Source organism: Bos taurus, chromosome X (assembly GCF_002263795.3).
Source record: "Bos taurus isolate L1 Dominette 01449 registration number 42190680 breed Hereford chromosome X, ARS-UCD2.0, whole genome shotgun sequence".
Taxonomy (NCBI): domain Eukaryota; kingdom Metazoa; phylum Chordata; class Mammalia; order Artiodactyla; family Bovidae; genus Bos; species Bos taurus.
The window spans coordinates 34,423,898-34,495,986 of NC_037357.1; the positions used below are offsets into that span (position 1 = coordinate 34,423,898).

General features: G+C 43.2%; 1 protein-coding gene and 3 non-coding genes across 4 annotated transcripts; all 4 read right to left on the bottom strand.

The window, feature by feature from the left end:
- Positions 1–17,931: 17,931 nt before the first annotated feature.
- GABRE (gamma-aminobutyric acid type A receptor subunit epsilon) lies at positions 17,932–36,244 on the bottom strand. Its single transcript, XM_002699672.5, has 9 exons — positions 36,141–36,244; positions 31,781–32,001; positions 31,279–31,346; positions 26,414–26,634; positions 25,798–25,880; positions 24,297–24,434; positions 20,430–20,582; positions 20,114–20,313; positions 17,932–19,822 (listed from the first exon to the last, which is right to left on the bottom strand). Exons 1-9 carry the CDS (start codon positions 36,191–36,193, stop codon positions 19,475–19,477), a joined length of 1,485 nt encoding a protein of 494 aa, XP_002699718.1. The 5' UTR covers positions 36,194–36,244; the 3' UTR covers positions 17,932–19,474.
- MIR3431 (microRNA mir-3431) lies at positions 21,110–21,206 on the bottom strand. Its single transcript, NR_037519.1, has one exon. It is a non-coding gene; the product is annotated as a microRNA mir-3431 (primary transcript).
- MIR224 (microRNA mir-224) lies at positions 23,040–23,120 on the bottom strand. Its single transcript, NR_031149.1, has one exon. It is a non-coding gene; the product is annotated as a microRNA mir-224 (primary transcript).
- Positions 24,074–24,158, bottom strand: MIR452 (microRNA mir-452). Its single transcript, NR_031058.1, has one exon. It is a non-coding gene; the product is annotated as a microRNA mir-452 (primary transcript).
- Positions 36,245–72,089: the final 35,845 nt, after the last annotated feature.

The following is a 72,089-nucleotide window of genomic DNA, read 5'->3' on the forward strand; positions in this document are numbered from 1 at the left end:
ATCTTATGTATTTTTCAGCTTTCTGTCTTTACTTTACTCTAGATATTTTCTCCTGATATCACCTACTTTTCTTTCCTACAGTGACAAATTTGTTGTTATACCTATTCATTTATCTTCACTATCAGTAATTGTATTTTCAGCTTTAGAATTTTAATTATTAGTAGTTTCCTAAAAATAAAATTCTCAATCTATTGTTTCATTTCCTTGAACATATTACACATTGTTACTTAAAATTTGTGACTAATGACTCCTAAACCTGGAGTCCTCCGAGTCTGCTTTAGTTGTCCTTCCCAGTTCTTGTTGATGTTGTCATTATTATTGTTATTATCGTCTGTGTCAGGAGTCTCTGCTGCACTGAACTGGGAGGTGGGAGAGAGGAAGCAGTCTTCATTTAAATACCAGATTCCGGTCTTATGAAATCTTTGAAAGTGAAAGTGAAAGTCACTCAGTCATGTCCGACTCTTTGCGACCCCATGGACTATACAGGCCAGAATACTGGAGTGGACAGCCTTTCCCTTCTCCAGGGGATCTTCCCAACCCAGGGAGGTAACCCAGGCCTCCCACATTGCAGATGGATTCTTTATCAGCTGAGCCACCAGGGAAGCCCAAGAATACTGGAGTGGGTAGTGTATCCTTTCTCCAGGGGATCTTCCCAACCTGGGGATCTAACCCAGGTCTCCTGCATTGCAGGTGGATTATTTATTAGCTGAGCCACCAGGGAAGCCCAAGAATACTGGAGTGGGTAGACTATCCCTTCTCCAGGGGATCTTCCCAACCCGGGAATCGAACCAGGGTCTCCTGCATTGCACGCAGATTCTTTACCAACTATGCTATCAGGGAAGCCCATGAAATCTTTGTACGTATTATCAGATAGGTGTTTCTTGATTTGTTGTTCACCCTTAAGACCATTTTCAGAGTCTTTAAATGATTACTACTTTTGTTGATTGTATAGCTTTTACTGTTTCAGTGGTGAGTGGGTTAGCAAAACTCTGTCCCATCATGCATGAAGGTGATCTTTCTCCTTTACTTTTTAATTTACCAAAACTCTGAAGGGTCCTCAAATCTTTACTTTTTGCCCAGTCCTCTCTTAGGCCATGCACATGAATGCTCTTCCTTTTTCAGAGTTTTGACCAAAAGTTTGCTCTTAAATCAGCTGCCACCTAAACTGTTTGCCTCTTCTCTTGCTACCTCTTGGATTGAGATCTAGTCAAGATCTAAGAAATAAAATGTAATCACGTTCCTCATGAAGATCCAATATTCCCTGGCATAGAGTTAATATCACATCGCGCATGATAGGTTGGAGTTGAACTTTGACCACCATGTGGCTGGGTATTAGTAGTTCCTTTGCATGCTTGCCATGTCACTTCAGTCGTGTCTGACTTTTGTGACCCTATGGACTGTAGCCCACAAGGATTCCCTGTCCATGGGATTTCCTAGGCAAGAATACTGGAATGAGTTGCCACTTCCTTTTCCAGGGAAACTTTTCAACCCAGGGATTGAAGCTGCCTCTCTTCCATCTCCTGCATTGGCAGGCAGGTTCTTTAATCACTAGCTCTACCTGGGAAAACCTTTATTGTCAGTCAAACTTGGGGATGAAAATGGGAAATATTTAACTGATCTCATTGTAGGCTGTGGGAGAATGGCATTGAAACATGTATAATATCATGTATGAAACAAGTCACCAGTCCAGGTTTGATGCACGATACTGGATGCTTGGGGCTGGTGCACTGGGACGACCCAGAGGGATGGTATGGTCAGGGAGGTGGGAGGAGGGTTCAGGATGGGGAACACATGTATATCTGTGGCGGATTCATTTTGATATATGGCAAAACCAAAACAATATTGTAAAATTGTACTGTATTGTAAAAAAATTAAATTAAAAAAATAAAATAAAATATGAAACAGGTTTGAAATCCATACCAACTGTAGGCCTCTATTGTGAGGCAATCTTTTTTAAAGGAGTTCCCAAAAGTTCTAAAAACCCATTTTTCTGGCAAAGAAACCATTTACTATTAATATGTTACTCCCTGCCATGCCCAAAGTCCTGGCAGGACAGATCCTGTGATTTGGGAAGTGCTTATGAGGCTATCATGTGCTTTGGATTATCCTTCTAGTCCATTTTATGATATATCCTCCAAGTCTTTCCATTGAAATATGCATATTTGATCTTGAAGAAGTCATAACATTGTGTTTCCTCCTTGAGTTTACACTTACTCTACTGGGAAATCTCCAAGCTAGGCTTCAGCAATACATGAACTGTGAACTTCCACATGATCAAGCTGGTTTTAGAAAAGGCAGAGGAACCAGAGATCAAATCGCCAACATCCATTGGATCATCAAAAAAGCAAGAGAGTTCCACAAAAACATCTATTTCTGCTTTATTGACTATGCCAAAGCCTTTGACTGTGTGGATCACAATCAGTTCATTTCAGTCCCTCAGTTGTGTCTGACTCTTTGCGACCCCATGAATCACAGCACGCCAAGCCTCCCTGTCCATCACCAACTCCAGGAGTTCACTCAAACTCATGTCCATCGAGTCGGTGATGCCATCCAGCCATCTCATCCTCTGTCGTCCCTTTTCCTCCTGCCCCCAATCCCTCCCAGCATCAGGGTCTTTCCCAATGAATCAACTCTTCGCATGAGGAGGCCAAAATATTGGAGTTTCAGCTTCAGCATCAGTCCCTCCAATGAACACCTAGGACTGATCTCCTTTAGGATGGACTGGTTGGATCTCCTTGCAGTCCAAGGGACTCTCAAGAGTATTCTCCAACACCACAGTTCAAAAGCATAAATTCTCTGGCACTCAGCTTTCTTCACAGTCCAACTCTCACATCCATACATGACCACTGGAAAAACCATAGCCTTGACTAGACGGACCTTTGTTGGCAAAGTAATATCTCTGCTTTTGAATATGCTATCTAGGTTGGTCATAACTTTCCTTCCAAGGAGAAAGCATCTTTTAATTTCATGGCTGCAATCGCCATCTGCAGTGATTTTGGAGCCCAAAAAAGTAAAGTCTGACACTTTTTCCACTGTTTTCCCCATCTATCTGCCATGAAGTGATGGGACCAGATGCCACGATCTTCGTTTTCTGAATGTTGAGCTTTAAGCCAACTTTTTCACTCTCCTCTTTCACTTACATCAAGAGGCTTTTTAGGTCCTCTTCACTTTCTGCCATAAGGGTGGTGTCATCTTTATATATGAGGTTATTAATATTTCTCCCAGCAATCTTGATTCCAGCTTGTGGTTCTTCCAGCCCAGCGTTTCTCATGATGTACTCTGCATAGAAGTTAAATAAGCAGGGTGACAATATACAGTCTTGATGTACTCCTTTTCCTATTTGGAACCAGCCTGTTGTTCCATGTCCAGTTTTAACTGTTTCTTCCTGACCTGCATATAGGTTTCTCAAGAGGCAGATCAGGTGGTCTGGTATTCCCATCTCTTTCGGAATTTTCCACAGTATATTGTGATCCACACAATCAAAGGCTTTGGCAGAGTCAATAAAGCAGAAATAAGTGTTTTCCTGGAACTCTTGCTTTTTCGATGATCCAGTGGATGTTGGCAATTTGATCTCTGGTTCCTCTGCCTTTTCGAAAACCAGCTTGAACATCTGGAAGTTCACGGTTCACATATTGCTGAAGCCTGGCTTGGAGAATTTTGAGCATTACTTTACTAGCATGTGAGCTGAGTGCAACTGTGTGGTAGTTTGAGCATTCTTTGGCATTGCCTTTCTTTGGGATTGGAATGAAAACTGACCTTTTCCAGTCCTGTGGTCACTGCTGAGTTTTCCAAATGTGCTGGCATATTGAGTGCAGCACTTTCACAGCATCATCTTCCAGGATTTGAAATAGCTCAACTGGAATTCCATCACCTCCACTAGCTTTGTTTGTAGTGATGCTTTCTAAGGCCCACTTGACTTCACATTCCAGGATGTCTGGCTCTAGGTGAGTGATCACACCATTGTGATTATCTGGGTCATAAAGCTCTTTTTTGTACAGTTCTTCTGTGTATTCTTGCCACCTCTTCTTAATATCTTCTGCTTCTGTTAGGTCCATATCATTTCTGTTCTTTATTGAGCCCATCTTTGCATGAAGTTTTCCCTTGGTATCTCTAATTTTCTTAATGATCTTGTTAGAAAAACAAACCCGTATCAGAGAAACAGTGAAAATCTGTGCATGATGATGTTGAGATGCTAAGGTAGTCTTTGAATTTCATATCGTTCAAAGCAGTGGGACCACTGGACTTGCTTTGGCACCACTCCTGCTCTCCAGCCAAAGCCAAAGAAAGCCTGTCCTGAGTTTGTATATGCAGAGACAATGGTGTATCTCTGTTAGAGGTATAACATTATAAATCATACAGAGATCCAATATTTAAATAAAATTGGCCACTTAGTCATTCTTGAAACTCCAAATATGTTATCCTACATCCAAACCGTTCAAGTTAGTGTAGCCAGAGATAACTAGACATTTTCATTCTGGTTTTCCTTAACTGTCGTTCTCACCTAGCTGAGTCATGTTTCCAGTCATTCCACTTGTCTCCAGGTCTTGGGTACAGTCAGCTCTTCTATTCAATGTTAAAAAGGCTGTATATGGGAAAGAATCATAATGTATGTTCTATTTTATATGAACAGAATGTCAGAATATTCACAAGATCAGAAGAAGACAAAACTTGTAGCAATAGGTCTTACAAGTTTCTCTTCATGTCAATTCACCTCAGTGGCCAGCCACCCTCTTCCCATGGCATTTGGTTGTGTCTGACTATTACAATGAGAGGGGCACAGAACTATTGAAGAGACCATGGAAAATTGTTTTCATTTCAAAGCTTTTAAAATCTTTGTGGAAGCTTCTTTCTCTGAGAGTCAGCTTAGGAAAGGTGTTTTTGCTGGACGCCAATTGTAATGATAGATGTTTTGCCAATAAAATCAACTGTATTTCTGTCACTCAAGTTGTCTCATTATTCAATTACATTATTCCAGGGGTCTAGGGTCCTCAGGAGCATGACCGGTCTTGGAAATTATTGCAGTCTCCCTGTTCTGAGTGACCCCAGCACTTTTTCTCTACATTTCCTTCTTTGGGGATTCATCTGTCTCTTAGCAACCTACAAGACAATGAATACCTTGAGGGCCACTGTAGTGCCATCTTCCTCTTTGTGTTCCCCACAAACACAGTGCTGGATTGTTATTAAATGCTCTGTGGCAAATATGTGATAGGCTGGAGTGGTGCAAATCTTCACTTTGAGAAGGAGTAAACAGTCTGAAAGGGGAGACAAATGTTTTCCCTGGTCTCGTCAATGTTTTCCTCTGAGGTTCAGAGCTAGAGCAGGAGGGACAGTGTACTTTGTTCATACAAGTAAGAGGAGTTCTATGGATGGTGTTATGGGCTGAGTTGAGTATCCCCCCATTCATATGTTGAAGCTATAACCCATCAATGCCTTAGAATGTGGCTGGATTTGGAGATAGAGCCTTTACAGAGATCATTAAGGTGAAATGAGGCCATATGGATGGGCTCTAATCCAATATGACCTGTGTCCTTATGAAGAAAGATACATAGATAGGTACAGAAGGAAGACCATGTGAGAACTGAGGAGACAACATCTCCAAGTCAAGGAAAGATGCCTCAGATGAATGAACCCTGCCAACAAACACCTCCATCTCAGACTTCTGGCCTCTCAAACTATGACAAAATAAACTTAAAAAAAAAAATAGAACTATAGTTGATTTATAATATTGTGTTAGTTTTAGGTGTACAGCAAAGTGATTCAGAGTCAGTGATATATATGTATATACACATATATATGAAGATTCTTTTCCATTATAAGTTATTACAAGATATTGAATGTACTTCCCTGTGCTATACAGTAAATCCTCATTGTTTTAAATTTCTGTTTTTTAAACCTCTCAATCTCAGGTACTTTGTTATGGAAGCCCTGAAAAACTAATACAGACGGCTTCTGGAGAGCATTGAAGAGTTACCTTTTTGTCCAAATACAAAGTCAGGTCACATCTAAATTTATGAGATGCCAGTCACCATATTGTACTTAATCGATAATGCTGTTGACTTTTTCAAGACTTCCCTCTGCACATTTCTGTGCCAACTCAGATTTTCCACGTGGGCTTGATTCTTTTCACCAATTACTTATTTTATGTCTATTGTATGTGATGGTACCGGAAGCCATACAAGACTGGCATTAATCCATAGTGGCCTTCTTGGCTCTCTGCTTGAAGGTACCGAAGGACTCTTGATCTCCTCAGTCCAGGCCCATGTATCTCCCATCATTCCCAGCTAGTTTTGGAGGCCCCAGATTGTTGGGATTCTGAGGAAAGTACAGGATACTGAACCTGCACAAGCTGCAAGTGAAAGAGAAGCCCTGGAGAGCACTCAGTGTGACCCTTCACTGCTCACTAGGAAGGACCAATATTGCCCCTCTCAGGGACCTCGCCCCCATCTCTACTCATGGTTCTTCCCTCTCAGACCACCTAGGATATGATTAATTTGGTTCTAGAGTTAGCTCCTGATTATTCAGAGGGGGATGCCTTCTTCTGTAGGTTATTATCTGTTTGTCTTGCCTTCTCCATTTACTCCACTGGCAGCATCCAGAGCCACTCTCCACCCCAGGCCAAAAAAGAAAACTTAAGGCACTCTATTCCAGTTGACTGGAACCTCACAATATTTAATGATTCAAATGTTCTTGTTTCCCACGCACATGGATAATCAAGAGTTAGCTCAATATTCTATTCAAGGTGGGATTACTCATCAACATTTCTAATGTTCGAAGGTGAATAGAAGCTGCACAAAATGGTATTTGCTACAGAACTTGAGCTTGCTCCTATGGGCACTACCATATTTTATTGTGTTGACTCTCTGGTAGAAACTCAATTTTAAAAGTACACATTTTTGTCTTCTTTAGTAGACAATATTAAATGGGCCTTAATGCTTTCTTTGTGACTCACAGTCATCCTATGAAAATCACTTATTCTTTATAATATTATGTTATATTTGCTTCTGCACAAAATACTCCTAGATTATTACTGTACTGTTGAATAATTGCTCACTTCTAGTTTTTTTTGTGTGTGTGTGTGTGTATTTTTTTTTTTTTTGGTTTCCCCTCTCTCTCATAGTTTGGCTATTATTTTTTCTTGCTTTTCTTATTGTGCCTGTGGTTTGGGGCTGTCTTTTGACATCTCTTCTGATTTATTTTATTTTTACACTAGCAGTGAAATTAATATATTTCTGGTTCTAAATAAAATAAATGTTCATTTTAGAAAATAGAAATAATACAGAAAAGTGTAAATAACAAGATAAAAATTATACACAAATGTATAATCTATCTACATATAAATTACATATAATTTATTTACATTAACAGCTTTTTTCCAGTGGGATAATACTAAACCTGGTACATTGTAATCTGATTTATTCACTCAGTAATTCTGTGAATGTCTTTCCTATCAATACAGACATATCTTAGATCTTTAAAATAACTTCAGAATATTCCTTTGTGTCACCATATCATATAGTCAAATTACTGATCACTTAATTAACAATTAAATCATTTAGAAAGCCGTCTCTTATACATGAGGCTGCGATATATAGTCTGTATGTATTCTTTGCTCATTTGTCCTGTAATTTCTATGGGACAAATTCTTAGGAATGTGATCAACTGGATAAAAAGTTATGCATATTTTATATTTTGATACATATTAGTTACAGATATCCTTCCAGAAAGATTGCACCGACTTATGCAACCATATAGAGTAAGCTTATTACCTCTCTTAATGCAATGCAATATTAATCTTTTTTATTCTTGTTTTTGTTCTTGTTCATCACTTAGTCCTGTCCGACTGTTTGTGACCCCATGAACCGCAGCACTCCAGGCCACCCTGTCCATCATCAACTCCCGGATTTTACCCAAACTCATGTCCATTGAGTCGATGATGCCATCCAACCATCTCATCCTCTGTCATCCCCTTCTCTTCCTGCCTTCAATCTTTCTCAGCATCAGGGTCTTTTCCAACGAGTCAGTTCTTTCCATCAGGTGGCCAAAGTATTGGAGTTTCAGCTTAAGCATCAGTCCTTCCAATGAATATTCAGGACTGATTTCCTTTAGGATGGACTGGTTGGATCTCCTGCAGTCCAAGGGACTCTCAAGAGTCTTCTCAAACACCACAGTTCAAAAGCATCTATTCTTTGGTGCTCAGCTTTTTTTATAGTCCAACTCTCACATCCATACATAACTATTGGAAAAACCATAGCCTTGACTAGATGGACCTTTATTGACAAAGTAATGTCTCTGCTTTTGAATATGCTATCTAGGTTGGTCATAACTTTCCTTCCAAGGAGTACGCATCTTTTAATTTCATGGCTGCAGTCACCATCTGCAGTGATTTTGGAAACCAAAAAAATGAAGTCTGTCATGGTTTCCATTCTTTCCCCATCTAGTTGCCATGAAGTGACAGGATCAGATGCCATGATCTTAGTTTTCTGAATGTTGAGTTTTAGAACAACTTTTTCTGTCTCTTTCATCAAGAGGCTCTTTAGTTCTTAACTTTCTGCCATAAGGGTGATGTCATCTGCATATCTGAGGTTATTGATATTTATCCCAGCAATCTTGATTCCAGATTGTGCTTCTTCCAGCCCAGCGTTTCTCATGATATGCTCTGCATATAGGATAAATAAGCAGGGTGACAATATGCAGCCTTGATGTACTCCTTTTGCTATTTGGAACCAGTCTGTTGTTCCATGTTCAGTTCTAACTGTTGCTTCCTGACCTGCATATAGGTTTCTCAAGAGGCAGGTCAGGTGGTCTGGTATTCCCATCACTTTCAGAACTTTCCACAGTATATTGTGATCCACACAGTCAAAGGCTTTGGCATAATCAACAAAGCAGAAATAGATGTTTCTCTGGAACTCTCTTGCTTTTTTGATGATCCAGTGGATGTTGCCAATTTGATCTCTGGTTCCTCTGCCTTTTCTAAAACTACCTTGAAAATCTGGAAGTTCACAGTTCATGTATTGTTGAAGCCTGGCTTGGAGAATTTTGAGCATTACTTTACTAGCATGTGCTGCTGCTGCTGCTAAGTCGCTTCAGTCATGTCCAACTCTGTGCAACCCCATAGACAGCAGCCCACCAGTCTCCCCTGTCCCTGGGATTCTCCAGGCAAGAACACTGGAGTGGGTTGCCATTTCCTTCTCCAATGCATAAAAGTGAAAGTGAAGTCGCTCAGTCATGTCTGACTCTATGCAACCCCATAGATGGCAGCCCACCAGACTCCTCCATCCATGGGATTTTCCAGGCAAGAATACTGGAGTGGGGTGCCACTGCCTTCTCCGTACTAGCATGTGAGATGAGTGCAATTGTGCAGTAGTTTAAGCATTGTTTGCCATTGCCTTTATTAAGGATTGGAGTTAAAACTGACTTTTTCCAGTCCTGTGGCCACAGCTGAGTTTTCCAAATTTGCTGGCATATTGAGTGCAGCACTTTCACAGCATCATCTTTCAGAATTTGAAAGAGCTCAACTGGAATTCCATCACCTCCACTAGCTTTGTTTATAGTGATGGTTCCTAAGGCCCACTTGACTTCACATTACAGGATGTCTGGCTCTAGGTGAGTGATCACACCATCGTGATTATCTGGGTCGTGAAGATCTTTTTTGTACAGTTCTTCCGTGTATTCTTGCCACCTCTTCTTAATCTCTTCTGCTTCTGTTAGGTCCCTACCATTTCTGTCCTTTATTGAGCCCATCTTTGCATGAAATGTTCCCTTGGTATCTCTCATTTTCTTGAAGAGATCTCTAGTGTTTCCCATTCTATTGTTTTCTGATATTTCTTTGTATTGATCATTGAGGAAGGCTTTCTTATCTCTCCGTGCTTTGCAACTTTGCATTCAAATGGGTATATCATTCCTTTTCTCCTTTGCTTTTTGCTTCTCTTCTTTTCACAGCTACTTGTAAGGCCTCCTGAGACAGAAACTTTGCTCTTTTTGCATTCATTTTACTTGGGGATTGTCTTGATCTGTCTCCTGTGCAATGTCAGTAACCTCTGTCCTTAGTTCTTCAGGCGCTTTGTCTATCAGATCTAGTTCCTTAAATCTATTTCTCACTTCCACTGTATAATAGTTAGGGATTTGATTTAGGTCATATTTGAATGGTCTAGTGGTTTTTCCTACTTTCTTCAATTTAAGCCTGAATTTTGGTTTTCCAGTGGTCATGTATGGATGTGAGAGTTGGACTGTGAAGAAAGCTGAATGCCGAAGAATTGATGCTTTTGAACTGTGGTGTTGGAGAAGACTCTTGAGAGTCCCTTGGACTGCAACGAGATCCACCCAGTCCATCCTAAAGGAGATCATTCCTGGGTGTTCTTTGGAAGGAATGATGCTAAAGCTGAAACTCCAGTACTTTGGCCACCTCATGTGAAGAGTTGACTCATTGGAAAAGACTGATACTGGGAGGGATTGGGGGCAGGAGGAGAAGGGGACGACAGAGGATGAGATGGCTGGATGGCATCACTGACTCGATGGACGTGAGTTTGAGTGAACTCCCGGAGTTGGTGATGGACAGGGAGGCCTGGCGTGTTGCAATTCATGGGATCGCAACGAGTTGGACACGACTGAGTGACTGAACTGAACTGAATTGAACTTGCCAAAAGGAGTTCATGATCTGAGCCACAGTCAACTCCCAGTCGTTTTTTTTTTTTTTTGTTTTTTTTTTTGCTGACTGTATAGATTTTCTCCATCTTTGGCTGTAAAGAAAAAGTCTGATTTCGGTGTTGACCATCTGGTGATGTCCATGTGTAGAGTCTTCTCTTGTGTTGTTGGAACAGGGTGTTTGCTATGACCAGTGTGTTCTCTTGGCAAAACTCTATTAGCCTTTGCCCTGCTTCATTCCGTACTCCAAGGCCAAATATGCCTGTTACTCCACGTGTTTCTTGACTTCCTACTTTTGTATTCCAGTCCCCTACAATGAAAAGGACATCTTTTGGGGGTGTTAGTTGAAAAGGTCTTGTAGGTCTTCATAGAACCATTCAACTTCAGCTTCTTCTGTATTATTGTTCATGGCATAGAGTTGAATTACTCTGATATTGAGTGGTTTGCCTTGGAAACGAACAGAAATATTCTGTTGTTTTTGAGATTGCCTCCAAGTACTGCATTTCAGACTCTTTTGTTGACCGTGATGGCTACTCCATTTCTTCTAAGGGATTCTTGCCCACAGTAGTAGATATAATGGTCATCTGAGTTAAATTCAGTCATTCCAGTCCATTTTAGCGCACTGATTCCTAAAATGTCAACGTTTACTCTTGCCATCTCCTGTTTGACCACTTCCAATTTGCCTTGATTCATGGACCTAACATTCCAGGTTCCTATGCAATATTGCTCTTTATAGCATCGGACCTTGCTTCTATCACCAGTCACATCCACAGCTGGGTGTTGTTTTGCTTTGGCTCCATCTCTTCATTCTTTCTGGATTTATTTCTCCACTGATCTCCAGTAGCATATTGGGCAGCTACCAACCTGGGTAGTTCATCTTTCAGTGTCCTATCTTTTGGCCTTTTCATACTGTTCATGGGGTTCTCAAGGCAAGAATACTGAAGTGGTTTGCCATTCCTTTCCACAGTGGACCACATTTTGTCAGAACTCTTCACCATGACTCTGTCTTGGGTGGCCCTAATTGGCATGGCTCATAGTTTCATTGAGTTAGACAAGGCTGTGGTCCATGTCATCAGATTGGTCAGTTTTCTGTGATTGTGGTTCTCAGTCTGTCTGCCCTCTGATGGAGAAGGATAAGAGGCTTATGGAAGCTTCCTGATGGGAGAGACTGACTGAAGGGGAAATTAAGTCATGTTCTGATGGGCAGGGCCATGCTCAGTAAATCTTTAATCCAATTTTCTGTTGATGGGTGGAGCTGTGTTCCCTCCCTGGTATTTACCTGGGACCAAACTATGGTGGAGGTAAGGAAGATTATGGGGGCTTCCCCAGTGGCTCAGAGGTTAAAGCGTCTGCCTGTAATGTGGGAGACCCGGCTTTGATCCCTGGGTTGGGAAGATCCCCTGGAGAAGGAAATGACAACCCACTTCAGTGTTCTTGCCTGGAGAATCCCAGGGACGGGGGAGCCTGGTGGGCTGTCGTCTATGGGGTCACACAGAGTTGGACACGACTGAAGTGACTTAGCAGCAGCAGCAGTAGCTACAATATGGTAAAGGAGCTGTAACCTGGACTATTACTTGTTGAAGCCTGTGACAACATACAGTCATTGTCTAGAATCCACCTAGTTTCTTCGGGGATCAGATTGATGAATTAAATGGAGATATAATGGGGACTTTCTTGAGATCTAGAAGGGTGGCACTAGTTTCTCCCATTTGGTTTGTGATATTGTTTTTGCTTTACTGTCTTGACTGGGGAAGGGTATTTTCAGAGGTATCCTCTTCACCATTCCCACTATGCTAGCTCTTACCACACAGATCAAAGACTCACTGTGGAAGTTACCCAACTTCCAGGTATATCAAATCTGATTATGCACTATAGGACTGGCAAGATGATCATTGAATGGGTCTGTGGACCTAGTCCTCCCCCTGTGAACTGTACTCTAACTAAGATTTAATTTATTACTTGGTCTCCATAAACCCCTATTCTAACTGGGAAGTCTAATGATGCTTTAGTCCTCTGGTATCAATGTTAATTCAGATCTATGTCCAATAGTCCTAGAGTAAGTAAGTAAGTCAGGTCGCTCAGTCATGCCTGACTCTTTGCGACCCCATGGACTGTAGCCCACCAGGCTCCTCTGTCCATGGGATTCTCCAGGCAAGATTACTGGAGTGGGTTGCCATTTCCTTCTCCAGGGGAACTTCCTGACCCAGGGATCGAACCCAGGTCTCCTGCATTGCAGGCAGACGCTTTAACCTCTGAGCCACCAGGGAAGACCATAGTCCTAGAAATGTGCTGATATTCCCCACCCTCCCAAGTAGACAATCATCTGAGTAAATGCCTGGAAAACCCTTTGGCAAAGGAGTGAGGATATAGCCATAGTATATACTTTTCATGGAATTGCATAGTACTTCCTCTTAGAGACCTGGAAATCTATCCAGTCAATGGGTTCCAGTTCTGAAGGGTTGATTTAGGGGCAAGAACTTAGCAAAGTACCATGACTTTTTTATCTGGGCAGTCACACTCAACTTTCTGTTCCTGCAGTCTTGTCTCTGATCATAGATTTTCAGTAGCACTCATTGACTCTTCATCACAGTATACTAACGCATATATATGGAATTTAGAAAGATGATAACAATAACCCTGTGTACGAGACAGCAAAAGTGATGCTGATGTATGGAACAGTCTTATGGACTCTGTGGGAGAGGGAGAGGGTGGGAAGATTTGGGAGAATGGCATTGAAACATGTAAAATATCATGTATTTTTGCCTATTCTGTTAACCATCTCTACAACTTCCTGTTAATCAAGCTCCCTTGGCTATCCCTGCAACCTTGCTGGCTAAGATAATTTCAGACTCTGACTTCTGGTGATTAAGCACTGCCACATGGTCCCCATTGCTTCAAGGCACCATCATTCTTGTTGCTATCAGCCATCCAAGCAGTCTTTACACCAGGGCTCCCCTTAAGTCAGTGAGACTTCATCAAACCTATTCTACTGTTCAAGGGTCTTCCTTCTATTTTTCTTTGTTTCTCACTTTCCTTTTAGATGTCTGACCTCATTCCCACATGAAGGTTTCCCAGGTTACTCTTGCTCCTTCTTTGTTTTTCACAAACCTTCCCTCAGCAAATCTCTTGCTCTTCTAATCCCACTTTGACATCTGGGTCCCAGACAACCTAAACTGACCCAGTTGATACCATGAACAGTTTCATGTATAAAATAGATAGCTGGTGGGAAGTTGCTGTGCAGCACAGGGAGTTCAACTCAGTGCTCTGTGATGACCTAGAGGGGTGGGATGGGAGGTGCAAGGGAGGTCTAAGAGGGAGGGGACTATGTATACATATAACTGATTCACATTGGGTTTTGTTTGTTTTAATTAATTTGGCTGCATCAGGTCTTTTTTAAATTTTTATTATTATTATTATTTTTTACTTTACAATATTGTATTGGCTTTACCACACATCAACATACATCCACCATGGGTGTAGTTGCAGCATATGGGATCTGTGTTGTGTCCTGTGGGGTCTTTTGTTGTGGTGCATGGATTCTCTAGTTGTGTCCCATGGGCTCTCTAGCTGTTGCACATGGGCTCTGGAGCTTGAAGGCTCAGTAGTTGTGATATGTGGGCTTAGCTGCTCTGCAGTATGTGGGACCTTATTTCCCTACCCAGGGATCAAACCTATGTCCCCTGCATTGCAAGGCAGATTCTTAACCACTGGACCAGCAGAGAAGTCCCTGATTCACATTGTTGTACAGTAGACACTAACACAATATTGTAAAGCAATTACACTCCAAAAAAAAAAAAAAAGATGGTGTTCTGGGATTACTCATCACCTGGCTGTCAAGGAGCAACCTAACCTGAGTTTGGGGCACAGTGTAACCTCAAATAAAGCATTCTTATGCTAGTATTTATGTGTTATTTTTCTAAAATTCAAAATTGATCGATATCTTGACTTTTCATTTTCTTAATTTGGCAACCCTACCACAATGACAGGGTTGAGGTTTTACGTAGGCATAACAGCATAGTCACCAACTCACTAAGGCTGATTTGGCTATTGATCATGCTAAACAGAGATCAATGGCAAGTCCCAATATATGACCATTCAAGAGAATCGACAGGTGACTTGGGGACAAGTTGACTACAGTGAGTCATTTCAGACTTCATGGGGCAATGATGCCTCTCAGTTGCAATCAGCACATTATGGATATGGGTTTGCCTTTCTTTTCTGGAGGATCTCAGACAACTCCACTAGTCAAGAGCGCTGAGACAGGATTATATATAACTTGAAATGGACCCAGAGATCCACTTTGTGGCCAAAGGAGTCCAACATTGGGCACATAGCTGGGATGTTATTACATACCACATCATCATAAAATGATGAAATGGTGTGTTGAAAGCACAACTAACGTTTCAGCTTGTAGATGATACCTTGAGAGGATGGGGTGTTACCCACCAGAAAACATTATATATCCTATATCAACAACCATTATAAAGGAGATATAGAGGTTTGGGAACTAAGGAGTAGGAATAGGAGTCATCACTCCCAGTGACCCACTGGAAGAATTCGTACTTTTATCCTCATAATTCTGGGTTCTACAGGTTTAGTTCTTGGCTCCCAGATTGCACCTTCACCAGAGGACAACAAATTAAATTTTAATTCATGGCTAGTGCCCAGTCACTTTTGGCACCAAATCACAAATCTCCTTCCTGACAGTGGAAATTGACCCTAATAATTGGGAGAAGATAAGGGCACTGCATACAATGGGGACAGGTCATCTTCCATGACCCACTTAGGTATCCCTTAGAAATGATAAACAAGTCCAGCTCGTGGCTTGAGATGAGCAAGGTGTCCAGATCTCAGACTCTTCAGGACGAGGCATAGTCACTCAACCAGGTAAGCCACCTAGACCAGGAGAGATACTAGCTGAGAGTGAGAGGAAATCCAGAATTGAAGTATAACATAGACATGATGTTTATCAGTTATGAGGTCCTAAGACCAGCTCCAGTGGGAGGTGCTAGAGAGTGTTTCACTGATCTTTTAAGTTTTCCTCAGGGAAAGAAACTCAACATAGGTGAATTACTCCAGATTTTATTTATCTGAAGCAAATGAGCCTGAACAAAGTGAGGAATGAACTGTGGAGGATGCTGTGGTGTGTTACCAAGGCCTTCCACATCCTTACCTCTTTGACCCTGAAGCTCTTGTTTCTCCAACTGCTGATTGTTGGAGGCTGACTACTTCAACTGAGTCCTTCTTCAGACACACCCAAGTTCATATCCCTTGCAAGTTCATGCTCACATCCAGTAACTGATAAATGCAAGAGTATAAATGCCTAGCCTCCTTGCCCTGATTTGTGGCAATTTGGAAAATCCACCCCAACTCTAAAACTCCTTACGTATACAGCTGAAGACCTAATGGTGGCTGCAATGACCCTAAGAGCACTCCCCAATCAACTCCTTACATGCTAATCTCAGTCTCAGAGATTGCTTCCCAGAAAAACTCACCATTGACAGTGTGTTTTGTTATACTTTTCTTTCTTTTTTTTTTGCTTTTCCATTAGTTACTATTTCTTAGTATGAACAAATTTTTCAGCACTTTCCTTTACAGTTTCTGGTGTTTTATGTCATGCTTATAAAGGCCTTTCCCATCCCAAGAAAACATATTCACCCATATTATCTTAGGACTTTCTTAAAAACTTTTAAAATGTTTGATTCATCTGTGATGTTGATGTAAAGAAAGCAACAGAGACCCAGTTTTATTTACTTTTAAATGAGTAGCTAGTTCTCCTGACACTAATTAATTTTTAACTCCCTCTTCCCCTCAAACTTTTCTAAGATATAATGTGCTTTTATCCTTTTTCCAGTTTCTAGGTTTCCATGCTTAACTTATTTATCTTCCATTGTGCTCAGTAATTGAAATGCTTAAATCATGGATTTTTCTCTGAATGTGGTACTGGCTGCATCTCATGTGTTTTTAAACATATGGAGTTTTTTCTTCATTAATTTGATTTTTTGATATTATGCACCCAATTATGGTTTTAATTTATTCATTTTAAAAGAACTGTTTACATGAGCATCTTAAAATTTACTAATGGTAGGAATTTTGTTTTTAGTGTTACTGTAATGTGTTGAAGAAATCAGGTTTGCACTATCTGTTTCAAAATGCATTTAAATATGAGTGCTCACAAATTTGCATGTCCTCATTGCTCAGGAGCCAGGCTTTCTCTCCCCCATCTCTGCATCTAATATAACTAAAAGTGAGCAACTATTTTCCTTGTTACTTATTATTATTAATTGTAATGTGTCATGGGTTAGGACATCAGAAAATATACAGTAAAGGCATTTACTGTAATGTAATGATTTCTTACAGGGAAATCATTTCAAGAACTTTATGGCAAAACTGTTGGCTGTTCAGATAACATTTTGTCTCCTGCTTTGTTCTTATTATTGTTTCTGACTTTCCTTAGAGCTGGATGTGTCAAAGGATGCCAGGGCCAACACTTCCCAATACCTTTTTAGAAAGTTCATTTGAAGGGTAATCAACCAAGATCTCCAGGCTTGTTGTAAGCCAAGACAGGGAATTGACTTTGTCCCACTCCACTATTGACTGGTTGTGTGATAGTTGCCTCAGCATCCCCATCTTTAAATAGGGAGTGTTCTGAGTCTGATGATCTTTAGAAAGCTAACTAGATGAAGCTAGAATGATGGGCAAAGCAAAAGAAACATGGAGGGGAGAAGAGGTATAGGAGTAAGTAAGGGAATCAGTAAAGGGGGGGCGCCCACTTGGTCAGTATCTTCCCTTAAGTTCTCCACTGAGAGAAAAGTACATGGCAAGTGCATGGTAGGTCTACGAGTCATGGATGGGGGAGTATAACAAAGATTTGAGTCACTGCGTTAAGATTTAAAACCTCAGCAGAAGGCTTCCCTGGTGGTCCAGTGGTTAAAAATCCACCTGCCAATTCAGGGGACACAAGTTTGATCCCTGGCCCAGGAAGATTCCACATGCCACGGGGCAACTAAGCCTGTGCACCACAACTACTGAGCCCATACTCTAGGGCCGGTGAGCTGTAACTACTGAAACCCACCCCCTAGAGCCCGTGCTCCACAGCTCCACAGCAAGAGAAGCTACCTCAATGAGAAGCCTTCACACCCCAACAAGAAAGTAGCCCCTGCTTTCCACAACTAGAGAAAGCCCATGCACAACAACAAAGACCCAGTGATGCCAAAAATAAGTAAAATTAAAAAAAATAAAACCTCAGCAGAGAACAAACTTGAACACCCAAGAAACCAGCCATGACAATTTTATGCTTTGCTGATATATTTATTGATATATTCCCCCTTTACAGTTGATGGTGACAAAAAGCAGATGGAGCCCTACCCTACCCACCCCCCCCACAATAAAATACAGACACAGATTTCATTCAGCATATACAAGCATTGGGGCGTGTCCAAATTCACCTCACTGGGTTACTAGAGCCAGGAGAGATTAGATCTTTGGGGCAGTCTGAGCACCTGGGGCCCAGGAATTGAGCAGGCCAATGCTGAAAAGAGGCTGCCACTCTGGGCCCTGCCACTGGGGTGTCAGCAGAGGCTATAGAATCAAATCATGGTGGAAAGAGCTGCCTAGCCCTGTCACGTGACAGTGGGCTCCTGGGTAGTTTCCAGTGAGATCCACAGTCCCATAGAAATCTGTGCCTCAGGGTTCTCATCTGCAAAATGGGGATAAGAATCCTGCCCTGAATATATCACTGGGCTATGAGGCTCAAAATAGAAATAATTTGTCAAAAGTGCTTTTGCAAAAGGTAAAGTGCTGTACAAATTTAAGGGAATTCAATTGATTGATTGTGATTGTCAGAGTGCCCCAGAAATAGGAGTGGACCAGCTCACAGGTCCACGGGCCAAGGAAGTGGCAGAACTCCTATGCTGTGCCTCAGCTGGGCACCAATCAATGCGGGTAATGTCTGCTGCAGAGAGCAGAATTCCCTTAGTTTCTTGGCCCCAGGAAGTCACCATGGCCTAGCACCTGGGTTGGGGCTGGGAAAGTCACTGGGGAAGTCACAGAAAAGTCACAGGGGTCAAGTGGGAGGACGAAAGGGGCATACAAAGCAGGGGGTCATTACTATCATCACACACGAAAATAGACACCCACTGGATGCAAGGCATTGAACTGGTGGTGCAGATGAGTAATGAAGGCCCGCAGGGAGGAGAGAGGGAGGTATCACAGCAGCAGAGGGAGGGGTACTGTCCTCACTTGCTGGCTCCCCTCCTCCTAAAGGAATCATGCCAGTGCCCATCTATCTGCAGGGGAAGGGAGGGCAGGGAGACAAGAGTCAAGAATATAATCATTGGACCTAGGATGGAGATCCCCTCCCCCTGTTACACTGCTGCCCAACATCGTTAGGAGGTGCCAGGATCAGGCAAGCAGCTGGTATATGCACTTTGAGGCTGAGGCCAGAGCTGGGCCCAGAGCACCACAAAGGCAGTGCTGGGTTTCTGGGAAAAGGCAGTGGGTGTTAGCCCTTTGGGGAGATGGCTAATCCGCTCACATATGGACACCATCTTAGGGAGCTGGTTGCTGAGTCTATGTTTCAAAGCCTGAGCGTCATACATGCCCCAGGAAGAACAGAGATGGGGCCGTTCTACTTGAGATGGACCGCTAAGGAGATTTGGTGAATGGGCCAGGTGGGGTGCGACTGGCAAGGAGGGATGCCCTGCCAGCTGCTGGCTGGGGAAGGGGAAGGAAAGACATTCTCTGGTTGCTGCTTTCCTCCAACTCCCTTAGCAAAGGCTGTGGGACCTCCTGGGGAACTGGGGAGGCTGCCCCACAGGGTACCAGCTGGCACCTACAGGTTAAGGCAAACAAGCCAATAGATCACATTGAAGAAGAAGAAGGTGACCGGGAAAATCACTCGCGAGTAGTTATCCAAGCGGTAGACATGGATGAAGAGGCGGCCCTGCTGCCAGCTGCTGGCGTCACAAGTGGGGACCATGCAGCAGTACTTATCACACCACCTGCTGCAGCCAGCAGAGCGCTGGAGGCGGCTTGGCCTGGTGGCCTGCCGGGCTGGGCAGGATGGGCCTTCATCTTCCTCACTCTCCCCCAACTCCTCCTCCTCAGAGTCCTCAATGTCGCACACAAAAGCTTCCGGATGCTCAACGACAGGGATGCGGACACGGATCGTGGCACGAGGCTGAAAGGAATGAGCAAAGAAGTCAGAATGAGTCAAGGGAAGATGAACAAAGCCTAGGTGCTGTCTCAAGGATTCCTGAGGATTCAGTGCTTGGCACCCTGTTTCTTTTCCTGCACCCCCCACTCCAGAATTTCCACCATCACACCAGAAAATTTACCCAATGCCCCCCAGAGTCCCAGGTTACCCCTCATTACTTGGTGAGCTGGCCACCCATGTGTCATGAGTACCGGTGCCCTACTTGCATGCCTCCATCCTCCAAAGCCTTGCCACCACTCCCATACCAGCTCATACATGGCGAAGTATGGGAGAACCACGAGGCGCCGTCCGGTTGTAGGTCAGGAAGTTGAGCACAGCAAACTCCATCAGAGCACAGAAGCAGAAGACGAAGCAGATGGCGATGTAGAAATCCAAGGCTGTGATATAGGACACACGTGGGAAATTCTTCCGCGAGAAGGTGCCCAAAGTGGTCATGGTGAGTACAGAGGTGATCCCTGTGAAAGGAGACGAGTGGAGGTGGACGGCACCACTAGCTTATATATTACACTTTGGAAAGGCCCCCGGAGAAGGCAATTCTGTGCCCAAGGAGATGCCTACCTCACCCACTTACCTAGAGAAGTCCTGGCTGGAGCAGACTCTTTCTTGATCCAAAAGGAAATCCAGGAGACCATTGTGGTCACAGAGGAAGGAACATAGTTATGAAAGGCCACAAAGCCAAACCGCCTGCTCACGTTGAAGTAAAGTGTCATGACTATGAAATCACCTGGAAGATATTTAAAAAATACTTCCTCACTACAGCACTGCCACGAGGGTGTCCTACATGCAGAAAGACATGCATACTAAGGGCCCAATAGGGGCTCATGGGATGCCCACCACGGTCCTTGGACAGAGGCACATTAAGGCAATGCCACACACAGAGACATAGAGGAAGCCCAAGAGGAGACTCACTGCCAGGTCCATGGTCAGTTAAGAGTCAAGCCAGGGCTAGAACCTTCATTAGTTCTCTCTCAATTCACTGTCACACACCCCGTATCCATCTTTTTAGGATAGGGAGCAGAATAGTCAAGTGAAAGCAATAAAATCAGTTAGCCCTCTAGATATCAGAACCATATGGCTAATGTCCAGGTGGCTGACTGAGGCCTCCACGTCCACACCTTACTCTAAACTAACCCTATGTACTCAGCTTCCTTGAGATAGCGTGTGGATATTTATACCAATATCCAAACCCTGGACTCCTGTTCTTAGTCTATTACCCTAGCCCAAAATGAGTGTTTCAAGAAAATAGAAGAATTAGCTGAAAGTGAAAATTTCAGTCAGTCCTCTAGATGTCAGGTCTGCAGAACATACATCCACAAGGCTGACTGAGGTTTTCGCATTCATTGGGTATCGTGTCCTTGATGTTGGCTCTCAGCCTAGGCAGTGATGGCTTGTGCAGGACCTGAGGACAGCCTCTATCTCCACTTGGCATCTTCTGTTGGACCCTTCATGCTGCCTTATACTCTGACATGCCCAAACACTCTGCATGCTTATCATGACCCCTGGGGATTCTGGAGGCCTTTCTGAGGCCAGAATATCTCTTTTTACTCTCAACATCATGTTGGGTTTACAATAGTTCAAATTCTGGCTCCTCAGTGAAACTAAGCTCCAACTCTCCACCGCAGTGATGCTGTAGAATTCGCTGGCCTTATTAGGTGGGTTTTTAAACACCTTCAGGGCAGGTCTCATCTGAGCCCCATTGCTACATTCTTGCCCAGCCCAGCCCAGCACAGCCTAGAACCCAGCAGATGCACAGCAACTCTTGGTGCTGCCCAGCAACAGTTCTGTACAACAGACCAGAACACTAACCTGTCCATGTGTCTTCCTATTTTAGAAAATAGATCACCTGCCCAGCAAGTCTGGGTATGTTGGGACTGAATGGGAAGACCAGCCTTTCCTACTCACCTTGGCAGCACTGACACTCAAGGGGCAAGACTTCTCAGAATCTTCTGGAAAAGGCCAGGGAGTTGCCTGGGGCCAGTTGAATACCTGTGTCCAGAATAGTAGCTTTGCGGATAGAAGTCCTCCTCCGGGGCTGCTGCAGGGACCACTCATCCTTGCCTACTAGCCAGAATGTTATTTATTGAGATTCTAGCTCCTTCTCCTGGGGTCTCAACTGCAATTAAAATGGCCCTACTCAGCTATAGCCACTCTGCACAAAACTTTGCTGAGTTTATATATTCTTGTTGCAATAAGATTGATTATCCTATTGGCTTTTTCTATTTTTATTTTGTCTATTTCACCAATAAGAAGAACCTTCTCTACTTTTCAACAGATGGGAACTTATCCTTTAAGGCCAAGTGAAGGTACTAACACACACTTTCTTATTTCTGAGGAATGGAGGAGCATGGGTAAGGGAAAAAAGATATCTGGGGCTGAGGAGCCAGAGGGGGAGAAAAGCTAAAGATGCTTTCTGCTCTTATCTGCCTCAGCCAGAGCACAGTTGGTCACTGCACTGTCAGAGGAACACAATGAAAAAGACCGTGTCCAGGGGACTGAGACTAGAAGGATGAGTGGAGCCAAAGCTTTGAAGAACAAAGGGGAGGGAAAAGAACTACAGCTGTATAGTCTATAAAAGAATATGATCCAGGGTTGGAACTATAATACTGGCTCTTTGATCTTGACCCTGTGGAAGACTGACTAGACTTACTGGAAGCTCAGTAGTTCTAGGGAAAAAGAGCTAAGTCTAACGGGTGAAAGTTCCAGAGATTTCAATTTCAGATGAACACAGAGGTTTTTCTGATGAACAGAGTTGTCTCGCGAAGGAAGAAACTCCCTTGCAAGAAAGCAAAATCCTAATCATGGGTGAATTCTGTATCAAAGGCTCAACAGCCAGCAGTGAAAGATGCCCCACTCACTGGGGGTAAGGCTCCTGAAGCAGAGGTTCTCTGGTTGAAGGCCCAAGGTAGCCAGGGTACCAAGCTAGCACTGCATTCTGAACCCTTAGGGGCTTAGGACCTAAGTCTATTCCAGACAGAGAGAACTGCCCAGGGACCGACTGAAAGATAACTATGTTTATCTGAAAGTTCCAAAGATAATTATGATACTGAAGAAACTATGATTCAAGATCAGCTCATCTCTTGCAGAAGATAAAGGAGGCCTTCTCCTTTCTCTCAAGAACTCTCCTCTCTTCCAAGGAGGGCAGGGTGCTTACCTATTGTCATTGGTGATGATGCTGCCACTGGGGCTTTGTAGTCACTAGGGTACCATTTTGAAACAATGTACAACCATCTACTAAACGGAACCACTAGTGACTTGAAAGCCCATGGGCCTTGTCTCCTGCCGCTTTTGATGATGGGTCCCCACCTGTCTGGGGAAACCAAGGTGCAGAAAGGTAAGAGGCATGCCAATGGTCAGCCGGCAGAAGAGCAAGGGTCCCAAGTCAAAGGGAGTAAAATAGCTTACCCAGAGCCCCCAAGAAAAAGAAAGCACTTGTAAAGCAGCGTTCTACCCCTGCCTAGTACTGTGCAAGCAAAGCTCTAGCGAGATGAGCATGGGCTATTCCTCACCCAGGGACCAACTCAACGAGTAAAGCAAAAGCAGATTTTCTGCCTAGCCACATGGAAGCCAAGCAAGACATCTTCCATGGCAAATGGCTGGCTGGGTGACTGGTTCCATCCGCAGGCTGGAAACGGTGAGGGCAGAGCCGCCACTGCCCTGACTGGTCAGTGTGTGTGAAAAGGCTGCTCCCAGAGCAGCCCCAGGGAGGCCCCTTGGCTCCTCCTCATTCAGATCACCTAGGAACACAAGCAAAGACACTCACACCTAATTGGGAGCTAAAGTATAATAGACCCAGGACCCTCCCCTTTAGTCCTTGTGAGGGACAAGGTCAGAAAACCAATGATCACCATCCAAGTTGAATCCACCACGAAGCCTTTGACGGGAATCTGTGCGTGTCAGGGCTGCTCCTTTAAAATAAATGTTGATACGGCAGGTATTGTAGCTGCTGAAACCTCTTCCAGATTATCCCAGCCCTCACATAGCTGATGACAGAACTCCAGCCTCCAACCTCCCATCAGGACAGACTGCATCCCACTCAACTGGAACCACTTGGATTGTTCTGAGTATGGAAAACTCACATGACCTCCATTTCCCCAAGTGTCCAAGTAGGTCAGTTGTAACAAAGCTCTGGAAACCAAAAGGTCTGCATGACAAGGCTAGTTGCAAATTCTGACAGCAACAAAACTTTATCTACTCACCTACCCTCTCCGGGGCTTGGCAAAGCACTTACTTCTTTGCAGATGAGACTGAGATATAGTTACAAAGTCTCAGTTTCCTCTGCAAACAGTTGTAAGTGCTTAGCATTTATAAGACAGGAGCCATGGTCTACAATATTGTCATGGAATGAGTACATAGCATTTGGACGAATGGATGGCTACCTTCAGCCATCCTTACCACCCTCCTGGGCCTCTGGCTAGCCCTGGCTCAAAGGTGCACTTACCAGCCAGGGTTGTGACAGTTTCAGTCGTGTTGCTCACTCCCGTAAAGTCAAACTGGAAGAGCTTCCAGGAATTACTCTCATTGATTTTAAGCATGAAATTTTCCCACTTGTAGATTAGGTCATTCTCAGGATAGGAAACTGTAAGGCAATGTGGGAAGACGAGTCATGTGAGACTGGGAAGCTGAGCTGAGGCCTCCAATGTCATGGTGTCTGAGCAATGCCCTGGAGTCCTGACTCTGGCTGCACCAGCTGTGGGGCCTTACCTCTCTTACCTCATTGTTGAAGTCCATCCAGTAAGTGCATTTACTGAGCATTCCTCAGTACCATGCTCTGTGCTAGACACACAGAGGTGAGCAAGGCAGGAGCCCTGCCTTCAAGCATTCACATTTTATTGAATAAGACAGTGAGTACACATCTGTAATTGTTGGAATTCCTCTGAGAAACCTCTGCCCGTGGGACAGTGGGGAAACAAAGGAGGGAAAGATCAGTTGGGGACACACCCAGAAAAGACTATTCTATAGAGTGGGTGACATGCTCAGTAAGTCTTAAAATCCAGTATAAATATTCTCTGTACGGATGAGGCTGAAAGGGTGAGGAGTGTGTTCTATGCACAGAAAGGTGAAAATGCCAGATGTATTATGGAAACATTAAAAGTTCAGGATGGCCGGCTCACAGAAGATGGATGAGGTATGTAGGAGTGGATAGCAGGGGCCAGTTCATGAAGGGCCTTGAGTGCTACTTTAAGCAATTTGGAATTGATTTGAGAGTTCAGGAAGAATTTGAAACTAAGGAGTAACCTAGTCTAGATAGGTCACTCTAGCTCTTATATGAGGATGGCCTGTTGACAGGGAGATCAGTTATGGGAGCCCAGTGCAGTAACTCAGGCACAGTAAAATGAACAAAGGCAGGAGCCAAAGCTGTGGCAGAGAGAATGCAGAGAAATAAAATCAATAGAGATTCTGGAGGGAACATCAACAGGATGTGGTGATTGGATAGATGTAGGAGGTAAAGAAGAAAGAAGCATCAAAGTTCTTGGCTTGGAAAACTGAGTGTTTGATGGTGCCTTTCAATGAGACATATGGGAACACAGAAGCAATGCATTTGTTTTGAGGGTAGAGGTTGGGAGGAGACCGTGTATTTAATGTTAGACATGGTCAGCTTCAAAGTGAAGATGTTTCAAAGTCCAAGTGGAAGATGACAAAGATCTAAACCAAGGTAGTAGTGACAGTGAAGATGGAGAGCAGACATACTTGAGATACACTTTAGAGGTGACTGATTTGAAATGGGGTGGAAAGGAGAAGGAGGAAGCCAACACGAAGCCCAGGTTAAGCAACACAGCATTGTCAGCAGGAAAGATGAGGATGGACTGGGAGGCCCTGGGCAATCTTGGTACCATCTTAAGGGAAAAACAAAGGCAGAAAAATGTAAGGGGCAAGGATGAGAAAAAGAAGGGGCCCAGTGTGATGACTCTGGGGTCCCAGAAACCTAAGAATGTACTCACAGCTAGAGAAAGACAGAGGGCAAGAGTGAGAGTCCATTGGAAATTTGAGCATGTGGAGTGAGCATCCAGCCTCAATGGTCATCCTGGAAGGGAGAAAGGAGCCTCATTAGGCTGGCCCTGAATACTTAGGTATCCACCCAGCTTGGGCCTGGGGACCACCGCCAATGAGTGGCAATGGTGGGATTTGAGATTAAGAGCTCAAAGGAGAGACAAAAAGAGTGGAAGAACAGCTTGGATGTATCTGGCTACTCTGGCCTCCATCATCAGAGAAATGTATGGACTAGCTTAGATGGGCTTGTGTTTCTTGCCCATCCCAGCTTCAAGGACCTGCCAACACTCCCCCACTCTTTACCGCCTCCCCGGCCCCATATCACCCAGATATCAGTCCCAGCTATGCCACAAAGTCAGGCTGTGGCCTTAAGCAATATCTTCTTATTCTGAGGCTTTAGTATGTATGTCTATACACCAAAGGATTGAGCTCATGGTTTGGGAAAGCTGGGGGGGGTGCCCTTAGAAGTATCATTCAGGATGAAACCTCAGTCCGTGTTTCTTTGGCAAAAATTCTCAGAGGGGGAAGAAGAGTTGCAGGAGGCAAGACTCTAGAAGCTTGACATACCTGATGGTGTACAACACCTTGCCATCCTTGTGGATGCGGACCATCTGGTTGGGCATGGTGATTGAGTGCTCATAGGTCCTCTTAGAATTCCTAAAAAAGGTGTCTGGGACCCACAGCAGGCTCACCAAGTTGCCACTCAGAACAAAGCTCTCAAAGCTGCCATTGAAACGAAGGCGTTCATCATACCAAGTCTGGCAGAAGGTGATGTCAATGGTGTATTCCTGGTGGCAAGGATAGAAAAGCACACATTTGGGGCTGTGCAGACAAAGAACGGGAGAAAGCAATGGCACCCCACTCCAGTACTCTTGCCTGGAAAATCCCATGGACAGAGAAGCCTGGTAGGCTGCAGTCCATGGGGTCACTAAGAGTCGGACACGACTGAGCGACTTCACTTTCACTTTTCACTTTCATGCATTGGAGGAGGAAATGGCAACCCACTCCAGTGTTCTTGCCTGGAGAATCCCAGGGATGGGGGAGCCTGGTGGGCTGCCGTCTATGGGGTCTTGCAGAGTCGGACACGACTGAAGCGACTTAGCAGCAGCAGCAGCAGCAGACAAAGAACATCCCCTTGCCATCTTGTGATGGACCTATCTAGTAGACACGAGCCCACTTAGGTTTGCACAGAGGAAAACAGCATGGGTTTGGTTGAAGGACATTCTCTATTTCCATGTATTCCAGAAAGAAAAAAAAAATCCCAAATGAACAGCAATCTGGGAAGACATATTTAACCCAGAAACAGACAGACAATGGTGGCTTAATTGTAAAGGCTGGGCTCATCACGTCAATACTCCCTTGTAGGACTATGATGCTACTCCAGTCAGGCTAACACCATCTGGGCTCCCACATTTGCATAGCAAATCAAAGATGTCAGGTCAAAATCATTCTAAACATTTACAAACATATGCACCTTTGATTGCATACAATAAAGTTGCCCCTTTCACCTTTTATTTGGGGAGCACAGATGTTAATTAACCCATAAGTATTTGGTCTCTAGATATGGTCTATCACATAAATTGTTAAATATCAAAAAGAAGGTTTAAGAGGAAGAAGTAGGAGAAGCTAGAGATCTGCACCACTGGTATTGAAAGGAGGAAAAAAAAAAAAAAACAAACAGATTATAACAGAACTGCAAGTAGCTTGAACAGCAAGTACCAGAACAAGGCCAAGGTACAACCTTTAGGGCTAGTTCAATCTCCTTTACTTTAGAGGTCAGAGAGAAAGGAGTCTGTTCGAAATCAAATAGTTAATGGGAACATACTGGCTCTGATGCTCAGAGCACCATTGCCATGGCCCTGCCCTGGGACCACCTCCACCTGCCTTACCCTCCAGGGCTTACTCCACTTGTTCCAAGAATCCCTTTGGGGGTCAAGATCCAGTTTTCCTCTGCAGGACCCCTAAGCCTTTCCTGTGAGTTTTCTGCATCAAATAATGCACACCACCAACCAGAAACCCACAACGAGGAGGCCTGTAGAGCCCTCGAGTTTGGGGAGCAGCGGTCAAGGCCATCTCTGCTTGCCTTTGCTACTCAGGACACAAGGTGGTGAGAGCCACTGCCCAATTACAGGGAGCCAGCCCCCCAAGACTGAGAATGTTCCCTGGAGGAGTACGGAGAATCACACAGCAAAAAGCCTGACTACCATTCACATGCAGAGCCCCCAGCCCTGCCCTGCCAAGCCACACCAGCCCTCACGAGTGCCTTCAGGGTGGCTCTGCTCTCTTGAGTGGCTGGCAGCTCCAAACCGGCCTACAGAACTGCTGAGTAACCAGAAGAAGCCTCCCCACTATGGTGCACACTTGCTCCTGTGCTACACTCTCGGGTTTCAAATAAGCATTTCATTTCCATTTAACCGGATTCCAACTGTAAGTTCAGGACACACCAACTGATAACTAACGGTTCAATTTTCCCCAGTCTGACAAGGGGACTTGTTTTCTCTCCCTGAGGACAAATCCTGTGCTCTCCACAAGCTCTGATTTATGACTGAAGGGTATTGGAACTCCTCCTCACCAAGCACCACACTCTACAGTATCACCAGAGAAAAACAGGCATGTACAAGGACTGGGACCTACAACAGCTTTAAAGAACTATGGGGAACTATGCAGATGGCCAGACTTCTCTGGTAAATTTAATACCACATGAGTGTTCGGAATCTTCTAAAGGCACTTGGCCCAGGCTAAAGCAAGATGTTACCAGCCAAAGAAAATCAAGTTATTGGCTCCTCTTTGGACCAGTTCTGTGCTACATGCCAGGTTTGGTGAGGGCTGGGTCATTAAACTGTATCCCTCAGGCTTGTCATTCCCTGGTGGCTCAGAGGTTAAAGCGTCTGCCTGGAATGAGGGAGACCCAGGTTCGATCCCTGGGTCGGGAAGATCCCCTGGAGAAGGAAATGGCAACCCACTCCAGCACTCTTGCCTGGAGAATCCCATGGAGGGAGGAGCCTGGTGTGCTACAGTCCATGGGGTCCCAAAGAGTAGGACACGACTGAGTGACTTCACTTTCACTTTTCACTCAGGCTTGTCAGGTAGCAGTCCTCCCTGTGAAATCAGTGCTGCCAACAAGAGTATGCACACAGCAAAGGCTCTTGCAGATGTTAGAAACAGATTTCCCCAAATTACATCTTACACACATAACAAGGAAGTGGTAGCCACAGATTTTCTACTACTCTTCAGGCCACTTTTGCCATGCTCCCACCAATTATCTGAAAGGTGCCTTTCTTATTAAGAGTAAATGGTGGCTATGATGGTGGGACCAGAGGACATCAAACTCTGGCTCAAAACCCAGTATTTCTTGGTTTATCAACAATTTTAGTCAAACTAATTGCTAAATTCATACTCATTTTAGTGGTAAGCACATTGATGACAGCAAAGAATAAATGTGACATCAAGGGAAGAGGGAAAAAAAGCTTTAAAATGTCAACAGAAACTCAAAAAAGATCTGACTGCTCTCACATTTCTCTTCTTCCTTCTTACTTCCCCCCAATTTGTGGCTTCAATCTTGAGCACTCTTTCTCATGTTCTTGTTTGCTCTGAGGGAAGCCACCTGCCACACGTGAGCTGCCCTGTGGGGAGGCCCACATGGCAAGGACTGGGGAAAGCCTCGAGACAGTAGCCAGAGAACTAAGCCCTGACAACAACTACATGAGAACTTACAAGTGGACCCTCCCTTAGTCAAGTCTTCAGATGACACCCCAGTCCCACCTGACACCTTAACTGCAGCCTTGGGAGACCCTGAAACAGGGAATCCAGCTAAATCATGCCTGGATTCCTAACCCACATGAGCTGTGACCTAATGATTATTTGTCATTTTAAGATACTATGCTTTGGGGTTAATTTTTGCATGAGTGAGTGAGTAAAGTCGCTCAGTTGTGTCTGACTCTTTGAGACCCCATGGACTACAGCCTACCACGCTCCTCCATCCATGGGATTCTCCAGGCAAGAGTACTGGAGTGGGTTGCCATTTCCTTCTCCAGAGGTTCTTCCCGACCCAGGGATTGAACCTGGGTCTCCCGTATTGCAGGCAGACGCTTTACCTTCTGAGCCACCAAGGAAGTCCTAATTTTTGCATAGCCAATACATAAGTACATTGTGCCCCAAGAATAAGGCAGTCAAACAAAGCATCACAGTGGGGAACCCCACTCTTGCACTTAACCTATGTAAACACCTTGAGCTTCCATGAATGTTTACTTACCTTTGAGTGTGTATCTGCAAGTACTATCTCAGAGCCTAGACGCTTAGCTCACCCAGTCACATGGTGCTTGTTGGGTACCAAGGTGTATGCTAAAACTGTCTGCCCTGGGCTAGGCTGAGGCTATGGCAGTGATGGAGTTGGTTACTCCAGTCTTCCTCATTATCAGGCTCCACAGATGAAAGTGACATTTGCAGAACATCTTTTATAATTCATTTGCTCAGCTAACATATACTGGGTTCTTGACATCAAGGAACCCATAGTTGAGAGAGCAAGGCAGACACAGAGTACATAATTACAATACAATGATGTAGAGAAGTTCAGGTAAACAACTGTGATATACGCTAGAAAGGTCTGAGAGTCAGAGAAAGGAGTGTGGTGTGAGTAAAAAAGGGAGCAACTAATAGCTGTAGAAGTCAGGGAAGATGCCGTGAAAGAGATGTCATTAGAGTTAAATCTTGAAGGATACGGTGAAAAATTGGAAAAATGCCATCCCAAAGTGGAAGTCACTTGAACAAAGGTTCAGAAGCACAAGATAGCCTGGGAACACCATACGCTAGTGTGACTAGGGCACATGATCTCTAAAGGAGTGAAAAAAAAAAATAAATAAAACTAGAGCCCTGGGTTGGCTGCAGACATGGAGAGCCTTGGCTGCTAGAGTGTGGGGTTGAATTTCATGCTTTAAGCAGGGCTGGGACTACAAGAGGCATGTCATGCAGGAGGCTGGGTTAGTAGGTTGCCTGGGGCAGGCAGAAACCTTGCATTTTGTGTATATCAAATAGGAGCTCATGGAGGCTAACTGGGGAGTACAAAAGGAGATAAGAAACTAGGGAAGAATTAGAGAAGTAGTCCTAGAGCAACAGTTGGTAACAACAAGATTAAGTCCATAAAAATCATTATCAGAATAAAAGAACCATTCCACTGTGTTGTTTAAAGTTGCTTTATTATTTTTATTTTGAATGAAATACTGAAAGATACAGTCAGGATTCCGAAGGTCCTCTTCAGGCAGCAAGGGACTTACCACTTTCAGTCTCCTTCTCAAGTCCTTATGGATTAAAATCCCCCCCCTCCAAAAGAAAAAAAAACCTCTTTTGTTACAGACACAGAAGAACCAAGTACTCAAAAGCCTCATGGGTCAGCTCCCTAGGCTAGAAGATACTATAAATCAAACCTCAGTACTCACCATGTCCATGATAGAGAGAGGCCCAAGGGTGTTGACAGACAGTTCGACAGTGACCACAGTGGGTCTCTCTGTAAAGTAAGCAGAAGTGGCAGAGGTAAGTGTCAAACAGAAGTGTGGGGCAAGGGAGGGTGTGGTCAGTGGTGAATAAAGGGGGTAAGGGTTGGACTACATGGTTTCAAGATCTGATACCATTTCTTTCTTTCTTCTCTCATGAAAAGGCCCAATTTATAGGCTGTTAAGAATTGGACATACCTCAAAGGTCAATCATCTAGTCCCGTCATCTCATTTTATAGTTGGAAAAACTGAGGGTGAGAGAAAAGTCTAGACCAAAGTCAATGGCATTGCTGAGACCAGCACTGACATCTCTTACTTGATACATCAGCAACAGCTGTTCCTGCCCCCATGCAGGCACCACCACCTACACCCCAGGCCCATTCTCCACACTTAGGCCCTCAACCCTCCTACCCTCTGGGGCCTGGGAGATTTATGTCCTGCTACTCACCTCCAATGCCAGGGCGCAGTTTGTAGTCATAGTTATGGAAGATGCCATCCAGGATTTCCGTGGCTGTTGGCATTTTGCCAAGTTTCTTATGGGTACCAACAGCAGTGGGCTTTATTTCTTCAGAGGAGAGTTCCTTTTCAGGAGGCTGGGGCTTAGGGCCATAGACCTTATCATCACTGCCAGAGGATCCCTCCTCTGATTCAACTTGAGGTCCTTCAATGCTAGAACATAAAAACAAACAAGTGAGCCTCTGTCCTCCACTCTGAGGGGGCCCAGTTGGTGCCTCCTGGGACAGAGTGAATAAGTCGGCAACCCACAGCATAGTTGAAGAGTACCTGGTAACAGTAAATCAAGAGCCAGATTATTCTTGTTAATTTCTTCTAAAACTTGTACTCTCCATTGGAACTTCCCATGCTATCCATCTTTAATGGTCATTCTTTATTTAACAAAAATCAATATCAAAAGCAAGTTTGAGATTTTAAAATAATTTTTCAAGGTAAAAGCAAGAGGACGTGGGTGCATAAGCTCTAGCCAATCAGCTGCCGTTACTAGTCTTGGTCTCCAGTCTGCCTGACCAGTGCCACCTGGGAGCAAATGGGCAGGCACAGGGCCAGGGTTGTGAGGAATGCTCAGGAAAGCCCGAGCACTCTCTCCCAGAGAGGGTCAGAACACTGCATGTCTTTGCTTTAGTGATACTCTACTACACTGGAGCTGGGGGCCAGGGATGGGGGAAGCTCTGAGAACTGAGAGAAAATAAAGACTATCATTTAGGAAATAGATGGTCAACAGGAATCCAGCCTGAGTGCCACAGCCAAAATATTACACAAAGAATTAAACTTACAAATTTTAAAAACTTAAAAAAGCCACTTGCAAATGTATAAAACACAGGAGATATGGTGTTAGAAATCAGAGTCATGCTTCCTTTGCTGGGAGGCAGTGAGGGAGGGGGCACCAGGCAGCTTGAGGTTCTGGTCACATTCCAGTCCCTGATGTGGGTGTTTTGATATCAGTGTGAATCATTTTTGGACAACTCGTCAGCCGTGCACTTATGGTTTGAGCAGTTTTCTGCATATATGTTCTGATTTTTTAAAAAAGCATTTTGAAAAATTAAAATGCTAATAAAATCTGCAAATATATGGACCTTATATGAACCCTGATTTTAAAGGGCAGACCATAAAAAACAAAACAAACCAAACACAACACAACAACAACAACAAAAAAATTATGATACATTAAGGGAGATTTGAATATTGACTGGTTAGTTTCTTCAGCGTGAAAACATTCTAAACATTTTTAGTGTAATAGTGGTATTTTATTCTGTTTTTGAAGTCCTTACAATTAGAAATACATACTAAAATAATTGCATATGAAATGATATGATGTCTGAGATTTGCTTTAAAAGATTTTAAGCTGGAAATAGAGAGTGGGTGGGATACATAGAAAATAAGACTGCCTATGAGCGGATAATTAATGAGGCTGGTGATGGGTACATGGAGATTCACTCTACTGTTCCCTGTACTTTTCTATGTCTTTGAAAAAATTTATAATTAAAAGCTTTTTCAAAAGCCATCATTGAAATTAATCTGTGATGTTGGAAGGCAGGAGAGTGTTTTTCTTTGGGGAAGAGGGTGTACTTGGAGGGGGTAGAGTGGTGAAGCTGGTGGAGGTGGGGGAGGGGGCAGGCAACTTTCTGTTTCCTGGTCTAGGTGCTGGTTAAATGGGCATGTTTCCTTTGTGAAAATCCACTCCTGATTTCTACACTCTTATATCTCAGTTACACTTACAAAATTATTTTATAGTTTACAAAATCAATTAGACAACTTGCTCCTTCAAAGAAGGGGTTAACAGGGCAGGAGATGTGGGTATGGCCTCTGTACTGCAGACCAAGGGAAGGCCAACTTGAGCAGCACAATGCATGCTCTTGGAGTATTTCAAACTCTTAGAATTGCTTAAGTGGTGTCCAGATGTGCCAAGTTGATGCCATTTCTCATGTCTGAGGTGGCTAATTCCCACTGTGGGCAAGGCAAGAACTGGGCTTGGGGAAAGCAATTTCCATTTCTAATAGCATATCCAGAGATGCCCTCTTTCCCTGAGGCTCTTCCCTCTGTCCTCTGAATAGATCATGCCAGCCTCCGTAGGGCAGGGGAGAGGGGGGCGGAGGGATGGAGAACTAGGGGACTGCAAAATGTGTGACTTGACTGGGAGCGTGGCATGATCAGGACTGTTAGCCAGAGCCTGCCATGACCCCTCCCAGAAGTCCACAGCCAACCAGAAGAACCCCTGAGTTTCGAGAGGCAAACAAACAAACAAGCAAAGGCCCAAAGACCACCACAGCCTCTCTGGCCCAAGACTATGTCTGCCATGAAAATGAGATCAGAGGGTCTTGAGGCTGCTGTCATCTGACAAATAGATTTTGCCAGTAAAAAATTTCAAACAAATCAAAAAGCCCCGTCATCCTGGGATCTTGGGGTTAAGAAGTTGCTGACAATGTATACACCTTTCCTCAGCTCGCCATTAAGCCAACTTTCACAGCTAGAAATAATAAAAACATGAAAAACACTCATGCACAAACTAGTGGGGATCTTCCCATGGGGCTTTTCAGGCATCACATCCCTCTTGATGCGATTGTCCAAGATGGAGCTGAATTTCTGCAACCCCTCCCCCACAGAGGATGCTCAGGCAGCTGGCTGGGTAAAGGGAAGAGAATATGAGAAGGGCCACTGGACTGCTTTTTTTCCCCCATATGAGTCCTCTTTTTCACCTTACAGATGGAGAAACTGAGGCCCAGATGGAGGAAGGAGCTGTGCCCAGTGTCATACAAGTGGTTTCAAGCTAAGCCTGGACCCGAGCTAGGTGGTTCAAGATGGCCCGTGCCAGCACACCCCACTGCCACCTCCCCAGCTCTTTAATGACGTCACAGGTTACCATGTGGACAGTGCCTGAACTGACAGAGTGAGTTACTGCAGTCCTCCCCCCTAGGCTGGAAGGGTAGTTTTCATCACAACAGCCCCTCTTCCTTGTTGGTTTCCTCTCTGCTCTCCTCCCCCCATCTGCACGACTATATCCCTCTTTTGCCCCAGTCACCACGTCATCTCTCCCAACTAGTCCAGTTCACATCTGGAGGGATGTGGATGACTGGAAATTCCTAGCACGCATTCAGAAATATTTACCAAGCCCCCTGATGAGGCCAGCCCCCCCTTCTCGCCAGGGCACCAATGAGCCAGCAACCAGTTACACAGCCTTGCCCCTGATGAGTTGAAGTATTCTGGGGTGGGGAGAGAAGCCATCTCCCCAATACCTCTCCCCAAAACAAAAAGCAAGACAAGTCTAGTGGTGGAGGCTTCTAGAAAGATCAGGAAGCTTAGGAACTTGTGACAGTTGCAGCTGAATGGGAAACCATCTAAAAAATGTGAAGCAGTCCTCTTTCACTCTCAGAAGCCAGAGATGCAGGGGATAACCTTCCCCTGCAAAGTCCCAGGACCCCAGGAAGGTGTGAGGGAAGCCGGCTGCTCCAGGGAAAACCTGCTGTTGATCTTTGGAAGAGTGGGAGGGGTTGAAATGCAGGATCCCAAACCACAGACCTCCGAGATGACCATTCTTGACCCCTGGCTCCAGTCAGCCAAGACCCAGCAGGGCGTCTGGGGGCTTTAGGGAGGAAGAGGGAACCCGGCGGTAGAGGGGGATGGAGTGGACAGCTGGGATGGGAACTCTTGGACTAAACCAAGGCTCCTGCCTGGGACTGGCACCAAAAGGAGCGGCGGGAAGGGAAGCAAATAAAGTCAGAGTTGTCTGGCACGGTGCCTGGTACTCACTAGGCGCTCAGAAAGGAGAAAAAAAATTTTTTTTTTCGAACGAGAGAACACACTAGCCAACACTCAAACATTTTAAGCGCAGTTTCTTCCCCCTGCCCGCACACCTCTCTGGGCGCCACGTTCCCAAAATCCCCCCAGTCCCCAGAGACACGAACCTGCCCAGGCCGGTCACCTCTTCCCAGGGAAGGCTGGGGGGCTGGTGGGGGGTGGGGGGAGGACGCGATCGGTCCCAGGCCGCTGCAGTGGTTTGGAAAGGGGGGTCCCCGGGGGTAAAGGGATGGGGCAAGGGAGCGGCCAGGTGACAGGCGTCCCGTCTTCCTTCCTGGGCGCCCCTTCAGGGGCCCGGGGCTCCCATCCTAGGGGAAGCGGGGCGAAGGCTGGCCGCGTGCGTCGAGCGGATGCAGGACCAGGGTAGATCATGCGAGGGCCTGGGGCAGGCGGGGAGTGGGGCTCGAGGAACACGGGGTGCGGGGGTCTCAGGAGCCGGCCTCATTCCCGGGGAGAGCGAGTGGGGCCTGGGACTCCTGGGTCCAGGGCTGGAGACTCACCACGGAAGGATTACCAGCGTGCCCATGAGGATCAGGAGAACTTTGGTCGACATAGCGGCGGGGACCGGCGCGACCACCTGTGCGGAGGTCGCTGCGCGCGGTCTGGCCGCACTGAGCGCGGCGTGGAGGGTTTTGTCGGGCTCCAACTTTCACTCCTCCCACTCGCCCCGCCCCGCGCCCCCCATCCTGGCTCCTCCCCCTAAGCCCCGATGGAAATCTCCGACGACGTGTACGCGGCTGCGGCAGAGGGAGGGGTGGCTCCGGCCAGGCGCGGGGAGGAGGAGGGAGACAAGGAAGAAGCCTGGTCGCCAAGGCCCCCCGCCCCCCACCGCAACCGCTGCGGCGCTGCCAGACAGCCAGGGGCGGGGGACGTGGGGGAGGGAGGAGGAGGCGAGCAGGCGGTGCGCGGGCCCCAGGCGGGGAAACCGGCGGGCCGACGCTGCTGCTGGGAGAAAGACTGCAGGCTGGGCCCGGCAGGGGCAAGATGCGGGTGCTGCGACCCCCGCCCCTGCCAGCCCGCTGGTGCGCCATGGGATCGCACTGTGGTTTCCAGCCCCTGTCTTTCCGCGCCCCTCGCCAGAACCTGTTGCACCTCATCACTTTCCCAAGTCCCCTGGCCTCTGAGATTTTCCCCCACCCTCACTCCACGCCTTCCAGCCCTTCAGAGCGCATTCCTGGGCGTCCAAAGGAACCTGGGTAATTTAGCACCTTCCTTGGCACAGGGGGAAAAAGAAGAGACTTGAGAGTCTCCCCAGGAAACTCTGATCTGAGTTAGTTACTCCGTGGGCCATTTCCCCAAGTATTTGGGGTGGAGGCGGACCCACCACCAAAGGACCAGTCCAAGGCATCCACTGGAGGACTTTTTCTGAACCCAAAGGAAACTGATGGCAATTTGGCTCCCAGTTTAGCGCCGGGGCCTGGGTGTGAGAGGGAGCACCTGGAGGAGGGGGGACGGAGCTTGGAAACCCCCTTTCCCAGATTGACTGCCCCTATCTTTTCAGAGACTTGGCTCCTGGTGACCTCCAGAGGAAGTGAGAAGCCCCTAGAGGTGGGGGGTGGGATCACTAACCCCTTTCACAGGGAACATCTCAAGTCTCTCTCAAGCATCCTTGGACTTTGTCTTTCTCATCTAGAAGCTCATGATTCACTTCGGAGGGGAAGGGATAGCAGAGATCTGCCTGTGGAGCTGATGCCAAACACTAGCAGCATCCTCAGGTGCTGCTGTACAAGGGATTGTGAGTTCCTTGGACAGGCTTTGCTGTTGTTGGGCTCAGTCACTAAGTCATGTCTGACTCTTTGCGACCCTGTGGACTGTAGCCTACCTGGCTCCTCTGTCCATGGAATTTTCCAGGCAAAAATACTGGAGTAGGTTGCTATTTCCTCCTCCAGGGGATAATCCCGACCCAGGGATCAAACCTGTGTCTCTTGCATCTCCTGCATTGGCAGGAGGATTCTTTACAAGTGAGCCACCTGGGAAGTCCTGACTTCGCTGTCACATGCTAATCTAACACATTTTCTCCATCATCCCACCCCCATCTCATCGCTATACTTTGTCATCTTCAAGACAGTGCTCACTACTGATGATGTTCTTGGGCATTTGTTTGTGAGATTGTTTATAGAACGTTTTGCCTCTGGAGTAAGCTCAGTGCCAAAAAAGAAAACAAAACAAAACCTTACAAAGAGTCTGTCTGGTTTTTCACCATATCCCTGAAACTTAAGATGAGTTTTGGGCACACAGTAGGCACCCGACAAAGATTTGTTACTGGCTTATGTGCAGTTCTGTGTGTCTTAGTGCCACTGATTTCACTGGTATCTTCTCCCTCAGCCTTTGCAAGAAAGAAGAGACTGTAGGACACATTCAGGCATCCTATGTATATCCTTCCCAGCCATGCGGCAGGGCCAGCCTCATGGGCATGCGGCCTGTGCAGCGCAACACGGCCCTACACACGGAGGTGCCTCACACTTTCATGCTTTGTCACTTTCTTGAAATTCTTAATAATTTTTGAATAAGTGGCCCTGCATTTTTGTGTTTCCCCAGGGCCCTGCAAGTTATGTAGCCGCTCTTGCCCTAGGAAACGCTGGGCTGGATGAAGCACAAGCTGGAATCAAGAGTGCTGGGAGAAATATCAATAACCTCATATATGCACATGACACCACCCTTATGGCAGAAAGTGAAGAGGAACTAAAGAAGCTCTTGATGAAAGTGAAAGAGGAGAGTGAAAAAGTTGACTAAAGTTCAACATTCAGAAAACTAAGATCATGGCATCTGGTCCCATCATTTCATGGCAAATAGATAGGGAAACAGGGGAAACAGTGGCTGACTTTATTTTGGGGGGCTCCAAAATCACTGTAGATGGGGATTGCAGCCATGAAATTAAAAGACACTTACTCCTTGGAAGGAAAGTTATGACCAACCTAGAGAGCATATTAAAAAGCAGAGACATTACTTTGTCAACAAAGGTCCATCTAGTCAAGGCTATTGTTTTCCCACTGGTCTTGTATGGATGTGAGAGTTGGAGTATACAGAAAGCTGAGTGCCAAAGAATTGATGCTTTTGAACTGTGGTGTTGGAGAAGACTCTTGAGAATCCTTTGGACTGCAAGGAGATCCAACCAGTCCATACTGAATGGAATCAGTCCTTGGTGTTCACTGAAAGGACTGATGTTGAAGCTGAAACTCCAGTATTTTGGCCACCTGATGCAAAGAGCTGACTCATTTGAAAATACCCTGATGTTAGGAAAGATTGAAGGCAGGAGGAGAAGGGGATGACAGAGGATGAGATGGTTAGATGACATCACTGACTCAATGGACATGAGTTTGGGTAAACTCTGGGAGTTGGTGATGGACAGGGAGGCCTGGTGTGCTGCGGTTCATGGGGTCGCAGAGTCAGACACAACTGAGCAACTGAATTGAACTGAACTTGCTCTAGGAACACATGCTGCAGAGCAGGGAACAAGCAAGCACAGAGCATTCCTAAGCCTATGAGAAGGAGAAATCTGCCTTTCTATTCAGCACCACACTGCTGCAGAGAGAGGTGATTTTGCAGCTACTGTACCCAGTCTTGGACTTGAAATGTCTTCTATGCATGTATTCCATCTTTTTCTCTACTGACACCGGAGCTCCAAGAATCAGAGGTTTCTCTGATTTACCTGGATTCCTGTGGGTTGAGAGCAGTGCCCCAATACTTAAAAATTGTATTTGCTGAATGATGACTGAATCCAGGCACCAAAAGAGGCAGACGGTTCCAGCTTCCCATCAGACCACTCAGCCAGGGCACCTTTCTCTTCAAAGGACTGAGACTGTTGCACTTTGCCATCCCCCTATAAAGCTCATCCACTGGATGACTGCAAGGACCTTTGGACACTCTGGGATTCTCCAAGTATTTGCCATGTGTTGCTCTTTGCCAGGTCTTAGACTTGGTGATGATGGATATACAGCAAGGCCTCAAACACAGTCACATGTGTTTCAAGAGAGGAGAGGGGATTTCTCTCAGAAATTACTGTGCATGGTTCGGTTCACTTCAGTCACTCAGTCGTGTCTGACTCTTTGTGATGCCATAGACTGCAGCATACCATGCTTCCCTGTCCATCACCAACTCTCAGAGCTTGCTCAAACTCATGTCCATCGAGTCGGTGATGCCATCCAAACATTTTATCCTCTGCCATCCCCTTCTCCTCCTGCCTTCAATCTTTCCCAGCATCAGGGCCTTTTCAAATGAGTCAGTTCTTTGCATCAGGTGGCCAAAGTATTGGAGTTTCAGCTTCAGCATCTGTCCTTCCGATGAATACTCAAGACTGATTTCCTTTAGGATTGACTGGTTTGATGTCCTTGCAGTCAAAGGGACTCTCAAGAGTCTTCTCTAACATCACAGTTCAAAAGCATCAATTCTTTGGTGCTCAGCTTTCTTATGGTCCAACTCTCACACCCATACATCACTACTGGAAAAATGATAGCTTTGACTAGACGGACCTTTGTTGGCAAAGTAAAGTCTCTGCTTTTTATATGCTGGCTTCCCTGAGAGCTCAGTTGGTAAAGAATCTGCCTGCAATGCAGGAAATCCTGGTTCGATTCCTGGGTCGGGAAGATCCCTTGGAGAAGGGATAGGCTACTCACTCCAGTATTCTCGGGCTTTCCTTGTGGCTCAGCTGATAAAGAATCTACCTGCAACGCAGGAGACCTGGGGGAGACCTGGGTTCGATCCCTGGGTTGGGAAGATCCCCTGGAGAAGGGAAAGGCTACCCACTCCAGTATTCTGGCCTGGAGACTGAGACACAACTGAACAACTTTCACTCACTCATTCATTCTAGGTTGGTCATAGCTCTTCTTCCAAGGAGCAAGCATCTTTTAATTTCATGGCTGCAGTCACCATCTGAAGTGATTGTGGAGCCGAAGAAAGTAAAGTCTGTCACTGTTTTCATTGTTTCCCCATATATTTGCCATGAAGTGATGGGACTGGATGCCATGTCTTAGTTTTTTGAATGTTGAGTTTTAAGGCAGCGTTTTCAATCTCCTCTTTAGTTCCTCTTCACTTTCTGCCATAAGGGTGGTGTCATTTGCATATCTGAGGTTATAGATATTTCTCCCAGAAATCTTGATTCCAGCTTGTACTTCATCCAGTCTGGCATTTCACATGATGTACTCTGCATATAAGTTAAATAAACAAGGTGACAATATACAGCCTTGATGTATTCCTTTCCCAGTTTGGAACCAGTCTGTTTTTATTAAAAATATTATTTTTATTTTATTTAATTTATTTTATTTTTTTATATTATTTATTTATTTTATTAAAAATATCCATTGCTAACTGTTGCTTCTTGACCTGCATACAGATTTCTCGGGAGGCAGGTAAGTTGGTCTGGCATTCCCATCTCTTAAAGAATTTTCCACAGTTTGTTGTGATCCACACAGTCAAAGGCTTTGGTGTAGTCAATAAGGCAGAAGTAGATGTTAATCTGGAACTCTCTTGCTTTTTCTGTGATCCAACGGATGTTGGCAATTTGATATCTGGTTCCTCTGCCTTTTCTAAATCCAGCTTGAACATCTGGAAGTTCTGAGTTCACACACTGTTGAAGCCTCGCTCTCGCTCCCAAATGCCATATTTCTTATGTGTAAAATGGGAGATGCAATGCTTTCCAGTTTACATAGAATTTATGAAGATTCAATGGCATAGATCATGTAAAGCCTTTAGCACAGGTTCCAGCAATGCAGCAAAACTTATGTGCCATTCTCACCATTACTATAATTAGTTAATAACTGATAAATACCAGTGTAGGCACAGTTGGTATCCCTGGGGTCTTGAACATCACCTAGGAAGATCTTACCAAGGAGCAAGAGGCCAGCCCCAGATAAACACCACAGAGCAAAGCCTTGTCCCAAGATAGTAGAAATGGAGTGGACAAAACAGGACTCTAGACCTCAGAAAACTGGACCACTCTTTGAGAATCTCAGGCCGGTGGTACTCAGGCCCAGTTTACATGGGAGAGGAGAGGCATGCCTGGGGATGAAGACTGAGAGTCACCAGCACATGGATGCTGTTCAAAGTTATTTGTCCGGATGAAGTCATCTAAGAAGAAAGCAAAGTGGCTTAAGCTTGAGTCCTGAGAAGGCTGTCATAGCAGCCAACAGAAGAGCAGACATTTCTACTTGGATGGCATGTTCAACAACATTCTTGTAAGGGAGGGTTGAATGGTGTTCATTGAGTTTATCAACAGGGAACCTGGCATAAGCTATTGCAGTGGGGCATTGGATGACTCAAATAAGTATGGGTAGAAAGCAGGAACCAAACATAAGGGGTGGTGGGTGTCATGTCTTCTTCTTCTCTGAGCTACTAGGGCCTGGACCAAGGCCTTGGAGAGGAAGAGAATGAAATTCAAGGAAGGGACTAACAATGTTGGCAAATGATACTGGGCAGCAGTTGAGAATAATGGGGTCCAGAAATTGTTTTCTGTGAGAAGTGAATATAGGAGGTAAGGATGTGGGGTCAGAAAACATAGACAGCTTCTCAAGAATTTTACCATGAAGGGGTACAGAGTGCAACAATTAGAGGGAAGCAAATATTTGAAGCATTTTGATTTTGGTGTTTTAAAGACAAATGAGACACAAGCATGTTTACTGGCTGAGAGAAAGAAACCAATTGAGAGGAAGAGCGAGAAACTATAAAGAGAGAGACAAGGCTGATCTTAAGGAGGTAGTTGGGAATGATCACATCCTAGTGTGCAGAACTGGTGTGCCAGTTCAGATGGACACCTCTTCCTTACAGGAGGAAGGGAGGGAAGGAAAGGAAAGGGAAGAGACAGGCTCATTCATTCATTCAAGTAACATTTGTTATGTGTGTGCTAAGAAAAGCAAAAAGTAAATGAAAATTCCTGCCCTTGTAGGGCATACATTCCAGAGAGAGGAGACCAATCACTATATACATATATGACTACAGCCTGCCAGGCTCCTCTGTCCATGGGATTCTCCAGACAAATATACTGGATACTGGAATGGGTTGTCATTTCCTTCTCCAGGGGATCTTCCTGATCCAGGGATCAAACCCAGGTCTCCTGCGTTGCAGGCAGATTCTTTACCCACTGAGCTATGAGGGAAACCCATATATATGAGACCAACCACTATATATATATATATATATATATATATATATGCAAATTTATAACATAGCCTAATGGCTTTGAGAAAAATAACAGGCAGACTGAGGTAAGTCAGACTGGAGAGTGGGTTACAATTTTACACAGGATGGTCAGGAAGAGCATCACTGAGGTCGCACTGGACTATGCACATGTCTGAGGGGAGAGACCTAGTACAAAGGAACAAACAGTAAAAATTACCTAAGGTCAGAATATACTGAGCATTCCAGGAACAACAGGAAAGCTGGTGTGGCTGGAGTAGAGTGAACAAAGAGAATATTAAAATAGTAGGAGATGAGGTCAGAGAGATAACAAAACGGGGCCAGCAAATCACGGGACACCATATAGTCAATGAAAGAATGTTCACTTTAATTCTGCTGAAAATGGGAGCCATTGGGAGGGTTCTGAGAAGGAGAGTGACATGATATGGCTTACTTTTTTTTTTAAGGACCACTGTATTTAGAATAAAGTGAAAACAGTAAAGATAAAAACAGGAGGCCATTGTAGTCATCCTAAAAAGGGATAATGGTGACTTAGAACAGGGTGATGGCATGGACATATAGTGAGAAGTGTTTAGATTCTCGATATATCATAAATGTAGCACCAATAGGATTTCCTGACAGATAAGATATATAAGGTGTGCAAGGAAGAAAAAAGATGAAGGATAGAATTGCCATCTGCTGAAATAGGAAAGGCTATGGACAGAACAGTGTTTGTTGCTTACTTTGTTTTGCTGGAATTTTGTTTTTTTGTTTCATTTTGTTTTGTTTTTGGTAGATAGGTAGGAAGTTTAGTTTTAGACGTTGAATATGAGTTGGATCCCCCAATTTCCTAGTATAGATGCATTTATGAGTCTGAAGTTCATATGAGGAAAAAAAGTGTCAGTTTCGTTCAGTCACTCAGTCATGTCCGACTCTTTTCAACCCCATGAATTGCAGCATGCCAGGCCTCCCTGTCCATCACCAACTGCTGGAGTTTACACAAATTCATGTCCATCGAGTCAATGATGCCATCCAGCCATCTCACCCTCTGTCTCCCCCTTCTCCTCCTGCCCCCAATCCCTCCCAGCATCAGAGTCTTTTCAAATGAATCAACTCTTCGCATGAGGTGGCCAAAGTATTGGAGTTTCAGCTTTAGCATCAGTCCTTCCAATGAACACCCAGGACTGATCTCCTTTAGGATGGACTGGTTGGAGCTCCTTGCAGACCAAGGGACTCTCAAGAGTCTTCTCCAACCCAACAGTTCAAAAACATCAACTCTTCAGTGCTCAGCTTTCTTCACAGTCCAATTCTCACATCCATACATGACCACAGGAAAAACCATAGCCTTGACTAGACGGACCTTTGTTGGCAAAGTAATGTCTCTGCTTTTCAATATGCTATCTAGGTTGGTCATAACTTTCCTACCAAGGAGTAAGTGTCTTTTAATTTCATGGCTGCAATCACCATCTGCAGTGATTTTGGAGCCCAAAAAAATAAAGTCTGACACTGTTTCCACTGTTTCCCCATCTATTTGCCATGAAGTGATGGGACCAGATGCCATGACCTTCGTTTTCTGAATGTTGAGCTTTAAGCCAACATTTTCACTCTCCTCTTTCACTTTCATCAAGAGGCTCTTTAGTTCCTCTTCACTTTCTGCCATAAGGGTGGTGTCATCTGCATATCTGAGGTTATTGATATTTCTCCCAGCAATCTTGATTCCAGCTTGTGCTTCTTCCAGCCCAGTGTTTCTCCTGATGTACTCTGCATATAAGTTAAATAAGCAGGGTGACAATATACAGCCTTGATGAACTCCTTTTCCTATTTGGAACCAGTCTGTTGTTCCATGTCCAGTTCTAACTGTTGATTCCTGACTTGCATACAAATTTCTCAAGAGGCAGGTCAGGTGGTCTGGTATTCCCATCACTTTCAGAATTTTCCACAGTTTATTGTGATCCACACAGTTAAAGGCTTTGGCGTAGTCAATAAAGCAGAAATAGATGTTTTTCTGGAACTCTCTTGCTTTTTCAATGATTCAGCAGATGTTGGCAATTTGATCTCTGGTTCCTCTGCCTTTTCTAAAACCAGCTTGAATATCTGGAAGTTCACGGTTCACATATTATTGAAGCCTGGCTTGGAGAATTTTGAGCATTACTTTACTAGTGTGTGAAATGAGTGCAATTGTGAGGTAGTTTGAGCATTCTTTGGCATTGCCTTTCTTTGGGATTGGAATGAAAACTGGCCTTCTCCAGTCCTGTGTCCACTGCTGAGTTTTCCAAATCTGCTGGCATATTGACTGCAGCACTTTCATAGCATCATCTTTCAAGATTTAAAATAGCTCAGCTGGAATTCCATCACCTCCACTAGCTTTGTTCGTACTGATGCTTCCTAAGGCCTACTTGACTTCACATTTCAGGATGTCTGGCTCTAGGTGAGTGATCACATCATAGTGATTATCTGGGTCGTGAAGATCTTTTTTGTACAGTTCTTCTGTGTATTCTTGCCACCTCTTCTTAATATCTTCTGCTTCTGTTAGGTCCATGCCATTTCTGTCCTTTACTGAGCCCATTTTGCATGAAATGTTCCCTTGGTATCTCTAATTTTCTTGAAGAGATCTCTAGTCTTTCCCATTCTGTTGCTATCCTCTATTTCCTTGCATTGATCGCTGAGGAAGACTTTCTTATCTTTCCTTGCTATTCTTTGGAATGCTGCATTCAGATGCTTATATCTTTCCTCTTCTTTGCTTTTCGCTTCTCTTCTTTTCACAGCTATTTGTAAGGCCTCCTCAGACAGACGTTTTCCTTTTTTGCATTTGTTTTCCATGGGGATGGTCTTGATCCCTGGCTGTGCAGGGCCACCCAAGACAGATGGGTCATAGTGAAGAGTTCTGACAAAATGTGATCCACTGGAGGAGGGAATGGCAAACTACTCCAGTATTTTTCCTGTGAGAACTCATGAGCAGTATGAAAAGGCAAAAAGATATGACACTGGAAGGTGAGCCCCCCAGATGGGAAGGTGTCCAATATGCTCCTGGGGAAGAGCAGAGGGCACTTAGCAATACTTCCAGGCAGAATGAAGCAACTAGACCAAAGCTGAAATGAAGATCATCTGTGGATGTGTCTGGTGGTGAACGTAAAGTCCGATGCTGTAAAGAACAGTATTGCATAGGAACCTGGAATGTTAGGTCCATGAATCAAAGTAAATTGGATATGGTCAAGCAGGAGATAGCAAGAGCGAATATCAACATCTTAGGAATCAGTGAACTAAAATGGACGGGAATGGGTGAATTTAATTCAGATAACCGGTATATCTACTACTGTGGGCGGGAATCCATTAGAATAAATGCAGCAGCCACATAGTCAACAAAAGAGTCCAAAATGCAGTTCTTGGGTGCAATCTCAAAAATGACAAAATGACCTCAGTTCATTTCCAAGGCAAACCATAAAACATCACAGTAATCCAAGTCTACGCCTCAAACACTGATGTCAAAGAAGCTGAAGTTGATCAGTTCTATGAAGACTCACAAGACCTTCTAGAACTAACATCAAAAAAAAAAAAAAAGAAAGAAAGAAAGAAAGATGTAATTTTCACCACAGGGGACTGGAATGCAAAAGTCAAGAGATACCTGGAATAACAGACATGTTTGGCTTTGGAGTACAAAATGAAGCATGCCGGCAAAGGGTAACAGAGTTTTGCCAAGACAACAGATTGGTCATAGCAAACACCCTTTTCCAACAACACAAGAGATGGCTCTAGAAATGGACATCACCAAATGGTCATTATTGAAATCAGAATTATTATATTCTTTGCAGCCGAAACTGGAGAAGCTCTATATAGTCAGCAAAAGCAAAACGAGGAGCTGACTATGGCTCAGACCATCAGCTCTTTATTGCAAAATTCATGCTAGAATTGAAGAAAGTAGGGGAAACCACTAGCCCATTCAGGTGTGACCTAAATCAAATCCCTTATGGTTATACAGTGGAGGTGACAAATAGATGCAAGGGATTAGATCAGGTAGACAGAGTGCCTGAAGAACTATGGACAGAGGTTTGTAGCATTGTAAAGGAGTTAGTGACCAAAACCATCCCCAAGAAAAAGAAATGAAAGATGGCAAAGTGTTTGTCTGAAGAGGCTTTACAAATAGCTGAGAAAAGAAGAGAAAGGAAAAACAAAGGAGAAAAGGAAGGATATTCCCAACCAAATGCAGAGTTCCAGAGAATAGAAAGGAGAAATAAGAAACCTTCTTAAGTGAACAGTGCAAAGATATAGAAGAAAACAATAAAATGGGAAAGACTAGAGGCCTTTTCAAGAAAATTGCAGGTATCAAGGGAAAATTTCATGCAAGGATGGGCATGATAAAGGACAAAAATGATAAGGACCTAACAAAAGCGGGAAAGATTAAGAAGAAGTAGCAAGACTACACAGCAGAACTGTACAAAAAAGGTCTTAATGAACAAGATAACCATGATGGTGTGGTCACTCACCTAGAGCCAGAAATCCTGGTGTGTGAAGTCACGTGGGCCTTAGGAAGCATTACTACAAACAAAACTAGTGGATATGATGGAATTCCAGCAGAGATATTTCTTCAATGCTAAAAGATGCTGCAGTTAAAGTGTTGCACTCAATATGTCGGCAAATTTGGAAAACTCAGCAGTGGCCACAGGACTGGAAAAGGTCAGTTTTCATACCAATCCCAAAGAAAGGCAATGCCAAAGAATGTTCAAACCACCGTACAATTGTGCTCATTTTGCATGCTAGTAAGGTAATGTTCAAAATCCTTCAAGCTAGGCTTCAGCAGTTTGTGAACCAAGAACTTCCAGACGTCCAAGCTGGATTTAGTAAAGACAGAGGAACCAGAGATCAAGTTGCCAACATCTGCAGGATCATAGAAAAAGCAAGGGAATTCCAGAAAAAAATATATTTCTGCTTCATTGACTACACTAAAGCCTTTGACTGTGTGGATCGCAACAAACTGTGGAAAATTCTTAGAGATAGGAATACCAGACCACCTTACCTATCTCCTGAGAAACATGTGTGCAAGTCAAGAAGCAACAATTAGAAACGGACATGTAACAATAGACTCATTCCAAATTGGGAAAGGAGTTATCAAGGGTGTATATTTTCACCCCGCTTATTTAAATTGTATGCAGAGTATATCATGGGAAATGCCAGACTGGATGAAGCACAAGCTGGAATCAAGTTTGCCTGGAGAAATATCAACAACCACAGACATGCAGATGATATCACTCTAAAGGCAGAAAGCAAAGAGGAACTAAAGAGCCTCTTGATGACAATGAAAGAGGAGAGTCAAAAAGCTGACTTGAAACTCAACATTCAAAAAACTAAGATCATGGCATCTGGTCCCATCGGTTCATAGCAAATAGATGGGGAAACAATGGAACCAGTGACAGATTTTATTTTCTTGGGCTCCAAAATCACTGTGGATAGTGACTTCAGCCACAAAATTAAAAGACGTTTCCTCCTTGGAAGAAAAGCTATGACAAACCTCAGTTCAGTTCAGTTTAGTCATTTAGTCGAGTCCAACTCTTTGCAACCCCATGGACAGCAGCACACCAGGCATCTCTGTCCATTACCAACTCCTGGAGTTTACCCAAACTCATTTCCATTCAGTCAGTGATACCATCCAACCATGTCATCCTCTGTCGTCCCCTTCTCTTCCTGCCTTCAATCTTTCCCAGCATCAGAGTCTTTTCAAATGAGTCAGTTCTTTGCATCAGGTGGCCAAAGTATTGGAGTTTCAGCTTCAGCATCAGTCCTTCCAATGAATATTCAGGACTGATTTTCTTTAGGATGGACTGGTTGGATCTCCTTGCAGTGCAAGGAACTCTCAAGAGTCTTCTCCAACACCACAGTTCCAAAGCATCAATTCTTCGGCACTCAGCTTTCTTTATAATCCAACTGTCACATCCATGCATGACTACTGGAAAACCCATAGCTTTGACTACACGGAGCTTTGTTGGCAAAGTAATGTCTCTGCTTTTCAATATGCTATCTAGGCTGATCACAACTTTTCTTCCAAAGAGCAAGGGTCTTTTAATTTTATGGCTGCACTCACCATCTGCAGTGATTTTGGGGCCCCCCCTCCCACAAAAAAAACATCTCTCACTGTGTCCATTGTTTCTCCATCTATTTGCCATGAAGAGATGGGACTAGATGCCATGATCTTAGTTTTCTGAACGTTGAGTTTTAAGCCAACATCTTCACTCTCCTCTTTCACTTTTATCAAGAGGCTCTTTAGTTCTTCTTCACTTTCTGCCATAAGGGTGGTGTCCTCTGCATGTCTGAGGTTATTGATATTTCTCCTAGCAATCTTGATTCCAGCTTGTGCTTCATCCAGCCCAGCATTTCTCATGATGTACTCTGCATATAAGTTAAATAAGCAGGGTGACAATATACAGCCTTGATGAACTCCTTTCCCAATTTGGAACCAGTCTGTTCCAGGTCCAGTTCTAACTGTTGCTTTCTGACCTGCATACAGATTTCTCAGGAGGCAGGTCAGGTGGTCTGGTATTTTCATCTCTTTAAGAATTTTTCACAGTTGACAAACCTAGATGGCATATTAAAAGACATCACTTTGTTGACAAAAGTCCATATAGTCAAAGCTATGGTTTTCCCAATAGTCATGTATGAATGTGAGAGTTGGACCATAAAGAAACCTGAGTGCTGAAGAATCAATGCTTTAGAACTGTGATGTTAGAGAAGACTCTTGAGAGACCCTTGGAAAGAAAAGAGATCAAAGCAGTCAATTCTAAAGGAAATCAACCCTGAATATTCATTGGAAGGACTGATGCTGAAGCTGAAGCTCCAATACTTTGGCCATCCGATGGAAAGAACTAATTCATTGGAAAAGACCCTGATGCTGGGAAAGATTGTCGGCAAGAAGAGAAGGGGTTGATAGAGGATCAGATGCTTGGATAGCATCACTGACTCAATGAACATGAGTTTGAGCCAACTCTGGGAGATAGTGAAGGACAGGGAAATCTGGCAAGCTGCAGTCTATGGAGTCCCAAAGAGTTGGACACAACTGAGTGACTAAAGAATAACAGCAGCAAATAAATAAAATTGAGAATCATCAGCATAGAGAATGCATTTAAAGCCATGGGACTGAATGAGATGACCATCAGAATAAGTGTAGCTAGAGAAAAGAAGTGAATCAAGGACTGAGCTCCTAGTTTTTTAAGGAATCTCCATACTGTTCTCTGCAGTGGCTGTATCAATTTACATTCCCGCCAACAGTGCCAGAGTGTTCCTTTTTCTCCACATCCTTTCCAGTATTTATCATTTGTAGATTTTTTGATGATGGCCATTCTGAGTGGTCTGAGGTGATACCTCATTGTAGTTTTGATTTGCATTTCTCTAATAATGCATGCTGTTGAGTATCTTTTCCTCTGTTTATTGGCCATCTGTATGTCTTCTTTGGAGAAGTGTCTGTTTTAGATCTCCTGCCCATTTTTTTATTGGGCTGTTTGTTTTTCTGATATTGAGCTGTATAAGCTGCTTATATACTTTGGAGATTAATCATTTGTCAGTTGTTTCACTTGTAGTTATTTTCTCCCATTCTGAGGGTTGTCTTTTTAAAATTGCTCATTGTTCCCTTTGCTGTGCAAAAGCTTTTAAGTTTAATCAGGTCCCATTTGTTTATTTTTGTTTTTATTTCCATTACTCTAGGAGGTGGACCAAAGAGGATCTTGCTGTCATTTATGTCAGAGTATCATGCCTATGTTTTCCTCTAAGGGCTTTATAGTTTCTGGCCTTATCTTTAATACATTTGAGTTACTTTGTGCTTCATTTTAGGAAATGTTCTAGTTTCATTCTGTTACATATAGCTGTCTAGTTTTCCCAATACCATTTGGCCCAGCAATCTCACTACTGGGCATATACCCTGAGAAAACCATAATTGAAAAAGACACATGTACCCCAATGTTCATAGCAGCACTATTTACAATAGCTAGGACATGGAAGCCACCTAGATGTCCATCAACAGATGAATGCATAAAAAAGATGCAGTATATATATATATATATATATATATATATATATATATATATACACATACATATATATACACAAAGGAATACTACTCAGCCATAAAAAAGAATGAATTTTAGTCAGTTCTAGTGAGGTGGATGAACCTAGAGCCTGTTATACAGAGTGAAATAAATCAGAAAGAAAAACTATGGTATATTAATGCATACATATGAAATCTAGAAAAATGGTATTGATTAACCTATTTGTAGGGATGGAATGGAGACACAGATATGGCAAATGGACTTATGGACACAGTGGGGGAAAGAAAGAGTGGGATGAATGGAGAAAGTAGCAGTGACATATATACATTACCATGTGTAATGTAGATAGTTAATGAGAAGCTGCTGTATAATACAGGGAGCTCAGCCAGGTGCTCTGTGATGACCTAGAGGGGAGGGGTGAGCAGAGAGGAGGGAGACTCAACAGGCAGGTGATATGTGTATAATTATGGCTGATTTACATTGTTGTACAGCAGAAACCAACACAACATTGTAAAGCAATTTCCCCCTAATTAAAAAATAAATTTAAAAATAAAGGACTGAGCTCTGCTGCTGCTGCTGCTAAGTCGCCTCAGTCGTGTCCGACTCTGTGCGACCCCATAAATGGCAGCCCACCAGGATTCCCTGTCCCTGGGATTCTCCAGGCAAGAACACTGGAGTGGGTTGCCATTTCCTTCTCCAATGCATGAAAGTGAAAAGTGAAAGTGAAGTCGCTCAGTCGTGTCCGACTCTAGCAACCCCATGGACTGCAGCCTACCAGGCTCCTCCATCCATGGGATTTTCTAGGCAAAATACTGGAGTGGGGTGCCATTGCCTTCTCTGGGACTGAGCTCTAAGGTACTCCAATATTAAGAGACCAGGGAGAAGAGAAGGAGTCAGCACAAAGATAGAAATGTGGTCAGTGAGGAGGGAGGACAATCAAGAGAGTGAAGCATTGTGGGAGTCATTAAGGAGGGAGGAATTCAATTTGCAATTGCTGCTGACAGGTCAAGTGGGATAAGGTTAAGAACTGAGCATTGGAGCGAGCAGCATGCAAGTCATATAAAATAAGTTTCTATGGTATGTGTGGTTTTGGGAAGGCATGGGAAAGAGAAGCTAAGATTGATTGAAATAGCTTCAAAAAAGACTAGGAACTGTAGATAAGGAGCATAGACAACTCATTAAGGAGTTTTGTTTGTAGCTAAATGGGGCAGTTATTAGACAAGGAAGGAGGATCAGAGAAGGTTATGTGGGAGAAGTGATATCTTGTGTATATGCTGAAGGAAATGTCCAAGTAAGAGTAAAACATTATACTTTAGGGGAGTAAGGGTGAGGCTTCCTGGGATGTCACTGAGTGAGTAAGAGAGGATGAGATGTAATGGTTTGGAAGCAACATTAGTGAATGTGACAACCTTACATCAGACCCTGAAGGACACAGAGTACCGGAGAATACTTGCCTTTGATTGGTCCACAGACCTGGTACCCAATCACTGTGCATTGACTGAGTTAATGACTGAGTGCATAAATGAGAGCCTTGTAGGGGAAACCTTGTCCTCCAGGTGGAAGAGCTACAGTAGGATTTGGATAAAGCAGTGGAGGTAGAGTTCACCAAGAGGTGGGAGAAAGGCGCTGGTGGGCTAGTGGGGGGTACTGAAGATGTAGAGGGGGTGCCAGAGTGGTCAGTAGTTCAGTGGAAGCTGTAGAAGCACAGAGCAGTGCAGGGATGGGTATACTAGAGAGCAAGGTGGAGGACTGGGGTATGGAGCGTGTCGGGTCTTGTTGGAGTCTGAGAGAAATGATTAGCCACACCCCCACCCCTCCCTCCAAATTCAGAGTAATTTAAAAATAAGATTCAAGAGTCAGACAGATACCAAAGGACAGATACTTCCCCACATTTCCTAATAAAGTGGACAGAGGCTCCAAATTGGCTTCCACCTCATCCCTCTGCCCTGCCTCACATTAAACTTAGCAGCTCTTTCTGAGGACAGGCAGCTACAAAAGGCAGAAGACCCTCTTGTGGACCTCAGAATCCCAGTACAGAAACACCAGGGAACTGAGATTGCTGCATTTCCTTTGCACTGTCTTCGCAATCAGGTTGGGCTTCCCAGGTGGCTCAGTTGTAAAGAAGCTACCTGCAATGCAGGAGACCCAGGTTCAATCCCTGGGTCAGGAAGATCCCCTGGAGAAGGAAATGGCAACCCACTCCAGGATTCTTGCCTGGAGAATCCCATGGACAGAGGAGCCTGGTGGGCTACAGTCCATGGGGTCTCAAAGAGTCGGACACGACTGAAGCAACTGGGCACACATACACACACTCAATTAGATTAGCCACGGGTTCTCCAAGAGAAGGAAGAGAAGTATGTTTGTCGCATAGATCTTTGCTACTATATGTGGAAAATGGAGACACTAAATAGAGGAGAAATCATTTCACTTGGGCTTTCCTGGTGGCTCAGTGATAAAAAACAACAACAACAAAAAAAAAAAAAATCCACCTGTCAATGCAGGAAATGCAGGCTTGATCCTTGGATGGGGAAGATCCCCTGGAGAAGGGAATGGCAACCCACTCCAGTATTCTTGCCTGGGAAATCCCATGGACAGAGGAGCCTGGTGGGCTACAGTCCATAGGGTTGCAAAGAGTCATACAAGACTGGGGGACTAAACAACAACATTTCACTTACAGTCTCCAGGTTTTATTTATTTTAACCCCTTAAGCTTAATGATTAAGTCTGAGATTAACCAGCAGTGGGGCTGTGACACTCATGTTTGTAGTGGGGATTGGGGGGAATGGCCAGTATATCAGAAAGCACATATTTACAGAGAGTCCTGTTCTCCCCTTCATGAGACCCTTCCCCCATTACCACCCCATGCCCCCCTTGTGTATCTTTGCATAGAGAGTAAATCACATTTCCATCCTCCCTCTCCTTTCTCACAAATGCTGTTCTGGGTGCTGGGGATACTGTGACAGGCCAGAGAAGTCTCTGCCTTCATGAAGCTTATTGTGTAGGGCAAGAGCAAATTAGCAAAGATGGCAGTGGTCAGACTCCCTTACCCCACAGACTCTCGCTCTCCCCCCACCTTTTGTAAATGCATGGGTATGTAACAGCTAAGACCACTTATAGCACTGTGCATGCACGACACGATGAACCCGCCTGGCCATGGGATACTTTTGTTCTGTAAGCGTATATAAGCTACACCTAAAAAGCCCTCGTGGCTGTGTTATGACTGTGTCTGTTGGGTCAACCACAAGAGGAGAGAATACGGCATGTCTGCTGCTATGGCTGCTGCACCAGCCTGGAGAGAAATAAGCATGTCTGCAGTTCCTATGGCTCCTCGAGTTTTCTTACATCTTCCCCACTTACATCTTGCCTACCCTGGGGTCAGCAAACAGTGTAAACAGTGAGACACATTGTTATGTGAGAAAATGGGCAATACACAGACAAGGAAACAAATCTGATAATATCCAGTATGAAGTGTCATGAAGCAGTTAAACTTGGTAATACAGCCCAGGATGACTATAGGAGAACAGTGGAGTGTCAGTCTGGCTGGGGTGACGGGAATGTTCTGGACTTTCTGGGCAGCTTGAAAACACAGGGCAATCAGCCCTGAAACCATTTTTGCCATTTCTAATTTCAATGTGAAATACAGGGAGCGAGAGGAAGGTAAAATGACAAGGCTATTAATATATGAGAGGCTGCCAAGCCATTATCATTTATTTCAAGTGGTGGTAAAAGCAGATGACTCATCCTTCAGAGCTGCAGGACTTTTCACCAGTCTTGATGGTTTACTGGCTTGCCTGTTTTCCCAAGTCTAAAGTTCAGGGGACAGGGCTTTGGAGCATGAATATCGCTGAAGAACTGTATTTTTTTCACTCCAACTGTGAAAGGTCCCAAGGGAACCAACAAAGGCTTCAACAAAGATTGGGAGCAGGTGGTTTCCTGGTGGGGCTGGAGATAGGCACATAGATGGAGGAGTCTGTGTTTCTCTTGCCATCTCTCAGCAGGCACACTTCCATGCCTTTTGTAGGTTACAGAGTTGCTTGTTGGAATTCCCAGGAGGAGCATATTTTCCCTGGTGCTCTGGACACATGTATTTAATGAAAGCCATGTCTCCTCCCAAGCCTGTGGAAAACCAATTAATAATTTCATTATGCCTGCTGGGCCCAGCTGCCAATCATTCGTAACAATTGGGATTGTTGGGTTTGGTCAAGTGCTCTAGGAGCCTCCATGGATGGAAGCTCCACCATTGAGTCTATCAGCCTGTTCTACAAGATATTTGCTCCCAATATATTGGGAGGTGAGTTTACTGAGGAAGTATGTGCTTTCAATGTAGATGCATCATCTATAACATTGTTTGTTGGGCCTTGGTTTCAAAAGTATTTGGGATCTTATGTATAATAGAAAGGGCTCTGTGGTGGACTAGATACATTTGAGACTTCTGATTTCTATGGGCAATTTTGACAGTAAAAATATGTTTTGATCTCTTAAGAGTCTAGTATGATGGGATAGAAGAGGAATCAGGATTTGGAAGGAACTATAATTTGATGAAATGGGTCTTAACTTTCTCTCAAAATAGGAGTACCTGTTACAGTCTCCCTCACAAATAGGGTGTTCAACCTTAGACTGAAGCAGGGGTGGGGAGCCCAGTACTCAGGGCAGCCTGTGTCACTTTCAGATGAGCTCTACGACAAAGAACTCCCTTGATACAGTAAATAAAGAATTTCCTAAAAGAAGGTAGAAGGGCCAATCAGACTCCCCTTTGTTTACAACCCTAAATTATCCAGGACAAACCATTTAAACTTGAAATTATAGAGCCTGTCCCTACCACTGTTTTGCCCTGCCCACATAGGCAGGCATGGTTTGATTCCCTCCTCTATGGATATGTGCTCGGTGACATTCAGTAATCATTTTCACACACACTAAAACTAAATAGGTGACATGTTATCATAATACTTCTGATATTATTTGGACCAAAGATCAGCCGGTAATTTAGAGACATCACAATCATCTGAATGTCTCAGAGTCAACAGTAAAACTTCTGCCAATTTTTCATAGGCAAGCCCTTAGGACTTTATTCAGAGCCTGTTTATACTTAGTCTACATACAGTTCCAAAGTTAGGTTACCAAACTCAAAGCAGCTTAACAGCACAATTAGAAGGGAATAGGACTTATTCACCTGATAATCCATGGTGCAAATAGCTTTCAGTACTGTCACAATCAATACAATTAGCCATAGAATGTTCAATGTACTCTTGGGGAAATGACTTTCCAGCTCTGAGCCACAGTTTCTATTTTTGTTTAATTGATGTGAGAAAGATGATAGCTCCTGTGCCTGCTTCAAGCCAATGTTATTGCTCACGTCAGCTATTGTGTTGGATCATTTACAGTGCTTTTAGCTGCAAGTAATGAAAGTCTTTACTTAGATTGACTCAGACAACAAAAAACATTTATAACAGGAAGTCCAGGGCTATGTGAGCTACTGGATTGCTTAATTCAGTAGCTCAACAATGTCACTGAGGACCATTTCAAAGACAACACAGTGTTGTCTGTGTTGGCCCTTTCCTTTAGTGGAAGAACTTGATCTAGGACAAGAGCTGGACCTAAAGTCAATTGACAACCCAGAGTTCTGTCCACTGTTCATGCTGTCTTAGGATTGTAGATATTCCAATAGTCTTCTGCATAAGGCTGTGTTGGGAAAAGCACTGGAAATTAAAGGAAGCTATTTCAGGGGAGCACTTGTGTCCAATTGGCTGTAAAGTTCCACAACTGTAGGAAGGGTCTAATTCCATGAAAATGTTCAAGGTATATCAGAATGGAAAAGGCTGAAGAAGGTTAGAGAGGAAATTATATGTTTAAGATGCTTCTGGTTAGGAGTGGTAAAAATATTGGATACTTAGGCTAGAAAGTGAAGTTAGCATGTATCTCTAATATCATGGTGTAAGACTACATTCTTAGGGGCCATTACATAATTTAAGGAGAGGAATTTGACATGATCAAATTTAGGTTTTTGAGGATTTGTATGGCCATGAGGGCAGAGATGGATTTGGAGAGTTGATGGGTGATACCAGAGGTAGTTGGATCTCTTAAGATGCTGTTCCAATATTACAGGACAGAAATACTAAGAATATGATGTAAGTCAGGGCAGAGGAGATAGAAAGTGCTGAGAGTCCTTCAAGTATTAGTCTTAGCCTGGCAGTTGGTGATAAATTGGATGTGTGTGGTGAGGAAGGGTTCAGCCTATCTTTCAGGTGTGGCCCCCTAGTGCCTCCAGTGCTTTCATTGACATAGGCTGCCCAGGAGAAACAGGATGCCTTGCAGTGGAAGGTAAAAGTTTTGGTAGTTTCGGATATGTTGGCTTTGAAGTTTATGTGGGAAATTTCCAAGAGGCAGTTGAATATATCAGACTGGAGCTTAGGACAGAAGTCAGGTTAGAGATTGACTTATTAGTATTATCAGTGATATTATATGGCACTGTGTTTTACAAAGCATCTTCATCATCATGATTATATTTTATCTTTACCCCAATTCTATGAGGTATACATTATTTTCCCACTTCTCAGCTGAGGCAACTGAGTCCCACAGAAATTAAATGACTTGCCTAAAATCACACAGTAGGAAATAATAGAGCTGGAGCCAGAATGCTAGTCTCCTAATACCAAATGCTACATGTTCTTCAAAATACTGTTCTTCAAAATAGCAAAGTAGCTGCACAGAGATGGTAGGAGAAGCCACAAGCATTGCTGAGGTCCCTTATAAAGCTTATGGAGAGCAAAAAGCATTTGGCAGATGAGATCCTGGCATTTTCATGGAAGGAGATAACTGACTGCAGCTGGGCCTGCAGAATTCTAATAGGTGAGATGTTATGATTCCACTTTTCTTTAGACCTTACTCTTGGCCCTGGGGTTACTGCAACTTTGCCCTTCCCAGTTTTCTTCCTATACCTAGTCTAGCTCCCCCTTCCTCCTGTGTTTCTACTGAAGTCACTCAGTTTGTGTTTTTGGCTGTTTAACTGTGCCTTGAGGTTCTGAACCTTGGCTGAATCCCTAGATTGTTGACTCACTGTACCCACCGCAGGTCTCCCTGTTTGGGTCTTGTACTCTGTCCAGGATTTGGGCTGGCTGGGCTTCAGGTTCTGGATATAAGCCCAGGGAGCATTACAGAGGAAGAATGAATTCAGACATGCTTCTGCATCCCCTCTCAGGCTTGCTCTCTTGCCCAGTAGGTCACAAAGGAATGGCTGTGATTTGCCTGATTGGCAAACAAACCCCTATGAAGGTTCACATGGCACGTTAGACAGAAATGAGGACTTTGTAAACTAGGGGGCAATTCTCCTCCTTGTGAGGAGGCAGTGAGGAAAATCCAAAAGGCAAGAGTCAACCTGGGGCATGAGTTGGAGGAGGGAGGGTGCTAGGGAAGGCAATGGAAGCTCTGGTTCCTGTCTTCAGGGAAATGAGAGGCAATTTATTCCCATCCTCAGATCAGGACACAGTAAGCAGCAGAACTGTGCTAAGAACAATGGCACTTCTTATATCACATTTTCCAGACTGGGTAGTGAGGAATCTGCATGAACGTGTCTAAAGGAAGTTCACCACTTTAAACATCAAGGTTTTTGAAAAAGGTTATTTAATCTATTTATCAGGAGGTAAAAAACACATCTGGCTATGGTGCTTTTTTCTATCTTAGCAAAACGAAGCATATCACACCACTCATAGGTAACTCCTTTCTAATGATTCTAGGTTCTTATTATGAATTTCATGTTCTGTTCTTGGCCATGACAGTTGTTTTCTTGGTTGCTACTTAGATGTAGCACTCTATTCCAACAGCAAATGGATGTACTTTTTGAGTTAGCATGTTACAGAGTTTTTTCTTTTCCTTTGCTGTCAATGTGTCAACTGCCACTTCTCATGATTGTCAGTGAGTCTGCTTCTTGCATGAAATCACTTTGCTATTTATCATTTGCTTTGAGATTGGAAGTTATATACATATATTTCATAGACCTTTATATAAACTAAAGTTTCTGAGCTCTGACTGAAATCCTGAACCTCCTACTCCAATAAAAGTGTGGAGTTTGGGCTTCATGATCATGATTTAGTTGGCTCTGAAAGTGTTAACTGCTCAGTTGTGTCTGATTCTTTCTGACCCCATGGACTATAGCCTGCCAAGCTCCTCTGTCCACAGAATTCTCCAGACAAGATTACTGGAGTGGGTTGCCATTCCCTTCTCCAGGGAATCTTCCTGATCCAGAGATCAAACCTAGGTCTTCCACATTGCAGGCAGATTCTTTACTGTCTGAGCCACCAGAGAAGCCCAATTTGCTCTGAGGCTTTCCTTTTCCCCCCTTCTTAGTTGTATTCTCTTTAATCACAGCTTATTCATTCTTTTAGTGAATATTTTCTGAGCACCTACTATATGTCAGAGATTTTTTAGAGGCTGGGGAATACAGAAATAAACAAAGCTAAAAAAGTCCCTGGCCTCACGAAGCTTGCATTTCATGGGAAGAGACACTTTAAAAATAAGTACAAGATATATTAGAAGATGGAAAATGTTATGCAACACAGAGATCCTTGGGTTTAAATACAAAAGAAGGTTTCAACCTAGCTTCTGGGTGTGGAAGAAGCAAGCAGAAATAGGTGTGGTCAAGATTGCTAGATGTGCATTGGAATTTAGTTTCTTTTTCTTCCATAATAACAACATTGTGGCTGGGTACATAACTGCCCAATTAGACCACATTTCTAAGAATCTCCCTCACTTCGATGCTGTCATATGCTGTCATGTGACTACATTATACTCACCTTAAGACCACAGTGTGCCTCCTCCTTGTCCTTTTCCCTCTTTTCCGTCATCTAGATCCCTTTATAGTGACCATGCACATTTAAATGATACCAATGCCCCAATGAATAGCCAAGCAGCAACTTGGAAGGAACCTCGATTCCTAAATGACTTCACGGGAAGAACCACTTATCCAGGAGTCATGTATGGATGTGAGAGTTGGACTATAAAGAAAGCTGAGCGCCAAAGAATTGATGCTTTTTTTTTTTGGGGGGGGGGGTGGATTTTTTGTTTTTTTTTTAATACCTGACTGAAAAATATCAAAAATCCTATGGATAGGATCTAGGGTATCTGTCCTTTTTATACTGCTTATAGTCTCTGATGTGTGGGCAGTGCAGAAATGAAGTCAAATCATTTTAGGAGTCAGGACCAAACTATCAGTATGCACCCTGGCTCTTAAAAGAAAGTATAGTGGAAGCTGTTTATTTCATGCCTTCCCTTTTATCATGTAGTAATCTTATTACAAGTCTAGGTTTTCAGGAGTTGTTTGGTATTATTTTTTAGAATTGATGCTTTTGAACTGTGGTGTTGGAGAAGACTCTTGAGAGTCCCTTGGACTGCAAGGAGATCCAACCGGTCCATTCTGAAGGAGATCAGCCCTGGGATTTCTTTGGAAGGAATGATGCTGAAGCTGAAACTCCAGTACTTTGGCCACCTCATGCGAAGAGTTGACTCACTGGAAAAGACTCTGATGCTGGGAGGGATTGGGGGCAGGAGGAGAAGGGGACAACAGAGGATGAGATGGCTGGATGGCATCACTGACTCGATGGACATGAGTCTGAGTGAACTCTGGGAGTTTGTGATGAACAGGTAGGCCTGGTGTGCTGCAGTCCATGGGGTTGCAAAGAGTCGGACATGACTGTGACTGAACTAACTTAACCACAGGGCTATTAAATAATAAAAAATAAACTCCTTCGTTTTCTCAGCCATTCTATTGGTGGATCTCTATTGTAACAATGAAAGTAGAATTGTATCTTAAATAAGGTGCTATTATAACAAAAGCCTGGCAGATAGGTGGTGGGGAGAGAGATATTGATACTATCAAGTTGAAAATGGGTAACTTCTTTCATGCTATGACAAAGCATAGTAAAACTGTCACTTATACTAACTTGGAATACAATCTGATGTTTACTGAGACTACAGTGCTAGAAAAAGTGGGAAGACTCAGAATGTTTATGTTTGCTGCTCCTTAATGCTTTTAGACAAGTATTAGAAAGAGTTGATCTCAGCTGAGAATTTCCCCAATTTGCAATCAGAAATGGAAGGGAATAAATATAGTCCAAAGATATGCCCCCTTGCCAGGTTTGGGAAAGGGAACTCCTTAAGAAATTCCAAGTATCTAGAGAGAAGATTGGCTTTCTCAGAGTTCCAGTGAAACTTCGCAGCCAATCAAAAAGAGATGGCCTGTTCCATTGATGTATGTTTCTTTTTCTGTGCTAGTACCATCCTGTAGCTTTGGAGTGTAGTCTGAAGTCAGGGAGCGTGATTCCTCCAGCTCTGTTCTTCTTTCTCAAGAATGTTTTGGTTTTTTAATCATTGTGTAGTATTCATTTTATAAATTTACTAAATTTTTAAAAATTGTGCTTTTATTAGATGCTTGGATAGTTTTCAGTTTGGGTGGTTATTATGAATAAATCTGTAAAATTCATATATATATATGTATATACATTCCTGTTGGTTTTCCTCTAAAACCTAGAGCCAGACATCCTGGATTGTGAAGTCAAGTGGGCCTTAGGAAGCATCATTACAAGAAAAGCTAGTGGAGGGGATGGAATTCCAGCTGAGCTATTTAAAATTCTAAGAGATGATGCTGTCAAAATGCTGCACTCAATATGTCAGCAAATTTGAAAAACTCATCGTCTTTTCCAACTCCCTGAAGGACAGGGAAGACTGGCATGCTGCAGTTCATGGGGTTGAAAAGAGTCGGACATGACTTAGCGACTGAACAACAACAAACACTCTACAAACTAGAATTGTTGGACCAAAGGGTATACATATATGTAGCTTTAGTGTGTGAGTGCATGCTAAGCCGCTTCACTTGTGTTTGATTCTGTGCAACCCAATGGATTGTAGACTGCCAGGCTCCTCTGTCTGTGGGATTCTCCAGGCAAGAATATTGGAGTGGATTGCCATGCCCTCCTGGAGGGGATCTTCCCAACCCAGGGATTGAACCCTGGTCTCTTAAATCCCCTGTGTTGTTAGGCAGATTCTTTACTACTAGTGCCAACTGGTAAGTCCATGTAGCTTTAGTGTGTGCTGTGCTTAATTCACTTCAGTTGTGCCCGACTCTTTGTGAACCTGATGCCAAGTGTGGTAGAGTTGGGATAAAAAGTAATATTGACCAACTGCTAGTCTAATCATTGCCATAGCCTGGATCAAAACAGAAAATCTAGCTTTCTGGAAATTATTGTGTCTATGCATTTTGCAAACAAATTTTCCTTCTACCAAATTATTGCTGCTTAGGAAGCTTAGAACTATTGCTGAGCAAAGGCCATGGAATTGCCTCTAACCAGTGAGGCTAATGCTGAGGGGGCACACATGAGAATGGACTTTGCTCCAGTCTGCTAACCCTCTGAGTCAAAATTGCTGACCATCCTCTTTCTTCAAAAACACCTTAAAAGCACTGTGCCTAGTGCCTCTCACTACTCCTGTCCCCTCCTCCACCCCCATTGGTATTGAGCCTGCACAAGTGGGAGGGGTGAGCTGGCACTGTGTTTGAAATTCAGAGAGCATTTCTTTGTTAATCTGTCTCTAATGACCCCCAACAGGAACCTAGCAAAGTCTGAAGGCTGGAACCTCTCACCAACTATGACTCTCTAAGGGGACATATGACAAAGATCATGCAGATGATTCAGCAATGTCTGCTGAGCAGTTCTGAATAGTTTCACCTATGACTGAGACCTAGTACACAAATTGTTTAGCAATCAATCAGACCATTTATTTGTAATTAATAGTATAGCCTGTGTATTCCTAGTTGTAGGCAAGATCATTCATGTTGTGGTTCCAGATGGGTTTAAGGAAGTGGGACCCACCTAACTCCTTCAGGAACAGGTGTTCTTTTTAGTAAGACCATCAGCAGATTTGGAGATAAATCAGCCCAAAGGACAGGAAAATTCCATAGTACACAGACAGATAGAGCAGGTTTTGAACTTCCACGGCCATCACAACTATTTGGAAGGTATGTTAAAATGCATGCTCCTGGGTCCTGCCTTGTAAATACTGATACAGTAGACCTGGAGACAGAGAAGGCAATGGCACCGCACTCCAGTACTCTTGCCTGGAAAATCCCATGGACGGAGGAGCCTGGTAGGCTATAGTCCATGGGGTTGCTAGGAGTCGGATATGACTGAGCGACTTCACTTTCACTTTTCACTTTCATGCATTGGAGAAGGAAATGGCAACCCACTCCAGTGTTCTGCCTGGAGAATCCCAGGGACGGAGGAGCCTGGGGGGCTGCCGTCTATGGGGTCACAGAGAGTCGGACACGACTGAAGCGACTTAGCAGCAGCAGCAGCAGACCTGGAGAAGCTGAATCTGTTGCTGATGGCTCAGGGGAGGATTATATGTTGATAATTGCTCTCAATTACTTCACTTGAGCAAGGATCTGGTAAGCTGCTGCTGCTAAGTTGCTTCAGTCGTGTCCAACTCTGGTGAGCTGGAAGATTCTTATGTATTCAATTGCTACAATTGACCAGCTAGTCCTTGGAACCTGCAAACAATAGCCTCTGACACTCTACAGACCTTCTCAGTTTCCAAAATGTCTCCTGGCCATACATTCCTATGATCCTCAGATTAACTCTAGAGTGGAATGGTCATGATGGCATGAGTATCCCATTTTATAAATGAGGAAATTGGGACTCGGTGAAGGAAAGTGACTTGCCTAAAGGCTTCAGAGCCAGAGTTGCCAAGCTATTATTCAAACCTTAATATTCAGAATCTAGCTCAGGGAGTGTCCTGCTCCAACCTGTTCAACCAAGAGGCATTGAGTTTCTAATTTTATTCCAGTGTAACAGGTGTTTAGGAGGTGTTGCCATTTATTCTAATCCCTCAAGAATGTGACAAGTGATTCTGAAAGTTAGACTCAGGGTACTCCTGGCAGAGACAACTGTGGAAGTGAAGTGAAAGTTGCTCAGTCATGTCCTACTCTTTACGACCCCATGGACTATACAGTCCAAGGAATTCTCCAGGCCAGAACACTGGAGAAGGCAGCCTTTCCCTTCTCCAGGGGATCTTCCCAACCCAGGGATCGAACCCAGGTGTCCCGCATTGCAGGCAGATTCTTTACCAACTGAGCCACAAGGGAAGCAAAGGCCAAATCTCAGGAAAATGCTCCCTTATCACTAGTGTGCCAATACCCCTCTCATTACCTGAGGTCCAATACAGAGTTCTGCATCCTTCTCCATCAGATGTCTTAATCCCTAGCAAGGCTGCTCTCACTGAACAGGGCACCATCTCCCATACCTCTCCTTCCTTCTCTCCATCAGAGTCTACTGTCCTGGACTGGGCTCCTTACCCCAGAATCACTAAGTCTAATGGAGCACACTAGTTTACCAAGGTGAGGAAAAGTGAGGAGGCTTGACTTAAAGCCCAGACTAGTCTGTAAGGGGGGCAATTTTTCCATCCTGCAGGGCCAGGGACTCTGCCTCCCATCATGTTTTGCAAACTTTCAATCCACCCTATATTTTAATATTTTGGATCCCCAGAGTAGGATCCAGAACCCCCAAGTCCCCTTGCCAAGATTTGAGGGAATTAAAGTCTCTCCTATCCATTCCCATGCAGGATGTCTAATTTGCTTATGGGAGAAATCTTTGTATCTTGTTTCAACTCATTGGGTAGATGCACAGAAGCCCAGCTAATGTTACAGCTATCAGGTCTGAGGAGACAATTTGCCAATTGACTTCTCACACATTTATCTATCCAAGAAGATTCTCATCTCAGTCTGAAGATTATTTCTTTATTTAACGAATTTTTAATAAGAGTCTGATATATCCTCAGCACTACAGCAAGCTCTGGAAATATAGCTGTGAACATAATAACAGATAAAAATCCCTGCTGTTCTGAACATTATATTCAAACAAGGGGGTATTATTTCCAATGCCTGAAACATAAATATATAAGGGGGTATTATTTCCAATGCCTGAAACATAAATATATAGAATATATACTACAGTTGAAAGGGCTGAGTGCTAAGGCAGAAAGATAAAAAAGAAGGGTAAGGTTTATGGTGATTGCTAGGGGTGTGTGTGTATGAGAGAGAGAGATGTTAAATAGATGGCAAGTGAAAGCCTCATTTAGAAGTTTAACAGTTTATAAAGACCCAGAAGAGATGAGAAATGAGCCATGTTGTACACAACTGGAAAAAGAGCATGCCAGACAGACAGAAGTGTGAGTACAAAGTCCCTAAAGTGAGAGTGTGTTTGGTATGTTCTAGGAAGAGCAAGGAACCAAGTGTGGCCAAAGCAGACTGAGCAAAGCCAAGAGCTATTAAGAGCTGAAGTCAGAGAGGTTAGAGTAGGGAAGGAGAAGTAGACCATTAAAGACTTTAAGCCTTTGGAAGGAAAATGATACCCATTGTATGACAGGAGAAAATCATGATCTGCTCAGGTATTTTTATAATCTGTTTCTCTGGAGTATTTTTTTTAACATACAATAAAATATACCCAGTTTAATCATAATGCAGTTACATGAGATAATTTAAATGTACAGTTATGTAATCTTGATCACAATCAAGATACAGAATATTTACAGCACCCAGTTTTAAAGTCTCCTTTCCACTCTTGCCTCCAATCCAAGGTAATGCCACTTACCTAATCAATCACAGTGCATTAGCTTTGCTTATTCTAGAATTGATATAAGTAGAGTCATACTTCACGGACTATTTTATGAATGCCTTCTTTCACTAAAAAGTATGTCCATGAAATTCATCCACGTTATGTGTAGCAGTAGTTCTTTCATTTTTAATACAGAGTACTAAATATACCATAGTTTGTTTATCTGGTCACTTGTTGAGATATTCATATCATTTTCAGTTTGAGGGAAACATGAATAAACATACTATGCAAATTTGGGTACAAATTGTTGTGTGAACATATATTTTCAATTTTTTTAGGTTAAAAAAGAAAGCATACAGCAAACACTTTTATACTGCCACCTAGATTCTATCAGTTTTATTATAGTTGCATTATCATATTTGTCCATCCTGCTATTAATCTACTTTATTATTTGTGTATATTTCAAAGCAAATTAGATATAACAGTTATTGTCCTCACAAATATTTTATCAGGTCTTTCACTAACTAGAATTAAACATTTTTCTACAGTTTTTTTCTTTCAATTTAAAACTTTACCAAAACTTTACAATGAAATGCACAAATCTAAAGATATCATGTGAGTTTTGACAAATGCCTGCACCTGAGTAAGTCAAATCGTTAGAAAGACATAGAACATCACCATTACTGTTACCTTATGTTCCCACGCTCCTTGCCATCAATTCTTGTCTATACCATCCTCTGGAAGCAACTACTGTTTAAAATTCTTCTAAGACAACTACTTTGTCTATTCTATACCTTCATACAAATAGAGTCATACAGTATGTACTCTGCCATGTAATTCTTCTTTTGCTTTGGTTGAGATTGCCCTTTTTTGCTCTATTTTCAAGACTCATTAATGTTTTTGTGTTCATCAATAGAGCTTTCATTTTTCTTGCTGAGTGGTCTTCCATTGTATAGATGTACTGTATTTTGCTTATACATTCTCCTATTAATAAGCATTTGTTTATTTCAGTTTTTTACTATTATGAATAAAACTGCTATGGACACTTTTGTAGAAGTCTTTTTGTGCACATATGTTTTCATTTCTCCTGGATAAATATTTAGGAATAGAATGACTGTCATATGATAGGAATATGTTTAGTTATAAGAAACTTCTAGAACTTCTTCCAAAGTAGTTGTAGCATTTTACATTCCAATTAACAATATACAATAGTACCAGCTTTTCCCCAAGTCTTTTTAAATTTCAGCCATTCTGATGTGTGTGTGGTGGTATGTTCTTTTGGCTTAATTTTGCATTTCCTTGTTAACTACTAATAATGAATATTTTTTCATGTGTTTTTGGGATATTTATATATTTTTTCTTGTGAAGCATGTATTCAAATATTTTGCCCACTTTTAAGGTGAATTTTTTTTGTCTTTTTCTTATTGAGCTATAGGGTTTTATTTTATATATATATACCCTAAATAATAGTCTATTGTCAGATATATATTTTGTAAATATTTTATTCCAGTCCATGACCTTCCATTAATAGTGTCTTATTATGAGCAGAAGTTTAAATTTTGATTAAGTATATTTTATTAATTTCTTGTTTATAGTTATTATTTTCCATGGCTTAAGGAACTTTTGCCTAGCCCCAATTCTCAAAGATATTCTCCACTTTTTTAAATTTTAATTAACGTATTTATTTTAATTGGAGGATAATTACTTTATAATATTGTGATGGTCTTTGCCACACATCAACATGAATCAGCCATAGGTACACATGCGTCCTCCCCACATCCTGAACTCCCCTCCCACCTCTCTCCCCACCCTATCCTTCTAGGTTGTCCCCGAAAATCATTAGGGTTTTAGCTTTTACATTTAGATCTATGATTTGTCTTGAATTATTTTTTATTTGCAGTATATGTTTTGGGTTGAGGCTTATTTTTTAAATATAGATATCCAGCTGTTTCATTTGTTCAAAAGTCTTTTATTGTCCACTTGGATAGCATTGAGACCTTTGTGGAAAATCAAATAATTTTATAAGCATGCATCTATATCTGGGCTCTGAATTATGTTCCATTGATCTATGAGGCAATCCTTGTGATATTTCTTTACTGTCTTGATTACTGTAAGTTGATAATAGGTCTTGAAATCTGCTAATAGTGTAAGACATCTGACTTTGTTATTTGCAGAGGTTTTAAACTTTGATGAAGATCAATTTATCATATTTATTCTTTTATGGTTAGTGTTTTTTGATCCCAAAGTTTCCGTCTAAAGTTTTAAAGTATTAGCCTTTATATGCTACTAGTGTTACTCAGTCAAGTCCGACTCTTTGCAACCCCATGGACTGTAGCCTGCCAGGCTCCTCTGTCCTTGGGATTCTCCAGGCAAGAATACTGGAGTGGATTACCATTCCCTTCTCCAGGGGATCTTTCCAACCCAGGGATGGAACCTGTGTCTCTGCATTGCAGGCAGATTCTTTACCATCTGAGCCACCAGGGAAGCCTTTTATATGTTATGTGCAATTTCAAATGAATTTTTTTATATGCTGTGGAGTAGGGGTTAGAGCTCATTTTTCCCATAAAGATATCCAATTGTTATAGCAACATTTATTAAAAAGAGTTTCTCCTTCGACCAGATGCCTTAGTCTTGTGTCAATTAAATGTATGTACAGGAATCTATTTCTAGACATTTCTGTTCTAACAATTTTTGTGTCTAATTTTTATGTTACTACTGCACTGCCACTTTGCTACAAATTTATTTTATTTTTTAAACTACTTTATTGAGGTTTGATTGACATATGTAAACCTGTACATATTTAATGTATACAACTTGATGGGTTTGGAGATAAGAATATACCCATGAAACCATTACCAATATCAGGGCAATAAACATATCCATCACCTCCCAAAGTTTCCACCTGCCCCTTTACTATTTGGGGGAGGGTATTAAAAACTCAACATAAAATCTACCCTCTTAGCAAATTTTAAGTATATAACACAATATTACTGTTTGCTATATGCATTATGATGTATAGTAGCAGATCTCAAGAACTTACTTACCTTTCATTAATAAAAATTTGCATCCTTTAACCATCACCTCCCCATATTCCCCTCTTGCCAGGCCCTGAAAACCATCATTCTATTCTCTGCTTCTAAGAATTTGACTAGATTATATTCCACATATAAGTGAGATCACATGGTATTTATTTTCTGTGTCTGGATTATTTCACTTAGCACAGTGCCCTCCAGGTCCATCTATATTGTCACAAATGGAAGGATTTCCTTCTTTTTTAAGGCTGAGTAATATCCCACTGCCCATATACACAACATTTTCTTTATCCATTCTTCCATCAATCAACATTTAGATTGTTTCTATATCTTGGCCATAGTGAATAATGCTGCAGTGAACATGAGAGTACAGAATGCTTTGAGATCTTGATTGCAATTTCTTTGTATATATATCCAGATTGTTGGATCACATGGTAGTTCTATTTTTAATTTTTGAGAAACCTCCAATCTGTTTTCTATAATGACTGTGTCAAAATTACATTCCCGCCAACACTGTACCACAAAGGACTTCAGATAGCCAAAGCAATCTTGAGCAAGGAGAACAAGATTTCAAATTATACTACAAATTCCTGATTTCAAATTATACTACAAAGTAACCAAAAACTAGAAAAGTACTTGCATAAGGACATATACACCAATGGAACAGGATGGGGAACCCAGAAATAAATTCTTACATATAAGGTTAATTGATCTTTGACAAGGGAACAAAGAATACTAAATGGGAAAAAGACAGTCTCTTCAATAAATGATGTTGGGAAAACATGCAAAATAATAAAATTGAACCCTTATCTTACACCATACACAAAAATCAACTCAAAAGGGATTAAAGACTTAAACATAAGACCTAAAACCATGTAATTCCTAGAAGAAAGTATGGGAAAAAACCTCCCAGACATTGGTTTCAGCAATGATTTTTTGGATAAGACACCAAAAGCAAAAGTAAACAAGCAGGATGACATCAAAATAAAAAGATTCTGTCCAGCAAAGGAAACAATCAACAGAATGAAAAGGCCACCTACAAAATGGGAGAAAATATTTGCAAACCATATATCAGATAAGAGTTTAATATCCAAAATATATAAGAAACTAACCAAACTCAATGGCCAAAAAAAAAAAAAAAAAAGCTAACCTGATTTTAAAATGGCCAAAGGACCCGAATAGACATACAAATGACCAATAAGCATATAAAAACGTATTCAAGATCATTAATCATCAAGGAAATGCAAATCAAAACCACCTCACATTCTTAGGAGACCTCCACATGGACTCCTGGAGTACTACACTTCCTGCAGATCCCTTATCTATAGGACCCTGCCCCACGAATTCCAGTCATTTCGGATCCCCTTACCACTGTATTCCTTCTTCTCAATCCATGGGAGTGCCATGCTTTGCCTTGACTCTAGCTCACTGTACTGTGAGGGGGAAACTTTCTCCAGGCTGAAAGTTAGGTGACTCTGAGGCTTACCTTGTGAGTTTACTTTGTTTTAGTTATTTGAGTCATGTGCTTCCTGTTCTCTAATGGCTGAAAACAGTCGTGTCATATATTTTGTACAGTTCCATGGTTGTTAACAACTAGAAAGCTTGTCAACTACCAGTTACTCCATCACAGCTGGGACCTATGACTTAGTTTCTGAAAAAAACCACTCTGACTGCTGTATAAGAATGGATTACAAAAGGGTAGAGTGGCATTAGGGAGACAAGCCTGGTGGATAGTGTGTCAGTACAAGAGAGATGATGGTGGCTTGGACCAAGGTGAGAGCAATGTAGATGTGAAGGAATCATCGGAATCTGGATGTACTTGAAAACGATTTCAACAACATTTCTTGATGGATTATATATGAAGTATGACAGAAAACGAGGAACCAAATAGTGTTCCAAGGTTTTGGCTTGAGTGACTTGGAGTATGAAATTCCTATCAATTGAAATAAGGAAGTCTGTGGATAGGGAAAGCTCTGTGGGAGTTAATCAGTTTAGACACGTTGAATTTGAGATGTCTGTTAAACCTCCAAGTGTTGATGTTGAATAGGCATGAAAATTATGGGTGTGTAGTTTGTACACAAAGAATGAACTGGAGATACAAATATGGGAGTTAGTGGTATATAGATGGTATTTAAAGCCATGAGACTGAAAGTGAGTGTAGATAGAGACAAATGGTTCAGAGACTATTTCCTGAGTTATTCCAACAATAAAAATTCATGTTGAAGACAAAGAATAGGAAAAGGAAACTAAGAAGGAGCCACCAATGAGATAGCAAGGAAAACCAAGTTTGTGTTGAAAATCAGAAACTGAGTTACAAAAGCAAGTCAAGGAGGGGGTTGTGATTAACAGTAACAAATGCTGCTGATGAGTCTTATAAATACTGAGTGTTAATCAATAGATTTAGCAATATAGCAGTCACTGGTGATCTTATTAAGAGCAATTCCTATGGATGTATCTGTGCAATGTGGTAAGGAGGTAACAAGGACTGATTGGAGTAGATTCAAAAGAAACCAGATATGAGGATTTTTAGATGGTATAGACAAGGAGGTCAAACAACACTGTAGACAGTGTAGACACATAGTTTTTCTGTATAGGCAAGCAGAGAAATAAGGCAGTAACTGGCAGGGAAAGTAGGTCAAGAGAATGTTTTGTTGGTCTTGGAAAAATAATAGCATGTTTATTTATTTATGGGAAAGAATAAGTAGACAGTGAATAATTGATAATGCACAAGAGAGAGAAATTAATCCAGGACACAAGTAGGAACAAAGACATTAGGTAGAATTGTGGACAGTTAATTTAGACTAACAGATGTTGGTACAGGTAGTTGTGGGTATGGTGAGGGTAGCATATGGAAGTTCTCTTCGGATGACTTCTATTCTTCTGAGTGAAATAGGAATTATGGTTGGAGCTGAGAATGAGGCCACAAACCAGTACAATTGCAAGTACAAGGGAACCAGAGTGGGTTGAGGCTCATGTCAACACCTAAGCTCCCTCTAAGCTTGCATTTTCATTAGCACCAGGCCAGAGGGTCCAAGGAGAAAAAGAAGGGGATTTCAGGGCATCAGGGACAGTGCCAGTACCTGAGGACCTAGCTTCTCCAGTTCTAGAGGGCCTCTGCAGGTAACTTATCACACGTTCAGAAGGTGGAAGGCAGTGTTACATGAGTGCTACAGTGTCTGCCTCCTTCAGTGATACAGCTGTTATATATAATTTGCAGACAGAAGAGCACACTTGAATGACTGATAATGGCCTCAGGGCTCATGGGGACCCGAACGGCCAAATCTCGGCCTACCATCTCTTCAGCAAGCGCCAACTTTGTGTTGTGGTATATCTGGGTGAGCCTGAAGAAAGGTAAGGGGGTACGTGTGCACTTGTTGGACTTCTCCAGGACTCTATAAATATGTGGAAGACACAGGCTTGGTAGGTTCCAGACCTGAGGAGGAGACAACTACCAAAACCAAGTGTCAAACACAAAGATACTCAACCACTGCTTAGGAGGAAGTGGAAAAAGGCTGGAGTCCTTTTGATCACCATTTTGATAGCAAAAAGGGCTTTTAGATGTAATTTTTAATTTAAAAAAATCTTCCTGTTAAATAAGTTGTGTTTGTTGTATAACATTTATTGTATATCAGTATAGAGAAAATAAAATCATTACAATACCACCACGCAAAGGAAAACACGGTCGCATTT

Bases quoted from the DNA above. Each gene is read 5' to 3' on its own strand.
- GABRE (XM_002699672.5), bottom strand. From the start codon at position 36,193: ATGTCGACCAAAGTTCTCCTGATCCTCATGGGCACGCTGGTAATCCTT. The intron at 32,002-36,140 runs GTGAGTCTCCAG...TTTATGTTCTAG, and splicing joins ACGCTGGTAATCCTTCCGTG to CATTGAAGGACCTCAAGTTG. The intron at 25,881-26,413 runs GTATGTCAAGCT...TCTCCCTTCCAG, and splicing joins AAGGTGTTGTACACCATCAG to GATGACCATTGAGGCTGGAT.